The following is a 72,089-nucleotide window of genomic DNA, read 5'->3' as shown; positions in this document are numbered from 1 at the left end:
ATCTTTGGGAAATTGAGGATTTTGTTTTATGTTATTCCACTGTGCATGTGATGTCACCCCTAGATTTCCCTACACCTCCTTGCCACCATTGCCCTGTTGAATCTTGTACTTTGTAATGAAACCAATTGATAAGTGTTTATGATTTGATCTGTGTTTTGAGTTATGCAGGATGCTTCGATCAGGATGAGATAATTAATGCAGGAAGAATCATGTTGGGTCGGAAGAAAACATGTCAGAAGATTGGATGTGGGGCCGAAGGATCAGTCGACATATCGACAAAAGGCTTTGGGCCATGGATTCGGTCATCGGGCCAAGAAAAGCGGATATTGCGGTAAGGATATCAGAGTTGCGGAGTCAACTGGCCGATTGGGTAATAGGACGCAAGAGAGGATGATGCGCTAAAAAATCAAACAAAGCGTCGAGGGACCAATGACATGCCGGACAACATGATTAATGCGTAATATTAATTGTTTAGATCGAAGTGTGTTTTTACATGTGTAGGATTAACTACGATTGCAAGGCATGAAGCAAAATGAAGTCCCAGAGTCAAGGACGTGATTTCATTGGGAGTTCGAGAGTTCGTTGGAAGTTCTACCGAGAAGTCCTGGAGCTTGCTAGAGAAGCTCGTCGGAACTCACCAAGAAGATCGTCGTAAAGTCCAGGAGCTTGCTAGGAGTCCACTAGAACATTGCCGAGAGATCATCGGAAGTTCGTCGGAAGATCACCGGAAGCTCGCCGGAAGAAACCAAGACTTACGGACTTGTTTAGCTTAAGTATGTCTTAGGAATCGTAGTTAGTATATAATTGGGTTTGGATTTGGGCCAACCCAATTATGGGCCAATTGGGCCCATGTAAGAACTATGTTGGGCCCAATGAAAAGGACCAAACAGTGCCCCAAGAGGTGACACCGTCGTGGCACAATCTCCGAGATTATGTCAGACGGTGGTACCACTGGTCTAGGCGGTGGTACCGCCCAGACACAGCCTCCAAGAGGCTGCAAACAGTGGTACCACCCAATGCAGTGTTAGTGTCAGACTGACACTGGCTATGGTACCGCCCGGACCTAGGAAACTTAGGATGAGATGTTTTTAAGCTCCAAGTTTGAATTAACTTAAGGCCTATAAATACCCCTCTCATCCCTAGTTAACATACATAAGCACAGAGAGTTTAAAAGTGAAGAAACGCTATTGCAATCACTTGAGAAATCCCCTCCTCTAAGTCTAAGTCTAGAATTCAATTTATGATGAGTGAGTGCTTGTAAGGATTGTCTCCTAAACCCGGTAAAAGGAGAAGAGGGGTGTAAGAAGGAGGTTAATCTTTGCCTATTAAAGGAAAATCGATAGTGGATGCCAATGGCCTCGATGGAAGAGGAATCGGAGAAGTGGATGTAGGTCATGACGACCGAGCTACTCTAAAATCTGGTTTGCATTTTAGTTTGAGCAATTTATCTTTACTACAAACCTCTTTAATAGCTTACTGCCTTCAATACATTTACGAACACGTGTTTCAACTTAAGCATTTTCGAGTTCGATTTTTTTTCGTATAAAAAGTTTTCGAAATCGACGTAATTTTTACCACTGCACTAATTCACCCCCCCTCTTAGTGCTGACTCTTTCCTAACATGCCCTCCGAGTCATTCATAGTGTCACAGACTTAGTTGGAATTGCCTAAGTCGTGAGGCACCATTGCGACAAAGTCGTGAACTTAGCTTGAGTTGCCTAAGTCGTGAAGCACCCATGTGTCAACTTCTTGGACATAGTTGGGATTGCCTAAGTCATGACACACCCTTGCGATATGCGTCCACAAAGGGTTAGCCAATTTGCAACCTCACTCAGGTCCCAAAGGACCTATAAAAGAGAAAGTTGATTAGTTCAAAAATAAGCGACATGCAAGTCCCGATGTCTCGCGAAAATGGAAACTTTATAAGCAATTCAGTAAGTACCTTGAGTGCAAGAGAGAAAAGAGAGAGAAGAAAAAAATAAGAACTTTAAAAGGTAGAACAAATAGTTGCAAGTCTACAAACAACTGCTCACCGGGTGCTTGGCACGAAGGTAAGTTCTCGTCAAGTAAACGCGTGAACTTGTGAAGATTGTTCAACGCTCGATAATATATCGAAGCCCCATCCAGCCCTATGCCACCCGCGGGGTTCTAGGGTGCTGAGATGACTAATTTTTCGTGTACAACTGTGGCATGCAAAAAACAAGTCGTAGCACGTGAAAACGGAGCTATTTTGGGGCAATTCGGCTCGATGCGACAAGCGGTCGCACTACAGCACTGCGAACTATCGTTGCTTATATTTTCTAAGAAAAAACATACAAAAGCAAAGCAAAACATGTTGTTATATCTCTGTACAAGCATACAAAAGTGATGAACGATTTGTTGAATGAAATTGTTGCGGGTGTGCGATGACCGTTTGTGACCTTCTCCCCCACTTAAACAGTTGACACCCTCATCGACACTTGTTGGTAATTGTTGATGATTGCTTCTTCGTATCATAGGGCATCTTCGAGCTCCCAACTAGCTTCAATTCGGGAAAGTTTTCACCACTTCACCAAGTACTTGGTCTGCTCAACTCTATTGGGTAGCTTTATCTTGCGATATGCTAAAATTGTTTCAACTCACTTCTCGTATGAGGCTCTGGTGGGGGGTAGCTGAGTTGGAACACTTCGGGAAGCATTTTGCATATCTGAGTGGTAGATTTTCAAGTTGCTAGCGTGAAAAACATTATGAATTTTGAGTCACGCTAGTAGCTACAACTTATAAGAGACATTGCCCACTCTACTGATAATTAGGAATGACCCTTCATACTTGCACACCAATCCTTTATGTACTTTATGCCTAAAAAATTAGAGTTATACTAGTTGGAGCTTCAACAATACCAAATCGCTGACTTTGAACTCTTGTGGTCGCCTTCCCAAGTCGGCCCACTTCTTCATCTTTTTGGTCGCCTTCTCTAAGTAAGCCCGCGCAATATCTGAATTTTGGTGTCATTCTCTTACAAAGTGATATGCTGACAAACTACTTACGGTATACCTGATAGCCAATGTGTGAGGAGTCGATGGCTGTTGTCCTATAATGATCTCGAATGGGCTTTTGTTGGACGTAGAGCTCTGCTACAAGCTATAGGAGAATTGGGCTTTGTCCAATAGCTTCACCCAATCTCGTTGGTTGGCACTCACATAGTGTTGAAGATATTGCCCAAGGAGTAAGTTTATCATTTCGGTTTGGCCATCCGTCTGGGGGTGGAGGCTTATTAAGAAGTATAACTTAGACCCCAACAATTTGAAAGATCAGTCCAGAATCGTCATAGGAATCGAGTGTCTCGATCACTAATGATATTGTGCGGGACTCCCCAATACTTCACCACATTCTTCATCATCAGCTTGGCCGCCTCCTCTACTGAATAGGATATGGGTGCAGCAATGAAAGTTGCATACTTTGATAATCGATCGACCATCATGAGTATTAATCCAAGTCCCCCTATTGTCAGCGAGCTTGATATGAAGTCCAAGGAAATGCTCTCCCATGACCTTTCTGGTATGAGCAACATCTCTAAAAGTCCCACCGGCTTCCACTGCTCCACCTTATCTTGTTGGCAAGTGAGGCACGTTCGAACATATTCCTCCACATCAGTCCCCATCTTCGGCTAGTAGAAGGCCCTCTCTACGAGAGCTAAAGTTCTGTGAATACCCGGATGTCTAGCCCAAAGGGAATCGTGACATTCTCTCAAGAGTTCATTTCTCAAATTATTCACTTGAGGAACATAAACTCTATTCTCTTTTGTGTAAATTAGTCCCTCATAGACCCAGAATTATCATGCCTTGTCTTCTTTGATGAGCTGCATCAGGGTTACTGCTTGAAGATTATTGTATAGTCCATCGCTAATCCCGGAAAGGAAGTTGGAGTGAAATTGACTTACTTGGCCTCTGCCTTCCAACTGTATCACATTCACTCGCTCCACTTTCTTGCTCAATACGTCGGCCACGACATTTGCTTTTCCGGACTTGTACTCCATTGCCATATCAAACTCAACTAAGAAGTCTTGCCATCGTAATTGCTTTGGGGAGAGTTTCTTTTGAGTTTGGAAATAGCTCAAAGCGATGTTGCCTGTCCTTAACACAAATCGCGATCCGAGAAGGTAGTGCCGCCAAACTTGTAAACAATGGACCACAGTTGTCATCTCCTTCTCATGCACCAGATACCGTCGCTCGGTCTCGTTGAGCTTGCGACTCTCGTAGGCCACCAAGTGACCCTCTTACATGAGTACTCCCCCAATAGTGAAATCTAAAGCATCTATATGGACTTTGAAGGACTCCCTATAGTCCGACAATTTGAGCACCGGTCCGTCCAACACAATAGCCTTCAGATCTTAGAATGCAGCTTCATATTTGTTAGACCATCTCTAAGGCTACGCCTTCTTCAACAACTCCATCACTAGAGTTGTGTGTTGCTTTGAATACCTAGTTATGATGCGTTAATAGTAGTTGACGAAACCAAGGAAGGATCTCAGCTCCGACACCTTCTTTGGAGTTTGTCATTCCACAATAGCTTACACCTTCGATTTACCATCACCAATTCGATGCCCTAAGAATAATATCTCCGTTTGAGCAAAGTAGCACCTCTCCCTTTTCATGAACAATGTATTTTCCCTAAGAACCTTGAAAATTATCTAAAGATGCTTGACATGCTCGTCGAGTGTTTGACTGTATATGACAATATCGTCTAATTAGATGATCACAAACTTATCCAAATACTTCTTGAATAGTTGGTTCATAAGAGTGCAGAATGTAATCGGAGCATTGGTTAGGTCGAAAGGCATCACCAAGAACTCAAATGCTCCATACCTGGCCACGCAGGTAGTCTTTGCTTCATCACCTTCAGCAATGCGCACCTGCCAATACCCCGACCGGAGGTCGAGTTTGGAAAAAGACTTTGTTTTGCCCAGTTGGTCAAACAAGTCCGCGATGAGTGGGATGAAATACTCATTCTTCACCGTCACCCTTCGGCAAGCTCCCTACTCATTCTCGGCTAGTTCCGGCAGCATTCCCGACGAACCTTAGGCCTTCCGTCGAACTCTCGAACTCGCAATGAATCCTTCGTGCTTGACTTCGACACTTTGTTTTGCTTTATGTCTTCATCGTTATCGTAGTTAATCCTGCACACACAAGCTAAAACTCTACTCCTATCTAGACAATTATTACAACGCGAATTGACATTCTGTTGCCTGGCACGTCATTGGTTGGCGCTTCGTCCGATTCTTCGGTGCATCGTCCTCTCTTGCGGCTTGTTGCCCAATCGGCGGTTGACCTCCACAACCCCGATATCCTTGGCGCAATTTCGCTCTTGGCCCGATGCCCGACGTCCGAAGTCTTCTACCATCCAATATCCTAACGTGATCTCCTCCGGCGCAACGTCAATTCCTCCTGCATTAACAGTCTAATCCTGATCGAGTAGACCTACATCACTCAAAATGCAGTTTAAATTATAAACACATATCAAGTGGTTTCATCATCAAAATACGAGATTCAACAATCTCCCCCTTTTTGATGATGACAACCACTTGATGATGGAGTTAACATTAACTCCTGGAGTTTAAACAAACTCCCCCTATCAATATGCCATATTGATAGAACCTTGAATTCAAACTGAATTCAAGTCATTGCAATATTCATCATGAATACTTGCAACACATCATCATGAACATATACATAAACTTATGCATCACATGTCATGTCATCAACATACTTCTCCCCCTTTGTCATCAACAAAAAGGAGAAGTACCACAATCAAGTGTTTGTTATATGGGTTCAACTCATTGAATGAAAAACATAATATTAAATTTTTATCATCATGCAATCTAGCAATTTTACAACATTTTAGAACTTGCAAGCTAGCAATTCTCGGTGATGTTCAAGATAGCAATTTCTTCTCTTTTGAGAAGTGCAATTTTTGCTTTTTCTTGAATTGTGCAAGCTAGCTATCTCCCCCTTAGTCATTGTCAAAAGGAAGGGAAGACCCTTTATGTCAATTTCTAAATCATGACAAAGGTGAGTAATCATTCTTATTTAAAAATTCCATAATTGAGATAAACCTTGAATTCAAATTAAGGCAACATTAATCATGATTCACATCATATGTAATACATCACATAAAAAGCAGAAGTATTGCATGCACCATTTTAGTAACAAATCATAGCATTTCATCACATGACAAGATATCAGCAAGTAAAATTACAATGCAAGTTCTTGATATCTTAATATGATGCAAACATGGCATATGGCAATCATAGCATTTCGATTATCAATTTACCATATATTTCGATGCAAGCTTCTTTTGATATCTTAACATAATTCAAATTCAAATATGGCACTTATAGCATTAATTCATATATTTATCATTCAAATATGGCAGTCATAGTATCAATTCATATATTTCTCTCCCTCTTTGTCATTACCGAAAAGAAGGGAGAAATCAATGGCCAAAAGATTTTAATCATTATACAAGCCAACTTATAATATCATGTCATGATATCAAGAAAATTCAAGAAGGACATGATTCATTCAATAAATCCTTTTAATAGAGCAAAAGAATTATACAACCAATATATCAATATCATAGATCAAGTCATGATTCGTGATTCATCATAAAGTAAATTAATTTTCAGTCATCTCATAAGGCTTTTAAAGAATTTTTGAAACATAAGAGAATGATTAATTTAAGCATGCAATGTTTCAATCAAATTCAAGTCATGAATACTAATACTTTCATATTATGAGTATCAATTCATGAATACCAAAAGATATTATTTGTGATTTCAATTTTGCAAGATCAAGATTATGATTTAAATAAAACTTATTCAAATCAAATTGGTAACTTGAAACTCATAATCAAGTCATCAAAATCAATTTCGAGATTCACAAAATATCATGAAATCATTAATCTCGATCAGATGGGAAAAATATTTTTTAAGTGATTCTTTTTCATCTAAGCATGCCTTAGTCTTTATATGCCAAATCAATATAAGCATGAAAGTTCAAGATGTAAAGGCAAAATCTTATAAGACAACTTATTTATAAAATATTCATCATGTTTATTTTCATGAGATTCACAAGATTGGTAAAATAAATTCATTAATCTCAATAGGATAGAAAATTATTTCCATTTCATACAATTGATTTCATGTGAGGGTATTCAAGTCTTTTTGTGAAAATAAGTATCATCATTTAAAATTGAAACATAAGTTTCGTCATGAAGCCGTTAAGACCAAACACATCATGATATCACGTTTATCATCAAAAGACTATCAAGAAATTCATACATAGATGTACATGCACTATGTCATCTTAATATGTCATGAGAATGTCATCTTAATTCATCATAAAAACGATTAGACCAAAAGCATATTAATCAAAAATGAGAGGTTCAAATCAACATTTACTTCAAAAACTCATGCATGACGTATACATATGTATGGATTAATCCTAAGCATTATCACATATCATATTATCATCCCTAATATTGCATCATTCAACATTTCAAAACATAACATGCATGAAACCTTTGCAATATACTTTTCATGATCAATTTTTTTAATTTTTCAAAGATGCTACAAAGAAAAACATGATATGATTTTTGAAAAACAATTTTTTTATTTCTTATTCCTACTATCTAAATTAAGCACTCATGAAGGGCTTTAAGTAATTTCAAAATAATTCAAGAGAGTTGAGTTACTCACCTTGTAGTCGAAGCCCGTCAAAGCCCAATTCTCCGTTTCGCCTTTGGAAGTTTTTGATTCAGCCTTGGTTTCCTTCCTCTTCTTTGGCCTCTTCCTCCGTTCAAGTTCATTATTTATTTTAGATTTTTGTTTAATAAACTTATTAAGATTTAGTGTTCGAAGTTCAAGTTCAACATTTTCCTCATCACTTGAGTCATCGCTCAAGTGGTATTCATTTGTCCGGAGTTCCAAATCCTCCTATTCTTTGGAAGGTGATTTTGTTCATCATGTTCATCATGTGTATTGTGAACCATTTCATATGCCATCAATGAACCAATTAGTTCTTCAAGTGGAAAAATATTTAAATCTTTTGTTTCTTGTATTGCGGTTATTTTAGGATCCCACCTTTTTGGAAGGGATCTTAAGATCTTGCTCACGAGATCAAAATTCGAAAAAGATTTACCAAGAACACTTAGATTATTGACAACATCCGTGAAACGGGTGTACATGTCACATATAGTCTCGCTTGGTTACATTCGAAAAAGCTCAAAATCATGCAATAAAATATTAACTTTCGAGTCTTTGACTCTACTAGTTCCCACGTGCGTGATTTCAAGTGTTCGCCAAATATCAAAAGTCGTTTAGCACATTGAAATCCGATTGAACTCAGTTTTGTCCAAAGCGCAAAATAAGGCATTCATAGCCTTTGTGTTTAAAGAAAAATACTTCTTCTCCAAATCCGACCATTCGTTCATCGGTTTAGAGGGAAGTTGAAAACTGTTTTCAACGATATTCCATAAATCCAAATTCATAGAAATCAAGAAAACTCTCATTCGAGTTTTCCAATAAGTGTAGTCCAATCCGTCAAATAACAGTGGAACGACACTAATGGAAGTGTAGTGCAGCGGATTAGTGCAGCCCTCTTGAAAGCCATGAAGAGCCATTTCTCTCGGGTGTAAATCCGAAATGAGAAATACCGGGCTCTGATACCAATTGTTAGGATCGGAGCGACACTAAGAGGGGGGGTGAATTAGTGCAGCGGATTAAAACTTCGGTTTTGATAAATCTTTCGTACGATGAAAAGCAATATCAAAGAAAATCGATTTTAGAAGCTTGATAACTTAGAAACATATGGAAGTGTAGTAACTAAGTAGAGAAGTTTGCAGTATGTAAATGGCAAGAGTATGATGCAAACCAGATAACGCAGTAGTTTTTAAAGTGGCTCAGTCAAAATGACCTACATCCACTTGTGAAGCCTTCTTCGAAGAGGCTTCCAACTTCCACTAGCAAATTTCTTGTAGGGGAAGGACTAATGCCCCTCTTACAACCTTTACAAGTGGTTCACACTCTTACAATTCTTTTCAACAAGATGGGAGGAGGTGAACACTTAAGTAATATGAAAAACAAGGCTTGCAAAGACTATTCTAAGGCTCTTAACTCAAACTATTACTTTTCAAAAGGTTGTGATCTCAGTTGAGATTTGAGGGGTATTTATAGGCCTCAAGAGGATTCAAATTTGGGCTCCAAAATTTGAATTCTCTTTGGTTCCCGATGTTGGCGGTGCCACCGCCCAGCCAAGCGGTGCCACTGCCCAGCTCTCGGGTGCTGGGCGGTGCCACCGCCTGGCTCTCGGGTGCTAGGTGATGCCACCGCCAAATCTGGTGGTGCCACCTCCTACACTATTTCAGCTCACTGGTTGGGCTCCAAAATTGGCTCAAATCAGTCCGAACTAGAGCCCAATTGGCCCCTACTTGGTTTATAGGATTAACACCTAATCCTAACCCTAAGTAACATGCTAACTACGAATTTAAAGACATTTTCTAAGCTATTACAAAGTCCGTAAGTCAAGACTTCTTCCGGTGAACTTCCGACGGTTTTCCGATAAACTCTCGGAAACCATTCTGCGGACTCCCGGCAAGCTCCTAGACTTCATGATTTGATCTTGACGAGTTCCAACAAGCTTCTTCGGCAAGCTCCGATCTTTCTCGGCGAGCTTCCGAAAAACCTTCGGCAAGCTCCCTACTCATTCTCGGCTAGTTTCGGCAGCATTCCCGATGAACCTTCAGACTTCCGTCGAACTCTCGAACTCGCAATGAATCCTTCGTGCTTGACTCCGACACTTTGTTTGCTTTATGTCTTCGTCATTATCGTAGTTAATCCTGCACACACAAGCTAAAACTCTACTCTGATCTAGACAATTATTACAACACGAATTGACATTCTGTTGCCCGGCACGTCATTGGTTGGCGCTTCGTCCGATTCTTCGGTGCATCATCCTCTCTTGCGGCTTGTTGCCCAATTGGCGGTTGACCTCCGCAACCCCGATATCCTTGGCGCAATTTCACTCTTGGCCCGATGCCCGATGTCCGAAGTCTTCTACCATCCAATATCCTAACGTGATCTCCTCCGGCGCAACGTCAATTCCTCCTGCGTTAACTGTCTAATCCTGATCGAGTAGACCTGGATCACTCAAAATGCAATTTAAATTATAAACACATATCAAGTGGTTTCATCATCAAAATACAAGATTCAATAAGTAGTTCATCTAACTACTTCCTGAGCTCTGCCAACTCTAAAGGAGATATACAGTATGGTGATCTTGCTAGAGGCTTCACTCTCGACTCCAACTCAATATGATGATCCATGCCTCTGCGTGGAGGCAATGTTTTCGGCAACTCAGGTGGCATAACGTCTGTAAACTCCTTCAGAATGTTCACCAACATAGTAGGTTTGTAAATGATCTCCTTGTCGAGTGGCTCTAGCTTCACAACAGCCACGAAGGTTAATTCTCCTTTTCGTACCCCTTTTTTCAATTGTAATATCGATATTTGTTGGGGGTCCTTGGTTCCACTCTGAGAGATGAGAACCACATAGGGGTCGTTGCCTCCCATCAAATATAGGGAGTTCAAGAATGACATAGGCACCAACTTTGCTCCGTGCATGAACTTCATTCCGAGAATTACTTGGAAGTCATTCAGTGGCACCGTCATCATGTTTGTGCTCTCGCTCCATGTCCCGATCTTGATGGAGACTCCCTTTGCTAGCCCAGAGATTCACTTGGCCTCCGAGTTCATTGCCTTCATTTGACTTGGGTTATTCTCCAAGATCAACCCAAGTCGCTTTGCTTCTCGATCGATAATGAAGTTGTGGGTGGCGCCCGTGTCTACCATTGCACGGGTTGTTTGGCCATTGAGCTCAATGTCCATATACATTAGCTCGCTACTCCCTGCTTTTAATAGCTTTTCCTTCATGTTCTCCCCCACTTGACCTCGCAATGCATTCAACAAATGCATTGCTCCCTTTTGGGGACCTTGCAACTCCTCATCGTCGCTACTAGATTCTGAACTGCTTGAACTGAGGGCGACGACCTTGCCTTTGTTTGATTTGGAGGGGTGGATTGAAGTTGTTAAAGCATTGAGTGTATGTTTCTGTGGGCACTCCCTCACCATGTGTTGTTAGGACCGGTGCGGCACTAAGAGGGGGGGGTGAATTAGTGCAACAGTAAAGTATGATAAACTTTCGACGATTTAAACACTTACGGAAACTTCGTACGATAAAAGCAATATTTCATTTGAAACCATTTTGATTGCGTTTTAACTTGAAGGTATATGTAAGAAGGAGACAAAGAAGTAGAGCATCAAAGTGAAGATGGTTTGCAGTAATATAAATGACACTAAGATAAATGCAAACTAGAGAAGACGGTAGTTTATAGTGGTTCGGTCAATCGTGACCTACATCCACTCCTCCGATTCCTCTTCCGTCGAGGCCACCGGCATCCACTAATGATCTTCCTTTACTAGGCGAAGATCAACCTCCTTCTTACACCCCTCTTACAACCTCTTACAAGTGGTTCACCCTTTTACAAAGATTTCAATGAAAAGAAAGGAGGTGAACACTCAAGCTATTGAAAACAAGACTTTTCCTAAAGCTTTTCTCAACTTCTAGCTTCTCAAAAGGTTGTTTTCTCTGCTGAGAAATGAGGGGTATTTATAGGCCTCAAGAGGATTCAAATTTGGGCTCCAAAATTTGAATTCTCTTTAGTTTCCGAGGCCGGCGGTGCCACCGCCTGTCAGTGGCGGTGCCACCGCTTGTCAGTTTCTGACAGACAGTGGACTGGCGGTGCCTCCGCCCAGTCTAGGCGATGCCACCGCCCAGTCTAGGCGGTGCCACCGCCTAGGCCAATTCAGCTCACTGGTCGGGCCCCAAACTTGGCCCAAACCAGTCCGAACTCGGGCCCAATTGGCCCCTACTTGGGTTATAGGATTAACACCTAATTCTAACCCTAATTAATATACTAACTACGAATTTAAAGATATTTTCTAAGCTATTACAAAGTCCGTAAGTCAAGACTTCTTCCGGTGAGCTCCCGGCGAACTTCCGACGGTCTTCCGATAAACTCTCGGAAACCATTCTGCGGACTCCCGGCAAGCTCCTAGACTTCACGATTTGATCTTGGCGAGTTCCAACGAGCTTCTTCGACAAGCTCCGATCTTTCTCGGCGAGCTCCGCGAACTTCCAACGAACCTTCTAGCGAGCTTCCGAAAAACCCTTCGGCAAGCTCCCTACTTATTCTTGGCTAGTTCCAGCAGCATTCCCAACGAACCTTCGGACTTCCGTCGAACTCTCGAACTCACAACGAATCCTTTGTGCTTGACTCCGACACTTTGTTTTGCTTTATGTCTTCATCGTTATCGTAGTTAATCCTGCACACACAAGCAAAAACTCTACTCCAATCTAGACAATTATTACAACACGAATTGACATTCTGTTGCCCGGCACGTCATTGGTTGGCGCTTCGTCCGATTCTTCAGCGCATCATCCTCTCTTGTAGCTTGTTGCCCAATTGGCGGTTGACCTCTGCAGCCCCGATATCCTTGTTGCAATTCCGCTCTCCTTGGCCCGATGCCCGACGTCCAAAGCCTTCTGCCGTCCAATATCCTGACGTGATCTCCTCTGGTGCAACGTCAATTCCTCCTGCGTTAACTGTCTAATCCTGATCGAGTAGACCTGCATCACTCAAAATGCAGTTTAAATTATAAACACATATCAAGTGGTTTCATCATCAAAATACGAGATTCAACATGTGTAGCCCTCCGCATAAGAAGCATCCGCTAGGTTTTGGGCCCTTGCCTTTTAAGCTTAGCCCTTTGTGGGAACTCTTCTTCCTTTGTTTGCCCCCGAGCTCCTTCCCTCAAGAATATTTTGGAGGGTAGTTTCCTGAAGATTATTTCATTTTACTCAAGTCCTCCGAGGAAACAAAGTCGGTGAGCCTTTTTGCGACCGTAATTACCCCGATCACATTAGTGACATTCCTTCGATGCAATTCTTGTTTGAGCCCATGGTTTCAAACCATCGAGGAAGTTGAACAGCTTATCCTTCTTGGGCATGTCCTGTGTGTCCAACATCAGTGCAAAAAATTGCTTCATGTAGTCTCGGATGGAAGTACTTTAGCGGAGTTGTCTCAACTTCCTTCTTGTGATGAACTGTATGTTCTCAAGTAGGAACTAAGTTCTCAACTCCCGCTTTAAGTCAACTCATGTGTCCACTTGACACCAACCTTATTGGATCTCCTCCCAACGGGTCCGCCACCAGAGTTTTGCATCCTCATTCAGATACATGGTTGCTATTGAAACTTTAGTATCTTTAGACAAGCCTTGTAGCTCGAAAGTACTATTTCATGTCAAACAAGAAATTCTCGAGTTCTTTCGCGTCCCTAGCACCTCCATAGCAATGAGGCTCAGATGCCCTCAAGTTTTGTGGTAGCGCGACATGGGTATTGCTCGCTCCTGCATTTAGTACCCTTGTGAGCACTGTCACTCTAGAAGTGAGTTCTGCCACGACCTCATGCAAACATTGTATGGAGTCTTTGGTATCATATGTCATTCGATCGACTAGGGCCTCAACCTTGTCGATTCAGGATTCATCTTGTTCTTGTGAGCTCTCTACCCCAAGAAGCCTTCGTTGGCTTTAGTAGAGTTCCTCCAAGCTCACTTCAAGAACATCTAGGCGGGTTTCTACCGTCGTGAGTCTCTCCTTATAGCTATTTTTTCCAATTGGCACTTCAGATTGTGTCTCCTCCGCTCGTGGAGAGTAGACAACTTCTCGCTCATCATGTTCATTGACATGATCCTCCAAAGTAGCTCCACCAACATGAGAGCGAGTTTGCACTTGTAGCCCACCTACAGTTGCTTGGAGCAATGGTCCGACTTGTCCCGTCTTGCTCAATTCACCACAATGCTTTGCCATGGCGAGATTGCGAAGTTTCTTTGCTACTTACTGAAATTGTAACCTAGCTCTGATACCACAGTGTCATGGACTTAGCTATAATTGCCTAAGTCGTGAGACACCATTGCGGCAAAGTCGCGAACTTAGCTTGAATTACCTAAGTCGCGAAGCACTCTTGCACTAACCTCTAGGACTTAGTTGTGATTGCCTAAGTCATGGTGCGCCCTTGCGATATGCGTCCGCAAAGGGTTAACCAATTTGCAACCTTACTCATGTCTCGAAGGACCTGTAAAAGAGAAAGTTGATTGGTTCCAAAACGAGCGAGGGACAAATTCCGACGTCTCGCGAAAAGAAAAGCTTTACAAGAAATTCAACGAGTACTTTGAGTGCAAGATAAAAAAAAAAAAAAAGAGAAAACAATGACTTTTAGAAGATAGAAAGAACAGTTGCAAGTCTACAAACAACTACTCATCGGGTGTCGGATGCAAAGGCAAGTTTCCATCAAGTTAACGTGCGAACTTGTGAAGATTGTTCAACACTCGACAATATATCGAAGCCTCATCTAGCTTTGTGTCACCCGGGGGTTCCAAGGTGCTGAGATGACTGATGTTTCGTATACAATTATGATGTGCATTAAACAAGCGGTGACATATGAAAACGAAGTTATTTTGGGATAATTCGACTTGATACAGTGCGCGATCGCATTGGAGGGCTATAAACTATCATTGCTTATATTTTCTAAGCAAAAGCATATAAAACTAAAGTAAAACATGCTATCGGTTCTTCGTTGATCATCTTGCTGATTACTGCGACTCCATCGCCTCATCGCCGAGTTCTCCAAGTCCAGCCTCTTTGAGGAGAAAGGCATCGTCGGCTCGCTTACCATCTGCTCCATGCTCCTCTTACTCGCCTTCTTCGCGATCGAAGCATCCGTAAGGAAGGAAACAGCGTGGGCAAGAGCTGAGGAAACAAAAAATTCTACTGTTGGGTTTTTGATTGGGAGGAAGAGGGAGTGGCGGAGGGCGACACGAGCAGAGGATGAGGAAGGCGGATCGACCGAGAGTGGGATGGGCAACGCTGAGGGTGCGGTTGGGGTTGACAGGGCAAGGGGCCCACAAGTGGGGCCAAAGGGCGTCGTAGGTGACCTGGAGGGCAGTGGTGACAAGGAGGAAGATGGAGAACGCCAACTAGAAGGGGCGGGGCGGGAGTGGCGAAGGCGGATGGGGCGACGTCGCACGCGGTGGGAGCGGGGGCGGAGGTGAAGGACCACGCCGCTCACGATGGGTGACCGGTGGAAAATGGGCGTCCCCGAAAAAAATCAATTAGATAAAATATCCATATAATCATTAGATTAAAACCCAACAGTAGAATTTTTTGTTTTTGGGTAAGGATGTATATATATATATATATATATATATATATATATATAATTGCAAGAAAACCCCCGAAATTTGTTTCTGTCGGGAGAACTGCTTCTGAGTTGTTCGTCGAGATTAGAGCAAAGTCGCTTGTTGCGCTGCTGCGAGCGAGACATGTGGTGGCGCTGGCACCAAACCCTTGGGCCGGGCAGAGTACTGCGAAGATCGCCTTGTCGTAAACCGCCATGGCTTCCTTCTTCCTTCTCTTACTCTGATGTCCCGAAAAAGAAGGGAAAGTTGGCACCTTTGCAGGTATCCACTGCCAGTCGCCAATTGTTCCATGAGATCTCTCCATTCGTTCTTGTATTTAATTGAAAGGTTTTTCGTGTTTCACATTTTTTTGTTGTAATGTTCCTACTTTTTTGTCATTTCCGCATGTACCCGCCCATTCGGTTTTCTATGGATCAAAATCACTCCTTTACCTCGTTTTTGGGCACAAGACCTTTTTGTTGTCTTTCTTTGGTTGAAAACTAGGTTCAAGCTAGTTTTGCTGCTCTAATTTGTATGGTGTTTCTTATTGGCTTATGGCACGGAAGCTTTTACCTCGTTTGTTCATCCTTTACAGGAACGGAGGATGGTTGATAGGTTTAGGTTATGGACTAAGGGAGGCGAAGGTGGAAATGGGTGTTGCAGCTATAGACGCAGCAGGACTGACCGTTATGGCAGACCTGATGGTGGAACTATAATATCTTTTGGTTTAGTTAGTTTGTCAGAATTACAACATTGTAATCAAAATATATAATTGTACTGATAACTCACGATTCTGAAATTTTCTCATTAGTTAGAAGGCAGATTATTGATATTCGAAACATGTAGCCTATCTGTTTGTGAAATTTCCCAAACAAAATGACCCCAGCTATACCATATTTGTTTGTGTTTAATCAAATTGTGTGCTTGAAATTTCATATCTTTGCTATTTTCGAAGTAGTGAATCAGTTTTAATAATCTCAAGTTACTTAACAGTGTTGGCTAGTCTGCCAAAGTAGTAATTCTTCTTTCAATAAATACAGGTGGAAATGGTGGAAGAGGTGGTGATGTCATCCTTGAATGCTCTTCAGCTGTTTGGGACTTCAGCAATTTGCAGCATCACTTGGTATGATCGAAGCCTTTCTGTCTATTCTGTTACTTTGTTGGAGTACCATTATGCTTTTTGTACAATGCCTGATAGCTTTAACGGGATTCTTCATAATGTGTACACAAGTAAGCTCATTTAGTTTTATATAAGCATGCTTGTTGTTGAGGGGCTTAAACAGTCTACTACGTGATATTGTAAGCTATGACTAGACCTTGTTTTCCAGAATGCACAAAGAGGAGGGAATGGAACTTCAAAGAGTAAAGCAGGGAGCCGTGGGTCTGACAAGGTGAATTTCCAGTGTCTTTCTCAACTAACATCTTGTGTGATTTCTTTGTGGTATGTCAAGCACTTAGTTCTTATATCTGGCAGGTTGCTCAAGTACCAGTTGGCACTGTAATACACCTAGTTAGTGGTGAAACTTCTTTTGCTGAAAACTCTTCTATCACATCCTTAGACCCTTGGGAAATACCAGGAGCTGTTGACACTGATACAGCTAATTCTGTTCAGCAAAAAAGTGTTAAGGTCAATGCATCTTGTTCAGCACTAATGAAAGATTTGCATATGTCACCTTTGTACTCCGAAGATGATGTTAATAAATCACAGCATGATGTCAAAATAAGTTTTGGTTCTCCTGCCTCCACTGAGGTAGAGTGGGACAAAGACACCGAAGATGATGAACCATGTTGCAAAACTACCTACGAGGAAATTAAAGATGATCAAACTGATGATGCAAATGAAATCAGAGTAGAGGAAGATGAGGAGGTGATGAAGGAGGAAGAAGAAGAGGAGGTGGTGCGATATTCAGTTGCAGAATTAACTCAACCTGGGCAAAGAATAATAGTTGCACGAGGAGGAGAGGGTGGCCTTGGTAATGCTACTTCAAAAAAGGATTCTCGCAAAAGTGTCAGTTACTGCAATGGTGCTTCAAGTCCAGAAACTTTGGATGGTGAATATCAAACTTCATTGGCTGCTGGAAGACCTGGCTCTGAAAGTGTTCTTATACTGGAACTGAAGAGTATCGCAGATGTTGGCCTTATTGGAATGCCTAATGCTGGTAAAAGCACATTGCTAGGGGCCCTATCAATGGCTAGGCCAACTGTGGGTCATTATGCTTTTACCACTCTAAGGCCCAACATAGGAAATCTAAATTACGAGGACTTCTTCTCCGTCAAGGTTGCTGACATCCCTGGTCTTATAAAAGGAGCACATGCAAATCGTGGGCTTGGCCATGCTTTCTTGAGGCACATAGAGCGCACAAGGGTTTTGGCATATGTCGTTGATTTAGCAGCAGCATTGGATGGGAGGAAGGGTATTCCGCCATGGGAGCAACTGAGGGATTTGGCTTTGGAGCTTGAACATCACCGGGAAGGTTTGTCAAATCGACCGTCCTTAATAGTGGCCAACAAAATTGATGAAGAGGGTGCAGAACATGTGTTCCAAGAACTAGAGAGAAGGGTCCAAGGCGTCCCTATATTTCCTGTATGTGCTGTCTTGCAAGAGGGAGTACCTGAACTAAAAGCTGGAATCAGAAGGCTTATAGATGGCAGTGAGTTGCACAGACTTTGTGTCGATAACATATTGACTGACTAGCCTAAGAGTTATTTCATAGTGATGTATCCACCAGCTACTTCATTCAGAGGTCACTGCACATCTTTTGTCAGGTGTCCCCAATAAGTAGAAGAAAGACTTTCCAAAATGCAGCTACGTGCTTGTTTATCTCAATTTTCTTTGAATCTTGCAAGGATGCAGAGCTTGTTAAATGTATTCTGTGTCAATTGGATGGTGGTCAACTTTGTTGAAGATTGTGTCTATCAATATTGTTTCTTACTAAAAGTGGGTAAGAGTGTTTCTTGATTACATCATTATTATAATCCTTGTGACTCCATCAAGTGACATGACTCTGCTTTTGCATCTTTGGTGTTGTTTATGCCAATCCCGTCCTTTACTCCCTCCTCTATCCCTTCTCCCTTCTGCCTTCCTTTCCTAGTCATCAGTGTCGCCACCGCAACCTTCCCCTACTTAGTCTTGTTGTGGCTGCAGCCACCTCCCTCTTCTGCTACCTCCTCTCGCCACGACCAGGAAAAACTTGCTTGTACGATCCTTCGTAGCTCAATCATTCAGCCTCCAATCCTGTGGGACTTATACTTGACGCAGCAGGTCAACATCCGTTATTGGCTAAAAGGCTTACCCAATATGTGATATTTCTGTTGCCTCTATATTTAGAGACTATTATCATGACACAAAATATTGATCTGATAAAGGAGCTTTCTTATCATTATATCAACCCTACATTATCGGTCAATTTCCTTAAATCAAACTCATCAAGTAGTATTTATGGTTCTTATTATGCCAATTGAAAGATATATGCATAACTTCCATCTTTTAGACTACAAACTTGATCTTGGAAGTTCTTTTTGATCAAGAGAAAGAAAGTTCCATTATAATTCATGACTTTATTGTTGATTCTCCTTATTGTTTTTCTCAAATGAGCCTTTCATTCGCCACCATAATTTTATGAGCCAACTATGGATATGTATCTTTGAGGAGACTCTGATGCTAAGGACACAATATAGGCAGTCAAAAACATAAGGACTCGATGTCTAGTAAGCGTGACCTTGATATAATACAATATTCATGCAATGAATGGATACATGAAAGCTCGACGATTCTTACCAACTGTTGTTGAATGAACTGTGAATAATTAATTTATTCGCAATTCTCATTCATATCTTAAGAAATCATCACATAAAAAAACCAACAAATATTTTGAGCTCAGCATCTCCACTGTTGTTTCTCAGCAATTATATGATTCCACAATGCATCAGCAGTAGGTAGATGTCAAAACAGACTGAAAGAAATACATATTAAGTTCGAAATCTTTGCACTGCAGGAAACCAATAAAAAGAAAAAGATCGTGAATGGAATAAAATACGGCATCTCTCTTTGAAATGCACAAAAGGAGACAAAAAAGAAAACCTTGAAACCTGACATGATCCGAGGCATATCCACAGATGATACATTTAACTTACAATACAACCACAAATTTGGCTAATTGGCTAGAACCATGTCTTCTCCTCCGGCCTTGGCTTCAACAACGGCTTCCAGCCTTCTCCATGCCAACTCTCTTTGCTCTTCCACTGATTTTGCCTTCGCTTCCTTTTCTTCGTATTGTCGCTGGCACTCCTCGAACAGCTCGCTGTCCATGTCAAGGAACATTTTCCGCACGTTTGCTGTTAGGCCATGAATCGCTTGGTTCCAATGGGCCTGCATGTTCTTCTCCAGTGCTTCAAATATGATGGGAAATATTACACTGCGATTTTGAGCAATTAAGCTCACTATATGATCATTGTTCCAGAGGAATAACGCCCGTTCAGCAACCTGTAATCCGCCTTCATCATCAATTGACGTTATGATATGTATAAAAATTGGATATAGATCATGGTCATTTAAAGAAAAGTAGGCATCTCAAGTGCTGGAGATCTTCCAGATGGTGCAACAAAAAGAAAAAAAAAAAAGAAAGAAAGCTGCAGTCAGAAGAACAGCAATAGAAACTCTAAACTGATGGAAAATATGTATGAATAAAGCCGATTCAGCTACCTTTAAACCATGTTCATTTACAATAGATAATTAAACATGTAGAAAAACCAAATAAAGGACTGACAAAATATTTGTCAAATAAGGCCTCCCTCATTGCAAGAGATGAAAATGTTCAGACAATAGATAGGTAGTACAGAGAAAATAGAACTGCAATCAGAGAGCAAAAGCAATGCAGAAATAGATAAATGGAGCAGCAACAGAAAATCTAGACTCTGTATATAAGGTTACCATGTGCTATTAATACCATAGGAACATAAAATCACAAATATTCAGGTAAATTTAACAAGAAACCAAGAGAAATCAGTTAAAATAGACAAAATGACCAAGTAGATAAAACAAGTAATAATATTATATCCAACTTTCACTTCACTAATGCTATCTAAAAAGTAAAGTTACATTCTTAGAGCTATGTCCATCTCTATTCACAACAGTTGAATGTTAAAGTTATTGGGAGCATTTCAAAAGCGATATACTACAAGGAAAGCATTTCTTCTACTCCTTGAATCTAGTTAAAAGGAAACTCAGGTTTCAAACAGGGAAGTCCCACATCATTTTCAGGTAACATGAATGAAAAATACGAAGGATATAATATAACAAATAACTAATCCAAGTTAAGTTTGTAAGAAAAGGAATACCATCACTTCATCTGTGTAAAAGGAATGAAGGTCTCAAATTTCTATCAGGAGCTGATAAAGATAAGAGAATCTCTGGAGGTATAATAGCATAATGCTAACTAATCTGCCTATGACAGTCCACACAGCTTAAGACTGAAAGAAGACTGAAACATGTTCTTTCTCATTATCCAAACCAAATTAACATATATCCGGTTTGTATATGGGTTTAAATCTTGTTAACTGCATGTCACAAAGCAGCCCAGATGTACAGCAGAAAGGGTTGATGGGCGCAGGTGGAGATACTAAATGGACTTTGTATTCCAGAGTTTGATTCCTCGCAAAGCTATGATTCTGTTCATTCAGATCAATAAAAAAAATGTTAAGAAATTTGATCATATAGTCTAAACGTCACTCTCTCATTCATACCACATATCGATTGGTTTTTATCAATCCAAGCAAGCATTGTTTATGAACCATACTGTCACGAACGATCATTATGCACCGACAACATCTTCGTCAATGGACTGTTTATCGCTTTTGTTTGCTCACACATATGTTTGGCAACGTGTTTTGCCTTATTTTTGTATGTTTTTGCTTAAAAACTATGAGCAGGAATAGTTTGCAGCACTGCAGAGCGACCGCTCACCAGAATGGACAAAACTACCCCAAAATGGCCCAATTTTCACATGTCATGGCCTGTTTTCTGGAGGCTGCGGTGAGGTGTGAAACGTCAATCATCTCAGCACCCTAGAACCCCCCAAGTGGCATAGGGCTAGATGGGGGTTTAGGGTAGTGTTGGGCATTGATTGGATACACAAGTTCGCACATTAAGCCTATGAAAACTTGCCACGTTAAGCCTACGAAAACTTGCCATCGTGCCTGACACCTAGTGAGCAATCGTTTGCGAACTTGCAACCGTTCGTTTTCCTTCTAAAGTCCTTGTTTTATCCTTCTCTTTTTTCTTTTGCACACAGAGTATTTACCGAATTGCTTGTAAAGCTGCCCTCTTCGCGAGACGTCGAGACTTATCCGTCGCATGCTTTTGAACTAATCAATTTGTTCTTTTACAGATCCTTCGAGACCTGAGAGAGGTTGCAACTAGACTAACCCTTTGCGGACGGATAAGCAAGGGGTGCCCCATGACTTAAGCAATCCTAGCTAAGTCCATGACATTGGCGCAAAGGTACCTCACAACTCAGGCAATTCCAACTAAGTCCGTGACATTGTAGTATCAGAGCGGGCAAGCAATTCGTCCAAACAACAAAAGTTTCGCAATCTCACCATGGTGAAGCATCGTGCCGAATCAAGTAAAATGGGGCAAGCCGGACAATTGCCCCAAGTAGCCACAAGTGGGCTGCAAGTGCAAACTCGCTCTCAAGCTGTTGAAGCTGCTCAAGAGGAGCACAATAGCGAACAAGACGAGCGAGAAGTTGACTTTTCTCCGCGAGCGGAGAAAGCACAATCCGGAGCGCCAACTGGGAAAAGAAGCCATAAGGAGAGGCTTACAACTGCAGAAACCTGCCTTGACGTTCTTGAAGTGAGTTTAGAGGAACTCTATCAAGGCCAATTAAGACTTCTTAGGGTAGAGAACTCATAAGAGGCGGAATCTCGGATCGACAAGGTTGATTCCCTAGTTGATTGATTGATGGAAGACACCAAAGACTCCGTGCAACACCTACACGAAGTCGTGAAAGAACTCATGTCAAGGATTATATTGCTCACAAGGGCTCTTAATGCGGGGAGGAAGCAACACCCGCGTTGCTCCGCCACAAAACTTGAGAGCACCCGAGCCGCATTGCTATGGGGGTGCCAGGGATATGAAGGAGCTCGAGAGTTTCCTATTCAATATAGAACAATACTTTCGATCTACGAGGCCCGATTCTAAAGAAACCAAAGTTTCGATAACAATCATGTATCTGAATGAGAATGTAAAACTTTGGTGGTAAACACGTTGAGAAGAGATCCAACAAGGTTAGTGTCGAGTGGACACATGAGAGGACTTGAAGCGGGAGTTGAGAACTCAGTTCCTACCCGAGAACATTAAGTTTGTTACATGGAAGCTGAGACAACTCTGCCAAAGTACTTCCATTCGAGACTACGTAAAGCAATTTTCTACACTGATACTGGACATACAAGACATGTCCGAGAAGGACAAGCTGTTCAGCTCCCTTGATGGCTTGAAGTCGTAAGCATAACAAGAATTACATCGAAGGAATGTCACCGATGTGATCGGGACAATCGTAGCCACGGAAAGGCTCACCAACTTTGTTTTTTCAAAGGACTCGAGGAAGAAGAAACAATCTTCGGGAAATCGCTCATCCAAATATTCCCTAAGGAAAGGAGTCCGGAAGTGAACAAAAGAAAAGAAGTTCCCATAAAGGGCCAAGCTCAAAAGGCAAGACCCCAAAACCTAGCGGATGCTTCTTGTGCGGAGGACCGCACATTTTGAGGGAGTGCCTATAAAAGCAAGCACTCAATGCATTTACAGCATCATTCCACCCCCCACGATCGGACAAGGGCAAGATCATCGCCCTTAGTTCGAGTAGTTCGAAATCCAGCAACCACGATGAGGAGTCGCAAGGACCCCGGATGGGAGCAATGCATTTGTTGAAAGCATTGCGGGATCAAGTGGGGGAGAACATAAAGACAAAGCAACAGAAAGTAGGGAGCAATGAGCTGATGTACGTGGACATCAAGCTAAATGGCTAAACAACCCATGCGATGATGGACACGGGCGCTACCCATAATTTCATTGCCGACCAAGAAGTAAGGCGACTTGGGCTGAACCTAGAGAAGAGCCCTAGTTAAACGAAGGCTGTGAACTCGGAGGCTAAGCAAATCTCCGGGCTAGCAAAGAGAGTCCCCATCAAGATCGGGACATGAAGTGAAAGCACAAACATAATGGTAGTGCCATTAAATAACTTCCAAATTATTCTCGAAATGGAGTTCATGCATGCAACAAAGTAGGTGCCAATATCGTTCCTAAACTCCCTATGCATGATGAGAGTCGACGACCCTTGCGTGGTTCCAATTTCTTGAGGAGGAACCAAGGATCCACAATAAATATCTGCATTACAACTGAAGAAGGGGGTACGAAAAGGTGAATTAACTTTCATGGCTGCAATAAAGCTAGAGACACTTGGCGTAGAGGCTACTCATGAACCTACTATGGCTATGGACGTTTTGAAGGAGTTCACTGATATTATACCACCCAAGTTGCCAAAACTCAGCTACCGCGCAGAGGCGTGGACCATCACATCAAGTTGGAGCCGGGAGTGAAGCCTCTAGTAAAACCACCATACCGCATGCCCCTCCAGAGTTGGTAAAGCTTAGGAAGCAGTTATATAAACTGCTAAGCGATGATCTCATCCGTAGTTCTAAAGCATCATTCGGAGCTCTAGTCCTCTTCTAAAAGAAACAAGATGGGAGCATCCGATTATGCGTTGACTATTAAGTCATAAACAAGGTGACAGTAAAGAATAAGTATCCCATCCTGCTCATCACGAACTTATTCGACCAGCTAGGCAAAGCAGAATATTTCTCTAAACTCGACCTTCGGTTAGGTTACTAGCAGGTGCATAATGTTGAAAGCGATGAAGTGAAGACTACCTGTGTGACCAGGTATATAGCGTTCGAGTTCTTGGTGATGCCTTTCGGCTTAATGAACGCTCCGACCATATTCTGCACTCTCATGAACTAATTATTCAAGAAGTATCCAGACAAGTTTGTGATCGTCTACTTGGACGATATCATCGTTTACAACCAAACACTCGAGGAGCATGTCGAGCACCTTCAAACAATTTTCAAGGTTCTCAAGGGGAACACTTTGTTTGTGAAAAGAGTGCTACTATGCTCAAACGGAGATTTTATTCTTAGGGTATCGAATCAACGAAGGTTCCTTGGTTTCGTCAACTATTATCGGTGCTTCATAGTTGGGTACTCGAAGTGTATAGCTCCACCAATGGAATTGCTGAAGGAGCAACCTTGGCGATAGTCAAACAAATGCGAAGCGGCATTTCAAGACCTAAAGGCTACTGTGTTAAAAGAATCGATACTCAAATTGCCAGACTATGAGAAATCTTTCGAAGTCCATATGGATGATTCAAACTTCGCTATTGGGAGAGTACTAATGAAGGAGGGTCACCCGATGGCCTACGAGAGCTGTAAGCTCAACGAGACCAAGCAACGATATCTAGTGCACGAGAAGGAGATGACAGCGATGGTCCAATGTCTATAAGTTTGGTGACACTACCTTCTCGGAATACGATTTGTGCTAAGGACGGACAACATCACATTGAGTTACTTCCAAACTCAAAAGAAACTCTCCCAAAAGCAAGCACGGGGGCAGGACTTCTTAGCTGAGTTTGATATAGCAATGGAATACAAGCCTAGAAGAGCAAAAGTCGTGGTCGATGAATTGAGCAAGAAAGTAGAGCTAGTAAATGCCATGCAATTGGAAGGCGGAGGCCAAGCAAGTCAGTTGCACTCCAACTTTCTTTTCAGGATCAGGGATGGACTGTACAATTATCCCCAAGCAATAACCTTTATGCAACTAATCAAAAAGAGCAAGGCACGATGATTTTAGTTCTAGGAAGGACTCATCTACACCAAAGGGAATAGAGCGTCTGTTTCTCAAGCGAACAATTTGAGGCGTGAACTCTTAAGAGAGTATCACTATTCTCTTTGGGCTAGACATCCGGGTATTCACCGAATGTTGGCTCTTGTGGAGAGGACCTTCTATTGATCGAATATGGGGACTGATGTAAAGGAATATGTTCGAACGTGCCTTGCCAACGAGATAAGGTAAAACAATAAAAGCCGGTGAGACTTTTAGAGTCGTTGCCTGTACTAGAAAGGTAATGGGAGAGCATTTCCTTAGACATCATATCAAGCTTGTTGATAGTAGGGGGACTCGAATCGATACTCGTGGCGATCGATCGATTTTCAAAGTATGCAATATTCATTGTTGCACCCCTACGCTGCTCAGTAGATGAGGTGGCCAAATTGATGAAAAAGAATGTGGTGAGGTATTTGGGAGTCTCACATAATATCATCAATGATCGAGACACAGTTTTTGGGACGTTTCTAGACCGAGCTGTTCGAATTGTTGATATCTAAGTTATACTTCTCCACAAGCCTCCAACCTTAGATGGATGGTCAAACTGAGAGAATAAATTCGCTCTTGGAACAATATGTTTGACACTACGTGAGTGCTAACCAACGGGATTAAGTGAAACTGTTAGACATAGCCCAATTCTCCTACAACTTACAACGGAGCTCTGCATTTAACAAGAGTCCCTTCGAAATCATTATGGGATAGTAGCATCGACTCCTCACACCTTGGATTGGTTATACCGGGAGTAGTCCGTCAGCCTATCACTTTGCAAAGGAATGACACCGGAACGTACATATTATGTGGGCTTACTTGGAGAAGGTGGCCAAAAAGATAAAGAAATGGGCAGATTTGAGAATGTGACCACAAGAGTTTAAAATCGACAACTTGGTGTTGGTGAAGCTCCAACCAGCATCACTTCAGTTCTTTAGACATAAAGTGCACAAGAGATTAGTGCGCAAGTACGAAGGACCCTTCCCAATTATCAATAGGGTAGGCAATGACTCCTACAAGTTGCAACTACCAGTATGGCTCAAAATTTACAATGTCTTCCACGCAAGCAACTTGAAATCCTATCATTCAAACCGGCAAGATGCTTCTCGAAGTATTCTAATTCGGCTACCCCCCACCAAAGCCTCCTACGGAAAGCGAGTTGAAATCATTTTAGTGAATCACAAGACAAAGCTACCCAACGAAGTAGAGCAGACTGAGTACTTAGTGAAGTGGTGAAAACTTCCCCGAATAGAAGCTAAATAGGAGCCTGAAAACACCCTACGATATGAAGAAGCAATCATCAAAGCCTACCAGCAAGTGTCGACGACGGCGTCGATAATTTAAGTGGGGGAGAATGTCACAAATAGTCATCATGCACCCACAACATCTTCGTCAACAGACTATTTGTCGATTTTGTTTACTTGTACATATGTTTATCAGTGTGTTTTGCCTTGTTTTTGTGTGTTTTTGCTTGAAACTGTTAGCAGGAACAGTTTGCAACGCTACAGAACGACTGCTCACCAGAATGGGCAAAACTGCCCTAAAATAGCCTAATTTTTGCGTGTCATGGCCTGTTTTCTGCAGACTACAGTACGATGCGAAATGTCAGTCATCTCAGCACCCTGGAACCCCCGGGTGGCACAAGGATAGATGAGGTTTTGGGGTAGTGTTAGTCGTTGATTGGATTCATATATTCACACATTAAGCCTGCGAGAACTTGCCATCGTACTCGACACTCGGTGAGCAGTCGTTTGCGGACTTGCAACTATTCGTTTTCCTTCTAAAATCCTTGTTTTCTCCTTCCTCTCTTTTCTCTCTTGCACATCGAGTGTTTGTTAAATTGCTTGTAAAGTTGTCCTCTTCGCGAGACATCGAGACTTCTCTGCCGCTGGTTTTTGAACTAATCAATTTGCTCTTTTACAGGTCCTTTGAGATGTGAGCTAGGTTGCAACTCGGCTAACCCTTTACGAACATATAATGCAAGGGTGCCTCATGACTTAAGCAATCCTAGCTAAGTCCGTAACAATGGCACAATAGTATCTCACGACTTAGGCAATTCTAGTTAAGTCCATGACATTGCTGCAATGTTGCCTCACGACTTAGGTAATTCTAGCTCGATCCGTGACAATACGGTATCACTTGGTATACTTCTCTATTACTTTTCTTTCCCATGATATCAGATGATATAGGTTGGAATACCCACTTGGTACCTCAAAACACTAATTGTCTGACAGATTATCAAGGCAGATATTAAATTAATATCTAAAATCTTGATTCATGCAGACATAAGTTGGCACAGCAGACCATTTCATATAGTGATGTCAATACATCATCAAAAGTTCAACAAAGAATTTTCCATGTTTTCAGTTCTAAAAAATGTCAGTAACAAACAGAAAGCTTGATTCTTCTTGTAAATTCATTAAATTTGATAGATGATTAAAAATCTCTAGCAAACATCTCAGTCTTATTAAAAAAAATATTTACTAACTTTTGTTTAAACTGTAGGTTTACTTGCCAAAACATAAAAGTTCTTTCAAGATAGGATTCTTGTATTTAAGATGTGCTGATTATGGAATCATAACCTATAAAAAATTTTAAATATGCTCAGTGTACAAGTGCCAACTCTAAAGGGCAGGAGCGATTGAAAAAACATAACACAACATGTTGAATCCAAATTCTAGTCTACAAAATCACACATGATGCCAGAGTCACAATCTTATGTTGTTGCAACAGTATACAGATCTTTGTGTATAGGTTCTTTGCATCCACAATTACAAACAAACTACAAAAGATGGTACTTTCCAGCTCTAGAAAGAAATATTGTAGTGGATAGCTCAGTATGAATTACACAATACAAAAAAGCAGAAAAATCCTAACCATGAAATCATGGAATGTAGAAGAAGCTGGTGTAAAAAGAAGGAATTGTAGATGCTGTTGAAGATTTGCATCAAGGATAACTGACCATATGATCCTTAAATCTTCACAACGCCAAACTTGTTACAATTCTTTCTACCATACCATGTAGTTCATATTAAAAAGTTGAAATGAATATTATTTAATGACTAAAAATACAAAACTAAAAACAAAAGCAGAAACATACAATTAAGTTTGTAAAATTAGTTATTAACAAAGGTCACATTTCAAAACTTGCCAAATGAGTGACCATGGATTGTGATTTCGCCCTTACCAGTACATAGTGACCGGTCTTTACTTGTTCAGGAGAAGGGTCAGACCATCTCATTTCAGGATGGTCCAAGTTGGAAACAAGGTTTACCACACAGTAACCCCTTCAAACCCCTGCACAGTAACCCCAGGTCGGATGGTCCAGGTTGTCACCTCAGCCAAAGAGATTGATAACTTTAAACCTCTTTCCTCTCCCTTTAGTCTCCCCTTGCACATCTTTCTCTTATGCACTCTCATTTCCAACTAATTCTCTCTCAACTCTCTTCCAAAATTAATTTAACTTATTGAGTGGAGGCTTATTTGCTCAAGAAGAAGATTCAAGTGCAAGATTCGATCTAATTTCTCTACAAATTAAGGTAAATCCGAATCTAATCTCTAAGCTAATTTCATGCAATTAGGTTAGGATTTATGCTTTATCTTCCAGCCTTGGCCTAGATCACTTCCATTTAGACCTCATTTAGGGCTTGAACTACAAATGTCAGGTCTTCATTCTTTTAGATCTAAACTAGATTTATTCAGATGTAGGCTAGATGTAATCAGATCTCGCTTGATCCTTGTAGATCTAATATAGATTTAAGCTAATCTAGGCTAGAACCATTCCTATCCAGCAAACATCCGCATGGATCTATGCTATATCTAGCTTAGATCCATATGAATCTAGGCTAGATCTTCACAGATCTAAACTAGATCAGCATGAATCTGGGCTAGATCTTTGCAGATCAAGGCTAGATCTGAATGATTCCATGGTAGACCATCAAGGATCTAAGCTAGATACGAGAGCTGAGATTTTTACAGGTCTAGCATTAATTTTGCAACAAATACAAATCTTATGATTTTTGGATCTAATCATCCATATGTCTAAAACTTTTTCTTAATAAATATGACACCAAATCAGCAAAGTATCGATCTATTATCAATATTAATTTTATTTGTCAATGAAAAAGGTATGCAAGAACCGTAAAATAGGATTTCTTTTAGTTTTTTGCAAAAATTTTGGCCCTTATATATACCATGATAGATACCGACATACCATCTGTTAGTACACTTCAGGGTGGGTCTGGGTTATATAAAACAATAGTTAATGTGTCTTCCATTTCACCATATTCTTGTACAGTCATATAACTTCCTAAATTAGAAGTGGCACCTTGTTCAATTGCATTTTATGCCGAAATAACTCAAAGCAACCTATCTAAGGATCATAAACCAATTCAAGTTTATCAATAGAATAGAACAACTAAAAAGGAATATGCAACAAGGAAAAAGCAAACTGCAACAACTTTCCATGACCTATTAAATGAAATACATCAGAGATGATAAAGGGCTGGATGATATGTCTCTCTTATAATATTGGATGATCCACCGGCATGTTGAAATATGACCAACTTATTCGAAATTTTAATCATTAGCATTTCTTTTTACTCAGATTTGCAAATATATATTATTTTCACTAAGCTTGAATTTCTCTAAGTAACATGATCACTGCAAGTTCTTTCCACAGACAATCTCTTAAATCATACTAATTTCCCCTTTTTCAGCCTAATCTCCCATTTGACACATGGCTTCAAAGATCATTTTTTAACATTCCAATTTAATTTCTCAAATGATAACATGTATTTGGCCAGCAAGTCATTATGCACATAGAGTTTTAGCTTAAAGGTTAGGGGGAAAATAACATTTCAACTTGTATCTTAGTCAGCTAATTGATATGTTCAATGTTCCATGGAAGAGAGAAACTAGATCCGATCCAGTCACTACCAAGAACTATTAACTCTAATCATCCTTGTGCAAGCTTCAAAAGTCAACCAGCCAAACACAACAGATTACTGACATATTCCAGTGAATGTGAAGATATTGATGACAATATGATGGCATATAATGATACTGTAATCGGACATCATGATACCAATTAAGATGTTTGGGATTGAGTGTGGACACCCAACCACCTCATAATGGGAGGAAGCACAAAGCTTCTATGGAGTCCTATAAGCAAACACAATGGTAAGATTGCTTCCTGCGACCTAGGGGGCCAATGTTCGAACATGAAAACAATTAGCTCTATATACAAATATAAGACTGCATATATTCCCCAGATCCTGCAGATCCCACATTGGCACGATCCATGGGCACTGGGTGGCATTGGTACCGAGGGTCAATGATGCAAGAGCAATTTAGTTGGTTTATTTATAAAACAAAGTTGTTTAGCTTAAGGATATTTTGTATATGTAATACATTGTAATATCTCAACTTCTACTCGTTTCAACAAGGAGAAAAAAGAAGCAAATATAGAAAAAATAAAAATTATACATAAATCTTTGATTGAAGATCTTAAATACATCTTTACAACGATGAAAGTCTATTAATCAAGAATATCAGCAGGAAAGAAAGAATCAAGTCAAAAATATTAGCTTCTTCAAAGGAACGAGGATATTGTATATTTGATTTGATGTGATTGTAATTTTTCTTATTTCTGTATTTTCCTTTTTATTCTTGTGCTTGAGCCTATAAAAAATGCTAAAATGCTATAATGGATAATCAAAAGATGAATCAATGAATTGAGTTCCTTGTGTGAGTGGTGTGAGATGTGCAGATCTATGAATTGAGTTATTTCCCTCATAACTGTGCGAGGCGAGATCACAGATTCACAATTATGTTTCTGATGGTATGTTTTCATCGTTCATGTGCGAGACGTGCCGAGCTACAAGAACCTCATCCTAGGTGTTCTCCTTGAGCCAAAGTGACTAGGGTAGTTATCCAATTTTTTCCATTATCTTTTAATTATTATGTTTTTTCTTCGCTTTCTATCCTGCTGTTACTCGCCCTACGTCACCGTGTTAACAACCCCATAGAGAAAAAAGAAAAATCAACCAGAATCCTGTCATCCTACAACAGAAAGAAAGGAGCTTTTGGAATGTCAAGAAACCTACAGTGCCAAGATCATAAACTTTTAATCCACAAAATTACAGAAAGAGTAACTCCATTGGAATTTTTGCCATGATTTTTTTCAAATATTCTAGTTTTCGAATATCACTATGTATACTCAATAAAAAAGTCCATTTTCTTTGTATTATCTAGTCAATTCATTTTAGGAGATGTAATCAACCCCAAAAAGTAGAAAAAAATTATTGTTACACTTACAGTATGCCACATACCCAATCTAACAATAAGACACTGATAGAATAGGAGCAATGTTTCATATGATAGAAGCATGTGATAACTGATTAAGTATACAAGCACCTAACCAAAGAAAATTTGTCATACTATCATCAATACTCATAAATCAGACTGATCAACGGTGTTTATGCTCATAAAAGACATGTCCATGTCAGCGATTTAAAAAGGCGCTCGGGCGCTCGCCTAGGTGCTCGGGCGAGGCGAGGCGAGGCCCGAGCGCCTCGCTAATCTCCCAGGCGACGCGCTTCAAACAGGCGCCGCCTGGGCGCTCACCCAAGCCCAGGCGCTGGGCGCTTCGGGCGAGCGCCTGGGTTAACCAAGGCGACCGAACCAGGATTTTAGGTCTGGTTCGGTCTCCGATGGTTAGTTGGTTCAATCGAACCAACTAAAACCGATATAAGTGACAACCCAACCCTAACCCTCGCCGCTACCGCTCCCGATCCCGATCCCGTTGCTCGCCGCTGTCGCTGCTCGCAAACTCTGCCGCTGTCGTCGCTCGCAAACTCTACCGCTGTCGCCGCTCGCGCCTCCCACTGCTCGCCGCTCCCGCTCCCGCTTCCGCTGCTCGCCGCTCCTGCTGCCGCTTCCTCTTTTCTCAGTCAGCAGGCTTAACACCCCTTTACACTTCCTTTTAACAGTATACATATACTGTATACTGTTAATATTATTAAGTTTATTTAAAATAATTAATTTTCAATACTGTTAATAGATTAATAATATATTATTTTGATTTTAATACTGTTAATTTTTATTTATTTGAAATTATTGCTAGGTTTCTTAATACTGTTAATTTTATATCTTAGATTTTCTTAATTTAATAGCATATTTTTATTTAAAATTTTAAATAATTATATTTATTAATTATATTATATATTTTTATATTTTAGCGCCTCACTTCGCTCGGGCGAGCGCCTAGCGCATCGGGCATTTTGGACCTTGGCGCCTTTTGGCGCCTAACGCTTTTTAAATCACTGGTCCATGTTAGCTTTGAAAGGCTTTGACTCTATATAGCTAGGTTCAAATCTTAAAGTAGGCAAATATTGTCGGTCTATCCAAATTCATGCAAACCACAATTAGTAAAAGTATGATATTCTGGCAGTCACTCCTCTCACATCAGCCAGTGTTCGTTACTCCTTCAATTTATGCAAGTTTTCCAACAACTGACAATGCATTAAAAACTGATGATATGAATCGAATCCTGAATTATTTGGGTTGAATATTAGATCTACTAGAACCTAAAACATGTAAAGATGGCCCACTGAGATATAGTGGGTCATCGTATTTATAACTTTAGATATCAGCAAGGGAAGAACCTTCACTTTCATTTTGAATATTTTCACTCAAGGTAGGCAATACCGAGTGATACCGCCCGGTATGGGCGGTACGTACCAGTCCGACGGTATACCGGTACGTGTACCACCCACTACCAAAAAAATAATTATATATATATATATATATATATATATATATATATATATATATATATATATATATATATATATATATATTTATTTATTTACATTTATATATTAATATTTTAGAAAAAGGCGACGTTCGGCGACGTCGCCGAGGCGACGCGACGTCGTCTTTTTCGGATTATATATATTTATTTATTTATTTATTTATTTAAATAAATAAACGAGGTGACGTCGCCCCATCTGGGAGAAGAGAGAGGCAACGTCGCTTCGGCGACGTCATCGCCGAGCTTTATATATATATATATATATATATATATATATATATATATATATATATATACCAAGCGGTATACCGAATGGTATACCACTCGGTATACAATTTCGTACCGTACCGAGCGAACGTCGAAACTCCGGTACAGTACGAAATTACAGACCTTTTTTTCACTTAATCACTCCTTGCATCACCAAGGTTCAGCACAAGCATGAAGTATTAGAGATATCATCTAATTGAATATTCACTGATTTCTTCTCCAACAAGAACTTGCAAATCCTCAAGTTCGCTGCATGATTGGGAAAATCTGCAAAAAACATGTTCTCAGCAAGTTGATTTATAAAGGAAGTTCGATCCATCAAATTGAGTTCCGGTTTAGGTTTTTGTTCCTAGATAAATAGTCAGACACAGTTTCTGGTAAAACTCACAGGCACTAGACCCACTGTCATCTCAGATAACAACTTAAGAAAATACTGAAACAAATTGTTTGGCGAAGGCCCTTGTTTTGGCATAAGGGTTCCATAACCAAAGGCGTGATGCTTTCAATATGAGCTACCAACAAGAGGAAACAACTAACCAATAAATGTTTCTTATGTAATGTATCTTTTCATTAATGAGTCTCGAATTTGATACACTAGCTTATCAAACCCAACTATGAAATTAGCAAATATATAAAGTTTGTCTCCTTAAACTTACCAGCGAACAGATTGATGTAGACAAACTTATTCTAGTTACCCTCCTAGTTACTCTCCGGTCTTAAAACATTAATCCAGGAACCAGTCCAACTAGAACCATGTATGATCATAACATCTCACAAGGAATAGAGTATCAAGTATCAACTACTAAATCGAAATCCTAAATAGTATTCATTATTAAATGAAGTACCCAAAATTCATTGGAAAACATGGTAAGGCATCACATAGTTTTCCGTTGATTGCTTGCAAAGTCAAAATTAAGGAAAATAATGCAAGTCCTTGTTCATCAGGTTGATTAGCATCCACCAGCATGAATCACTACAGAGCAACAAAGAACAGTGCCCTCCAGATGCCTGTCTGGTCAATGACCAGCATGTGCCAATGAAGATAGGAGAAAGCAAATGTGCGGGTCCAAAAGTGGAAATATCATATTGTGCACTGTCATTGGCATTTAAGGATCACTGGATCAGCATGTTTGCAAAGTGCATAGTACACCAGAGTTGTGCCTACTTCTCAAGCATGGAATGTTGTAAATGTGCATATAATACATATTAATAACTTATTTTAATATTTACCAAGAAGCATCACATAGTATAAAGACTTTAACATCCTTATAATGAGAATTATCCACCCCTTTAGAATGGAGAGATCCATGTAGTTAGGACATCATGGTTTCTTGTTATTTTTCGATGTCTAAGAATGGAAAGAAAAAATAAATAAATAAATTAGGCATTAGGACACGTCAGAATACAAAAAAAAAGTAGATCAGATGTATTACTTTTTTAAAACAATGAATTTTGAGAAAATATTACAAATTTAGAAACTGCACGAGGAGACTTCAATTAGCCATACATGGGTCTAGAAGTATATTAAACTTCATGACAAGAAGCACTCTGTGAACCGGTTGATTTGGATATTTGCAACAAAAGTTTCCAATATGCTAACATATTAAACCTCCAGGAATGATGTTCTCAAAGAAAATACATGACTTAACCTAAATCAAAAACTATTTTGTGGATAGTATCACAAATTTCATAGAACCAAAAAAACATGCAAATTAATAGTTATAACACAAAAGTCAGGTAATTTATTTCTTGAGAAGTTAGACTAACAAATTTTAGCCATTTGCTACCACCTAACCAACTGATGCAAGGAAGTGTCTCACAAAATAAAGAATGGCAGCTAAATGTATATACGATATTGAAATATCTCCTAGCCAATCAAGTTGCATATTTAGTCCTGAAGACCTTAACTTGTCAAGGTCATGAGGATAATGAAAATGCATATAATGACCTGATAATCAGGCAACATTTAACTGCATGCATCTAGCAAACAACCAGAAAAAACAAAAGATGGACCAAGTTCCAGACCTGGAAATGAGAGCTGCTGAGGCAGCGAGCGATCTGCTTGAACAAGGGAACCATGCACCGCTGAAACTCCACAGGTTGCGTCACCTCCAGCACCTCCTCCAATTCACCAAGGAATAACACCTCCTTCTGACAATTAATTACAGGCCAGTACTTCAAGAGCCCCCTAACGACTGTATCAGCTAGCTTGTAATCCTTCTCGACGAACTGCACAATGCAGTAGGAGAGCTGCTGGTGGTACATCCCCACTAACTTTGGTTTGTGCAACGGTATGAGGGCCCGGACAAGAAACAACTTGTGCTCCTCTTTCATCGGCAGAGCGAATCCATTAATAATACTCCCAAGGATCTCCAGCAGCTCGCCAATGCCACTGTGTCGCTGAGTCTCGAAGATGAATCTGTAGAAGATATTGTTGATGGCTTTGCGGATGAAAGGGCGATGGATCATGAACTTGCCGTAGATGCGGTGGAGGATGGTCTTAAGGTACTCGCGCTCGCGGGGGTCCTCCGAATCAAAGAGGTCGAGAATGCGGAGCACGAAGGTGTGGTCGATGTAGCGCTTGGCGACCTTGGTATCGGTGTCGGAGGAGATGACAAAGCGGAGGAGGAGCTCGTAGACGAGCTGGAGGTGAGGCCAGGCAGGATCGAGGTAGGGGTCCTCCTCCTCGGGATCGGCAGCCTCGGAGCCGGTGTTCTCATGGGAGGCCGGGGGAAGGCAGCGGAATATGTTAATGGCGACGGTGCGGATAAGCTGCTCCTGGACAGGCTCAGCGAGACGGCCGGAGCCTGACTGCACGAAGTCGACGAGCTCCGAGAGGGTCTGCCGCTTCACCTCCTTCTCCCGGGCCGACCTGAGCGTGTCGGAGAAGTCGAAGACCACGGCGCAGATCTGGAGCTTGCGGAGGAAGAGCGACTGCCGCTCAGGGACAGGCACGTCGCGGAAGAGCGGGAGGGATTCGATCTGTGGGGCGGCAGCGCCGGTGGGGAGGAGGTTGGCGGTGCCTCCGGGGGAGGGGACGGCCGTGCGGGAGGCGTGGTTGACGGTGACGGAGGAGGAGGCGGGGGCGGAGGCGGGTGGGGGCTCAGCGGCGACCTCCGCTTTGGGGCCCTTGCGGTTGGCCCGTTTCATGATCTTGTTCAACATTTCGCCTTATGTCTCCGGCCGCGCCGCCGCCGACGAAGCCCCAAATTGCTGTCCCCGGATCGATCCCGCGCCCCAATCGAGCTACAACAACGGAGGAGGGCAACGGGGAGAGAGCCTCATAATAGAAGGGGGTGGGAGAAGAGAGAGCAACGAGGAATCTGCGTTAAAATCCATCCGTCCATGGATTTGTGACAAGGAAAGAGAAGAAATGAGGTTCGCAAGGGAGGGGGAAAAGAAGGTAGAATAGTGAAGGGAGGAGGATACAAATGGAGATGAAAGGATGTGGCTTTTTCCCTTTTCTTTTTCTTATTTTTCTCTCTTTATTTTTTTGGCTAAAAGTGGATGGACTACATGTTTGATTTGGATGGATGTGGGTAACTGCGATCGATGTCTGGACCCGATTTTTTTATAGTAAATATACAGGTAGCTTATAACCAAAATACATTTGTAACGAGCTCACTAAAAGATAAAAAAACAATTCCAATAAGTTGGATGATAAAAAGAGCAAAAGGAAAATGGAAAGGAGGAAGACAAAAAGAGGAGAGTGGTGATGATACTCATGAGAATACGAGAAAGGATAGTGACGTGAGAAGCGAGGAGGATAAAGTGGCAATCAGAAAGAGATTAGAATATTACAAGTTTAGAGAGAACATTCATTTTTTTCATAAATACAATCAAAAAATAAATAAAAACTATAGTCCAAATTATTTTAGTCAAAGATGATTGGCCAGATGTAACTCCCGATATTTTCTTATGGGATAACCGTGGTGAAGAGGCAACCAAAGTGCCCATAAGCAATTCACGTGGAAAATAATCTCCATTAACTTTTGCTTTAGGCACATCAAAATTTCTTTCTGCCATTCGAGCAAAAATTCGTCATATAGATCTCCCTCAGCTTGAACCACAAAGGACTCAGGTTTCAAACAACGCTTCAGAAAGGAAAGAAACCCTTGAAATGCCTCGACCAAAATAAAACTTTGAGTTGAAATGGCAGTATTGATCAAAACCAACAAATGAAAACAAAGTGATACGAGATTAGATAAATATGATCAAATGAGTTTAATCAGAATAATCTAAAATAAATTGGCTTCTTTAAGAGACCTTATCACCCTTTCCATAGAAATCCCAATTAATCCAACTTTAGCTAATAAGCACTTAAAAAAGAATTATATTGATTGGCAAGGTTATATAACCTGATATTTTAACTTTTAACACATCCTTAGCTACAACAATCAAGATGTGCATCGATGATAAACTAGGGATCTAACAGTTTACATAAATCCTGAGGTTTATGAGATAACAAGCTACTCATGCAAATTCGCGCAAGCTAAAATGCTACCATAAAAGATGATTTTAGACAAGCTTTTCAAAGAAGTCTAAATGCCAATAAGACCACATTTGAAGTCCAGAAACAGTCCAACAAGCTAGGTTCAGGACAGCAGACAATTGAACGGAAATTTACATGATTTATCAGCATAATTCAGATATATGTACAAACCAAAAATACATATTACTATCCTCCCTTGCTTCCACATCCTTCGTTGTTAGTGCTCGTCCCAAGACACAGCTGCTTTGTCCCAACTGCACCCTTGATCACCTGCAGCTTGTGCATCTTTGGAATTTCTGCATGTACCAGATGCCTCACCAATATCTTCAGTATCCGTGGACCATTTATTCCAAGATGAAGATTGAACAACACCAAATTCCTTGGTCCTGGCCCAGTTCTCTTCTCCAACATCTGCTTCATCTTTGCTCCAGTTTGACGACCTTTTACTGCAGCCAGATGAGTCACCATCATGAGATTTTCCCTTGCTCCAATCATGTTGTTGATTAGTTTTTCCTCCGCATTCGGAATTTGCATGGTCTTTGGACTTTTCCCGACCAGTGTTTTCGTTGCTGCCCCAACTCGATACAGAATTTCTAGGTAATGATCCATCACCACAGCTCTCCCTGTCATCCTTCATATCAGATGAGAAAAAACTACTGTGACCAGGACCCCTACCGCCACCATGACTAAAATGCCTTCCACCATCAAAATTATAACCACTGTTACGCCCCCAACCTCTTCCGCTTCCAGACCATCTGCCTTGCTGGTTGGGTGGCCCATCGGAATTGTCACCTTGACTTTTATCTCTTGTTCCGAATCGGCCTCTTCCTCTTACCCAACTAGATCCCCTGTCTTCACTAAAATCTCTCAGCTTGTTCCATTTGCATTGCTTTTCACCATCAGCCTCATTATTTCCTCCCCTTCCTCTTCCCCAACCAGATCTTTGATTACCAACATGATCCATTTCTTTATTCCAGCTACCACTGTCCCAGCTATTTTGTCCTCCACCTCTTCCTCTACCGAACCCATGACCCCCTTCTCTAGGTTTGCTCCATCTGTCAACCTGATCACCTTTCCCAAATTCTTCACCAGATGATTTTTGCCCGTACCATGTATCATTTTCACTTTGCTTGGATCCTCCTTGTTTCCAATCTTTCGAATCATTTGACTGTCTATCCTTCCACTGACCAGACCAAGAATTCGTTTTTCTTTCCCAACTGCTAACTTGGCCAGAATGTTCCGTTCCTGGTTGTGTAGAATGTAGAACAGCAGCATTCCTGCTGTCAGTTTGATATCCACCTTGAACTGTGAAATCTTCTTTACTTTCTTTTGAATTATCACCCCAATTATTATCTTCATCAGTCTTCTCCCTTTGAGAATTAGTAGTTGTGTCCCAATTGCCATCTGCAGTTCTCTTTTTTCCCTCCATGTCCCAAGCATCTACATTTCCACTGCTAACCTCAGAATGAGTCCAATCACATGACTTGTCCAAAATGACACCTCTTGCTTTTTCATCACTTCTTACAGCTACCTCCCAGCTATTTATACCAGCACCGGTTGAATTTTTGCAAGACTTATCAGCTCTCGGTCCATCCCAAGCTCCTGTAAAAGTGGATGATTGGGTTTGAACAAAAAGCACCAGGAAAAGTCATGAATTGCATTCATACAATCAAGTCATATGTCAAAATAAAGAAGCTAAAATCATTCACTAACCTCTAATTGTTTTCTCATAAGCTTTTACTTCCGAAGCATGGTCAGTCCAGCCACACCAGCCAGAGACTTGTTTTGCACCTGAAGCTTTCATGCTGTCCCATTCATATCCACCTGCAGCCTTACCTTCATCACTGGATGACAATTTATCCCAACCAGGCTTATTACCATCACTTACAATGGACATGTCCTGATTGTCCCCAATGAACCTTCTACAAATGGATATATGCAAATTTTCCGGAGCCGCAGGTACATTTTTTAAAGAATCACCTACCCATCCAGATGTAGTTGTAGTGCTCCACTTGTTTTTGTCATCATTACTCAACTCAAATTGTTCCCCAGCATGAGATTTTTCCCAGTTGCTGCTTCCCTCAGGTAAACTTGCTCCCTTCTCCCAACAAGAAGCATCATCCACACCTTTGGCATCCTTTTTTGCATCAGCATCTTGTGAGAAGCTGCTCCAACTAGACAAGGACTGGCCAGCTAAAGATTTATTTTTGCTCCAGGAATGCATTTGACCAGTTTTTCCCAATGATTCATTTTGATTACAATTTCTCAATTTATCCCAGTCAGCATTTTTATCATTTTCCCAATTAGACAACGAATCCACAGAACTTTGCTGGTTCTTCCAATCTGAAGTTTCAATCGCACCATGGCCCTTATCCCAATTGCAAACTTGCCCAACAGATCTCGTGTCACTAAGACCATCCCTATTACCTCCAGCTTCACCAGAATGTCCCCTGGCCTTGCCTCTGCCTTCATCTCTACCTCCTCCCCTACCAGATGACCACTCTTGATCTCCTGCATCATGCCTCATACATCCACTTACTCCATGGAATCCCCTTCCTCTTTCCCAACTACTTCCTCTAAACACATTAAATTTGTTTTGCCGGCTCCAGTTGTTATCATGGTTCCTATGTCCATTATCTTGTTCCCTTTCTCTTTCCAAACTAGAAGTTTGACCCCAGTTATGGTTCTTACTCCAGCTGTCCTGGGATCTATCATTATCAGTTGCACCTAGACCACCAACACGTTGTAATTCTCTAGGTTTTTCTGAGTTCATCCGAGTATTTGCATCAGCTCCTTCACAGTCTTTTCCTTTGTTCCAGTTGAAATCATAATTTCCTTTGGGTGACATTCGATTGTCCCCTAGACAATTCTGACTTTGGCCAGAAACTCCTGTTTTGCTTAATCTGCCAATTACAGCTTTGTCATTCTCTTTTGCTTTGACACGATAACCAGATAGACTAGCAGATGGACTCTTTGCATTATCCCAATCACCAACCTCACATCCATGGTTTTGAATAGAATGGGACCCACCAATGGCAACAGCATCACAGCTGTTATTGTTTGTATCTTGCAATTTTGCAGCTTTTTGCCAAGCATCATCCTCAGTACTTATTTTGCCTTCTTTATTGTCCCAAGAACATGTATTATTGTTTGATTGAGTCTGACCAATAGCAGCAACATCCCAGTTGTCATTGCTTTTCTCTTGAGATTTTGCAGTTTTGTCCCATGCATCTTCTTTTTTACTCATTTTTCCTATTCCTTCACTGTCCCAAGAACATGCATTACTCTTTTTAACACTCTCATTATCCCAGATTCCTCCAGCATCATCTACGGAAGTTTTTGATTTCTCCCATCCATCCACATCATTCCTCAGAACAACTGCAGCTTTGTTGCTCCAATCATATGATTTTATTTCACTACTTCCAGCTTGATCTCCAGCACCACTGGAAGCCTTCTCCAGCAAACCTGAATTGGATGAATTACCCCATCCACCTATGGCTCCATCAGAAGTAGGTGCATCAGTTCTATTAGCATATGTCACCTTGTTCAAAGGATCAGCTCCAAGTCCTAGACCTGTTCAAGGTTACAGTAGGCAATCAGAGTTCTCATGCAATCAATAGAGTTACAATAGGTAGAATTGCTTAAGCCTTCACAGCAGTAAATGAACCAGTTGTTTTACCCCAACCATCCGTGATCTCAATGGAACCACCTGAGGTCTGTTTACCAGTGGCTGTTGCCATATTACTCCAAGGATCAGCCTCATTTCCATGATCTGTTTAATATTAGAACAAGACAATATAAACTCAACAAAGGTGCAAAGACTAAAAAAGCTATATTAGCGGCAATAAGCATTAAAAATTCCCACTAGTACAAGAACAAGATTTTTTGCCCCAATCATCCATTGTTTTATCATAATCACCTGTGTCAGTACTAGACACAGACACCAGTTTATTACCCCAAGGATCATCTTTGCATCCTTCTGCTTATAAAAATAGGACCAATCCGAAAGTGTTCAAGCAAACAAACAGTGATAAAAGGAAAAAAGGTTTGCCAGCCAACTAAAATTACCAAGCTGTAAACATGATTTAACAAGGTCAAAGTATTTATCAATTCCCCTTCCTTGCTATAGATAACTTCTGCAAACACTTGTTTATAATCTGTCAAATGCATGTTGCAAAATCTATTATAGGGGTGAACTGCACTTCTGCTTTCAGTTGAAACTCATAAACAGGAAAAGATAAAACAACACAGAGGGGTGAACTGTTAAAGCAGAAAATAAGTATTCCTCGATTAGATCACTCATTGACTGAACTTATATGGGTCCTATAACTACCAGCATACTGAAACATGGTATGCCAATATGCTGGTCAACACTGAGAAGGGGAAAGAAGGAGAAGAAAACGAAGAAGACGAAGAGGAGACACTGATTAGGAGAGTAATACAGTACAAGTAGGAAGAGGAAGTGGAGGAGAAGAGAGAAGCAGAGCAGTAAGAGGAAGAAGAGGTATAGGAGGAGAAGAGGAAGAGCAGATGTAACAAGCAGAAGAGTTGTCATGGACTTCTTTGGTTTTTGCCTAAATAGTATGACACCCTTGCGACATCCATCTACAAAAGGCCAGCTTCCAAGAATCTTAGTTGGTTTTTACCTAGGTCATGCAGCACCCTTGCGATATCCATCGCAAACGGTTAGCTACGACATAACCTCATACAGTCCCATAGGGACCTGCAAGCAAAAGAAACGGGTAACATGTTCATTAACTTAAATGCATGTGCAAATCCAAAAAATAAACTCATGATCGCACAAGCACAATTTATGGGCAATACAAAGTACAAAGATAGTCCTAGTAAGCTCGGAATGGCATGATGTCTAAAGCCCCATCTGGCAAAATGCCACCAAAGGGTTCTAGGGTGCCATATTTCACATTGCAAACGTGTGATGGGGGGAACGTTTCAGCCACAAATCAACAGGACTGTTTTGGTCATTTTCCCCACACGACATGGCTTTATCTACAATGCTTGAATGTTTTACAAAAGCAAAATGGGACTGCTAAGACTATTAAATAACCCTTACAAGTTGTCTAGGTGAAAGCAAACAAAAACACCCAAAATCAACACTAAAAAGGGTCTCAGTCGTGAATCGAACTCCTTGACAGCAACACACCGTGACAGAGCAACAATTGTCGAAAGTCGAAGAGGTATTAATGTGAAGCAATGTGAAGGAAATAGGGGATAACAAGAGAGAGGTATTAATAATGCAGACGACTGCCTAAAGTCAGACCGACCAAAATGCCAAATCATTGAAACCGAGACAAGCGATAGGCCTAATTTTTTATAGTTACCAAGCAATAACCTACTCACTGAACTGTACTAGGCAAAAAGGACTAGTCCTGTGTCAGCCGGTTCATGTTCAAACCAATAAATACTATGGGGTATGGACTAGTCCACGTGAAATTTTATACAATGACAAGAACCACACAAAAGGAACTACAAAAGGAAAACCAACTTGAAATGTAGAATATTAACAGGCACATGTTCAATTTAATCACACTAATCTATGACTCGATAATTTTCCAAGTTTGTGATACATAAAGTCATCTAACCAAATTAATATATATTTTAAAAGAGATGGTTCGAATATAAAAATATTATGTGATGCTGCAGCAGAAACATTTGAATTTTAAGTTTGTCTGAACAAAAAAAATTATTCAGTAAAATTAAATTTAGATTAGGCAAGTTTTGAGTCACAATTAAATATTTAATGAACATTTTGGGAAGAAGAATTATGGTCCATCAGAATCATGTAATTGTCTCCATTACACATCCCTTATGTCTTATTTAAAATAGATAAAAAGAATCAACTTAACTCAAAAACTAAGCTGAGTGGAAAAAGAAAAGGCTGTCTCACCGGATGCTGAACATACCAGGAGCGATTCAAACACAGCTCAATATGCCAACAGCCTGGATTCAATCAAAGTTCATGTGCTTTGGCCAACCATTAGTAGTAGTGAGCCAAAACACCTAAGATTCGACTAAAGTTCGTCAAAACCCAACCGTTCAAGCCCATTCATTTGAATAGTTGGGCCAGTTCAACTCATTTAACAGGCAAAATAAAAGGTCCTATATTCTTTCTATTAGCACAAATATTCCAACAACTTCACGCAAGAAAAAGAGCCTCAGAGGTCCATTTTCAATAAGCCAGCTGAAATACAAGGAGGTGATAACTTTTGATGAGATACTCCCCTAATCCTTTTAGACATGCAAGTTCTCTGATTAAATGAAAATTTTGGTGACACCGAAGGCCTCTAGACAACTTGTTAGTCAAGTTTTATTATCATTAGGTGATCTACATTTCATTGTTTTCACATACTCTAGTCTAAAGAAAGTGCAAGATCCAAATACAATTCTACAGGGACTCTGGTGAGTGTGGGTGATCTGAAAAACAGCCTTTTATGCATTTATGTTCTCTGATTGAATGCATTTAACTTTACTGCTGCACGAGATGGTCTATCTAGTTCACAAACCTACATCAGTCCCTGAAGCAACTAAACTGATGACCAATCAATCCTGAATGGCTTAAGCAACAAGTTCACATGCACCATATATGTATGAGTGATTAGGGTCCATGTACATGACTATCAAATAAGATACATGGATCTACCACATTTGGCTCTTGTCGCATGTGCAAGCCCAAGATATAAAATCCTAATTAATTGATCATCGATGGCTACAGACAGAAAGGGCATCTAGAAGCTACCACAATCTATGAACAAAAAACAGCTCAATTCTGTAACAGTCAAGACACAACATACAAAAACTTAAAACTAAAAAGTATCTTCTTAAAATTGAAAACATAAAAATGACCCAGTTCATAATTTGATATCTTCTTTTACATTTCAGATAACATATCCTCATAACTTCAACATGTAGCAGCAAATATGTCAGAGGACAATATAAAGAAAAGGACAGCCAGAGTACAAGGATCCACCATGTCCTAGAACAATACATGAAACACGAAAAAATAAACAGGAAGAAGCATTGACCAAATGTTTACATGATTTATAAGTCTCAGGAGAAAAAGATTGTTAGACTTCAATAGTGTGCATCATAACCACCTTCGACAGAAATAGATTTAGAGAAGGCAACAATGCTAAATACAGTATCATTATATCCTACTAAACATCATTGTTTCCAGCTACAGTGCACAGAAAGGGTCATCACAGTTTAAATTTGTCTTACATACAGAAGTTAATTCACTAATTCTCAATATATGCTCTAAGAGTGTAATAATTGAAAAACTTGGCATTTTATACCTGCAAAATCAATTAGCCAAATCACAGCTGCAGTGATTCAGCAAGAAACGCATGTAACAATATGTAAAAACTATTTAAACACAATGCATATATGGCTCAAAATCGACTTTCCAATGTATAAATGGAAACAATTTGAGTTTGATTGGATGACATCTCCAAAAATAATAACCAGTTCAAACATTGTTACATGAACTCGTACCCGACAATTTAATTCAGCCACACATCCAAGTATCCAGTTAGGCAAGCTGACACAACGGAGATACAAGAACGTGCACAAGAGCAATAATTTGTAAATATACATGTGACAATTGTGCTAAAATGTTGTGAGAAGTGAAGGCCATACAATCAGAAAAGGCTTCATCTCTATGCTGTTATCTCATTTCAAATCGGAAGAGTATAATTGAAGTGTCGGATAAGTGCCCTGCTCACAGATGCATGAATACAAATCCAACATATCTTGTGGGTTTCAAAGTGGAAGTCCATGTAATAGTCACCCAGTCAAATGAAATTAAATAATAACGAACATGAAAAAGATAAGTAGCTTCTAGAATTTGCTACCTGTTTGATTCTCATTGTTACAAGCAACTGATAGATTGGAGGAAGAAAAAGGTTGCCAAGAATCCCTGTGAAGAATTTAAAATGAAAATCAGGAGTGGCCACAGTGATTCACAATGTGCCATATGATTAACAATGCCACAGATTAGTTTAGAATCTTAAGTAAATTGTACGCTTTACTGCATATATTACGAACCACTTTCAGTTAGCCAATTTAATTAAATTAAACAAAGGTAAGAATAAAGTTAAGACAAAACAAACATGCAAAGGAAAGCACAGAGTGGTCACCGAACCTGCCAAATGATGGCATCACAGAGTCCCATGAACTTTTCTCTGCTGGTGTTGATGTTTCTCCAAATGATGGACAAGCTATAAAATTAAAGAATGGTTCAATATTGTAATACAGTAAGACAATAATTAAATCTTGGAATAATTTGATGATCTAGAAAAAAGACAAACATGGATGCAAATACTAGCGAAGGATTAAATAAATTTTCCTTGTAATATGTCAAAAGCACAAGTTGCTACATGTGAAAATCAAGCTGCAAAAGTTAGCAAATCCAGTATTCAGCTCCAACTAAGGATTGTTATTCAGCTTGGAAGACAAAAAAATGCTATACAAAGAAATACCTGTGGACAATCCAAAGTGATCAGAGGATATAGTAGCTTGATCAGATGATCCAGTTGCATTATCTCTTCCATCGAAAACAACAGATAATAAAATCAGAAGGCAGCAAAATACTGCAAAGTAAACCAAGAAGATACATCCAGCGACGAGCATCTATTAAAACTAATGTTTATGTATTTAAGGACATTAAATACCCTTTTATTTTCGGCACTGCTAGAGATTTGTCCGTAACTACATGAAGAACATGAAATATTTGTTAGAGAATAAAGATCAAAAAAATATACATCTTTCCAGTGAAAATCTTCTCAATCAACAAACCTGTTATAAGCTTCACTAAAGAATCCAGCTTAACTGTGACATCAGAGCGGTAGATGCCTACCACACGGCACAGGTACCCTTTCAGTGGACCTTCTCGGATCCTCAATGTCTGGCCAATTGAGAACATTTGCTCATTATCACTTTGGCCACGACGGGTGGCTGCATGTCAAATGCAAGATTAAGACAGTTTTCTTTCCACTAATTCAATGATATTCAGATACATACAGCCATGAGCATTGTTTTCTCGGTCAAATGTTCTTATAGGTGATTGAGAGAATGAAGTGTTTGCTTCTTTTCCCTGAACAGAAAAAATAGACAAAATGAAAAGGTCACAATTACAAGAAAAATCCAGAATAAAATTCCCCACCTTTCCAGCCTTTACACCATAGGAATTCTTCGACTCTTTCACTTTCTCACACGACACGGATTTCACAGAAAAGAAACCACTATTTTTGGTTTCATATTCAGCATGAATAAAGAGTGTGCCCTTGTACATATGTTTCACAACTCCTTCTCTACCCTGCCAAAAAACGTAAACTATCAATCTCAACTATTTTATCAGAAAATAAACAGCCAATGTGAGAAAGAATTATATGCAAGAACAAAAACAAAGCACAGTAACTACTGAAGTAAATACTAAATTGTTCCGATAAACTTCAAAAAGAAAATTTATGAACTAAGTAAACCATCACACACTCCAAGAAACTGTGTAGAACGTTGACCAAAGAACACAATATTATTTAGTTGTCGATGTTTGGTTCAAGCAAAGCTCATTTTTAAGTAAAACTATATCTGATGCATCACAACAAATAAAATGAAAAAGAAAACTAGTCTATTGAACATAACCTCACTATTTACATTATAGGGATTTTACGATGATGTTCAATCTCTCAAACTTGGAGTTGTGTTCTTAAAGATCAATTGATTAAATATTTATTACCTGCAATGGCCCTGCCAAAATTTTGACAATGTCATTAATGAATATGGTTGTCTTCTTCCAATCCAAAGCCATGAACATTTTATCCACACATGAGTTCTTTATGTCCTGAATCTTAACTGTGACCACATTTTCTCCCTCTATGTCACCTTTCAATATCTGAAAAGATTAAAAAAATAAATGCATATTAAAGATTCAAACGGGTGAAGCAATTATTTTAGCAAAAGTGATACCTTGAAACAGTCCTTCTCAACAGCAATAATAACACCATAATGCTTCTGCCTGGAAGTCGGAAAGGAAGAAAGCTATTCAAAATTATATATTGCAGGTGATTAGTCTCAAATATGGAAAATGTGGCAGCACAAACTCACCCAAACAAGACAAGATCATGAAGACCGTAATCATTTTTTGTGACAACTGACACTTCATCATCCAATATTTCAGCTCCCGGCTTTTTCTTACGAGCATTGTAAATGCTTGAAACCCAGTTTAAGTCTTCAACCATATTATTAGTCACATCAGAGAACATTAAAAGCTCACTACTTGATGGCTGGACCCCAGAGAATATTACAGATCCAGTGGAAACCTTTTTGAACAAGTAACCATCCTTCAGCATCATGCCGTCAAGCACCTCAAAAAGTTCTCCAGTCAGCCGATCACGCTTGACTTCAATATGAGGTCTGAAGGACCTGATAGATTGTAGAGTTGACTTTATTTTCTAGAACTAAAATAGTTTAAAGTAAGGTTCGCAATACCGTACCATACCGGTATTTCGACCTGGGCTCGGTACCGGTACGGTATACCGAGCAGTACACCCAGGTGTGCCGAGTACTGTAGCACTGCTACAGTGCTACAGTGCACTCGGACCGGTAACAGGTGATCCGCATACCGACAACCTGTCGGACCGGTACATACCACCCATACCGGCCGGTACGGTTCGATACGGCAGACCCTGATTTAAACAATGAAAAATTAAATAAATATGAAATAAATGATATAATAAACAATTACTCGAGTTCATGAGAGCTTATCAAATGTGGTGCAGGAACAGCAGCAAGCTTCAATGATATCCCACCACCCTGCCAAATTAGAACTGATTTTATCCATGTAGCAACACTGCTAACTTGAGCATTTCATTCATTAATTGTACACATATCAGTAAAACAATGGTATTTACTTAACCCCAAATTCTATTTTTTATTCCATTAACCTTTTCCTAGTACAACTTATCAAAAAAAAAACCTTTTCCTAGTACAGAGTATGAAACAAAGTTTCAGACCAGAGCACAATGTAAAGCCGTGGCAAGAAAATATTCAATTTAGATTACATCACTCGCCATGCATGATCATTGAACAACTTTTACATTACTCTCCATTCACGATCATTGAACAACTTTAAGTTGACAATAAGAAAGAAAAGACAGCAGTATCCTTCAACCTGTCTTTAGAGAAAAATATTCCAAATATAAGAAGCAAGAAATTCCAGGTGCATTACAGAAGCAGATAACTATAGATCTGCATACAGAAGCTACCAAATGCACTCTCTATGAGCAGCATACTAACCAACAGAACCATCACTTGTACACAGGAAGTTTCCAGCAACCAGTAAAATACGTGTAAACTTGTCTTGGGTAAATTTTTTAACAACTAAAACCAGAACATTTTTTTTTATATGACTAAAACATGATGAGTAAACCAGAACATTTGTTTTGGATATGATTAAAACAAAAGTAGTTTTTTTCTTTCTTGAACTGCAAAAATTTCAGCCTTACAAGAGTTCAAGTTATTGAGAACTTCCATAAAAGCACAAAAAATGAAATTTATTTTAAAATAAATGGTCATATTCTACAACATTGTAAATTGTAATCAAATCCAAATTACATAGCATGGATTTATTAAAATTGGTAAATTCTGCCCTGGACAAATTAACCTGGTTAAGAAAACAGTTTTTGTGTTCTAGTTGAGGATGAACTGGGCCGACAGAGAGTATGTGCTCAAGAATATTCCACATACATATTGAGAAAAGAAAACTCCATAAGAATTAATAAGCATCATAAATAAGAGTTTCCCTGGTATATATATAGAAAATTCCACAAATGACATGCATAACTGTTCCCTGTACAAGCAACTCAGATTGATGAGCAAAATAGAAGGAAAACTGAATTTCCAACAATACCCATACAAGTATAGACATTTCAGCAGTAAATAATATTTGTGTAACTTCAGGAAAATTCATATGCCAACATCAAAAGATATTTAATGCGCCTTCATATTTCCACTCAAAAACATGAATTTCACAAGGTAATTTAAAGGCTCCGATAAACATAACCCTCTCATTCATCTCCTTTCATTAACTTTTAGAAAAGAAAGCATTTTCCAGGCATGATATCAATAAGAACAATAAGATGTAACATGGCAGCAACATCAATGGGTCCACTCATCTATGTATCCTGAATGCATTTTAGGATTCTTACACCAACATCTCCAAAAGCAAATCTCTCTCTCTTATTTCCTATATCTTACCTATGTGTTCCGTGATGTTTTGAATATAGTAAGACCACAACCAATCCCCTAAATCCTCCACCCAGCTCTCATAACTGCAGCTAAATCCAAAAGAATGTAGTAAGCTCTAACTGTCAGCAATGTAGCTTCCAAGATGACCATATTCTTAACCATAGACCTATCACCTACTTTTGCATCTAGAAAACCTAGAATCTTCTTCCAAATCCACCACCACCGTCACTCATGCCACTGCACTTGAGCACAGAAAGATAAATAAAGTAGGAAGCACCACCTTCAGTCAGTGCAGGTTATAAAATATAGTGGACTTTTCATGGATGACCATGTTTTTGGCCCTTGATCCCAATTTTTTTCCAATTCCATACAAAGTCTAGTCCAACTTTGTGCTGCCTCAAATCAATTATATATTGAACATGTTTCATCTAAAGGTTATTCAAGCAACCTAGCATATTAAAAATATATACGCAAAGGTGTCAATCAGTCATAAGCAGTTGGTACACATTCTATAAGACCTAACATAACAAATATCTCCTTGTAAAGATAAAGACAGCAAACAAAACAAGCCATCAGATAAAAGGTATCAACTATGATACAATTTGGCTATATAATTTATACACATACCCATCAAAAACACATGATAGAAGAAACAGTCACAAAAAGGTAAACAAAAATGGTCAAACTAGTTGGATATCTTACAAATTTTTTGGCAATAGCTTGTAAATCAATTCTAGGAACCAACTTAATAGTTAATTGTTTCTGTCCATCATCAACCGCCACAACCTACAGAAAATATTCAATAAACATAACTATAGAATATAAAGAAGAATAAAAAAGCCTTGATAAGTAATACCAACAAAAACAAAATAATTACAACCTGTGCCAAGTCCCCTTTGTATTTTCCACTTTTCAAACGAACCCACTTTCCAGTACATACTTCAGGTAATTTGTTCCGAATAGCAAGCAAGTGTGGAACTTCACTTCTTGGGACAATATTGATTCTGCTTGAATATACGCTACAAAACCCTTTGCATGCCTGAAATATAAAAAATATGACAGTCACATGCATATAATGTACTTACTACTCTACACACACACACACAACTTCACTTCTTGGGACAATATTGATTCTGCTTGAATATATGCTACAAAACCCTTTGCATGCCTGAAATATAAAAAATTTGACAGTCACATGTATATAATGTACTTACTACTCTACACACACACACACACACAGAGTAGGACCAAATTAGGACCAAATTAATCATATACTTCAATGATAGGATGGGTATTCCATGTTCATATATCATATATTCTCTTGAAAGAAATCATGAAAAATCACATCTCACATAGGAAAATTACAAATTACTACAACACAAAATGCTGATATACTGACTTAGGATTTGCTATTAGTGTATTACAAATCACTACAACACAAGTTCTAGACTCATCCGAGACTAATAAATTCACTCTTTACAGGCCTTTGTGAATTTAAATAACGATTGATTAGCTTCACAAAGACTAATAACAAAAATTCATGTCAATAAGACAACTCTTGATTCCAATAAAATTTTGACAAAATGGTTACCAAGTGCATAAGGAACTATTTCTCGAACAATGGAGTCTACCAGAAGTTAGCATTAGATACACCTATCAAAAGATTCCAGATGATACACCTATGAAACTTAGTTCAGCATTAAGTCTCTCTTCTTTTTGATAGTACAAGACGTTGATCGGTTGATTGCCTGGTTTAGAAGAATAAGATAAAACATGGCTTCCATATCAGATAAGGATCGAACAATATGGATCAAGGTAAGCAAGCTGAAAATCTAAAGAACAAGTTGACCAAAACATAGAACGCCTGAATTCAAGCAGTGAAAAACAAAGAATGGAACACCAAAATACCACATCTATTGATAACATAACCATGTGCATTAAAGAAATATAAATATCAAGCCCTTCACTTATGAAAGACCTCAGTTTTAAAAGTTTGGTGGTACGTCCGATTATGAATCCCATGCATCAACAAAAACCAAACATAAAGTAACAAAAGTGGTGGATGAGGAGAGAAGAAAAAAAGGTCGAAAAAGCACAGAAAGTAAGCAACAGTCGCAAGTAGAAACAAAGAGAATTTACATTTGTTTCCATTGACTTTATAGTGTTCCTTTGGCTGGATTGTTTGTGCTTTACTTCAATTCAGTTTTTTTGTTATCTATCATTTTTAAACCTAGTGTCCAGCTAAATAGTCAATCTGTCAATGTAATCAACCAATTCTGGCTGATAATTAGTTCCAAGTATTTTTAAATGGTTACGCATGAAGCATTTCATACATTGAACATTGTAAAGGCAATCAACAAAAAAAAAAAAGATTTTACCAAAAAAAAGAAGCAATCAACAAAGATTTTACCAAAAAAAAGATATCCTCTTATGGGCAATATCGCTTGTTACAAGGAGCATCAAATGTTTTTTGATTGCTTCTAACCAAAAGGTCCCAAAATGCTTGAGATGTTAGGCACTCGCCCGAGCGAAGTGAGACGCTCCAAAATATTAATATTTAAAAATATATATTACGAATGATAAATATAAATAAAAATAAAAATGACACAATATGATTTCTACTAATGGAGACCTATGCTAAACAAGTTTCTAACCAGTGCTAAACAGTTCTAAAGAGTGGATCAGTATGCTGCTAAACAATTCTAAAGAGTGAACAAAGAAGAGTTCTAAAGAGTGGATCAATATGGCGCTAAACAATTCTAACCAATGCTAAATAGTTCTAGAGAGGGAACTGAGAAGAGGGGGAACCGACGACTGTCGACAACTGTGGAGGAAGGTGGGGGAAGGAGAGGGCGAACAGACGAAGCTACGAACGAAGGCGAGGGTGACGAAAGAAGGCAGCGGCGGTGGATGAAACTGCAGACGAAGCTACAGATATAGGGTTTCACTTCAGGTATGTCTCACTAGGTTGAGCGGGGGGGGGGAGCGGGGGGCGAGAGAGAGGCGGGGTTGTTTGTGTTAGGGCATATTATTTGGTTTGATTCAAACGATTTGATTGAACCAACTTGCTCGTTCAATCGAACCAAGCTCGAATCTGGACCCAACTTAACTTGGATGCTTGCCTGAGGCACCGAGGCTCAGGCGAGCGCCCGAGCAGCACTTCACTGAAACGCCTCGCACAAAGGTATTGTGAGGCACCTTGCACGAAGGTATTGTGAGACACCTCAACCAAGCACCTTTTGAAAACACCGCAATCAACAAAATCTTCTATGGGTCTTCCTCCACACTCTAACAACAATTGGTAAGGTGACTACAAGAAATAAAAAATTCAATTATAGGTCTATCATGGTTAAAGATAAAATCACTCTTACCGAAGGAAACAAAAAAAATTCATCAATATATGTCCGCTTAACTTGAGCAACCAAAAACACAATAGTAAGATCCAAAACTGATATTTACTTATAATGTGCTAACTGCTAACAAATTTTACAAAGTATAAAGAAATCAAATTACCTCAATAACATCATATAGTTTATCAGCTTCAACAAAAACATAACCTTTGACATGCTCGAGAGCAAACACAGAAGAAATCTGCAGTTTCGTTCCCAAGTTTTCCAACTCAACATACTTTTGCATGAAGCAGAAGGTCATCTGTCGTTCACGTCCAACCTAAAACCAAGCAATTATGAAGCACTAGAATGCCAGTAACTTACAACATTAGGTAAGTCTTCAAGATTTTCCAAAGGTACCATGCATTTGACTTTCCAAATGATCACATCCTTCATTCCATCTGCTTCTGAGGCCTTGACATCACATTCAGCAGAATCATCATTGTATGTCACATGCTCTGAACCATGGGCATACCTATCATTGATTAGTTCTTCTAGTTCATCACCACTCAGCTCCTCTTTCACGAAAAAAGGAAGATGATGGGACTGTCCATCTCCAGTAATTTTTTTATTCTCATATTTTCCATCATCAGCGAAATCTACTATAAGTTGAAAAAAGAAAAATAAAATTAGCAATCATGTCAAAATGTGCCAAGCTAATTAATTCAAACAACCTAGTAATGTATCATTATTTGAACAAAGCACAAAATCACTAGCAAGTAGAAAATACAAACAAAAATATCATAGAAGAAGTAGCAACTGAAACACATGTGCTATATTAAATGGAACATGCTACCAGAAAACTGACTACTACCACACTAACCCCATGTGCAAGAGACTGAAAAAAAAAAACAATAACCTAGTACCACAACCACTTGGAAAATAAAAAAACTAGAAACTGACCCTGATAAAAACATATAAGATACACTAATAACTGTCAATATAAGAGATAATACATGGAACTAAATTTTGATAAAAGAAGATATTGATTCCTCCACTAATAAAAAAACCACCATGTGATATTATGGCCACAAACTCGGTTCACTATGAGTATAAATACAGGTGTTTGTGCTAAGTTCATAATTGATGATAATACTAAAAGTCTAAAACTATTAAGTAACATTAAAATATGGGATATTGCTTTTATAATATGGATATTCCATTCCATCAACTAAAGCAATCAGATAACATATGACAAGGATATAGCAACACATTATGTATCAACATGTACAAATAGTTGTAACCAAGTTCACAATGTTGATGTAAAATTGGTTATTAGGAAGACAAAATAATGTGTTTCCAATTAGGTGTAACCTCACATATGATAAAAGAAGAGAAAACTGTTTCAGATGGTATAGATATATATTAAAAGCAAGTAATGTAATTTTGCCCGGAATGGCACATACCAACCAGTATTAACCAATCCAGTCATGGTTCGGTAATCATCGAATTTCATGTGGTACAAGGCTTACCATGCAGTAAGCCCTGTGAATCAAAGTTCCTATCAGAACTGGACCAAACAATAAGCTCAGTTTCTTTTATTTATTTCCTAATCCTAAATCTGGTAAACCCCCCTCAGCCCTGCATCACACTGCACTGCACACTGCCTGCGCACTCCTCTTCTCATTTTTTCCATTCCATATCCACGAATGCCTCTAAGCCTCCATCTCCATCACCACCACCACCTCCTCCCCTCCCCCCATACACATACACATCAAGCGCTCCCCTAGGCATGCCATGAATTCACTCAGGCATGTTGACTAACATAGGCATTGTGTAAGCAGCCACTGAGTCTGGGGCAAGCTAACATGGGCTCGTGCCAAATGCATTAGCTGATCCAACAGCTCGACTCAATCGTCAGCTTACTACCGGCCTCTCCATCTCCTATACCACAAACTCTTTGTGGCCCTCTCCATCTCGCCAACCGCTTTCACCCACTCCATTCCTCTTTTCCTTGCTTTTGTTAACAACCAAAGCCAATAATCGCCAATGATTGCCTAAAACAAGAGTGAAGTTCATAAAACAAAGGAAAAGTGACCTTATATTGATTAATCATGAATTAATATGTCAAAAGAAATGTTCCATTTAAAAAATGTAATTGCATGGAAATTAAGACCAGTATAAAAATGAAAGAATAGGATAAATATCCAAATATATATAATATATTTTTAAAAAGCATGAATCATATAGGATAACACAAAGAAGTAAAATTTGAGAAGAAACATAATAAAAAAGCAATGTTTCAACTTTCAAGAATCTAAATTATAAATAATTGAAAGAAAAACAGCAAAATCCAACAACTATATACCCATAATTTTCATATCAAGAGTAATTGGATAAAAATCAAAGACGAAAGACATTTAAGTGATAGTAGACAAGATAAAGTAACACATAAGAAGAAGGTAAAAAACCATTATTGGTAGTTGACATGTCGATTGTAGTTGCAAAGAATGAAAAAATGACAAAATGAATAAGCAATAAAGAATAAATAAACAAAAACAAGAATGATATAAAAAAATAAGATAGAAGTAGAAAGACCAACATAATTGGCAAGTAGCTACAAAAGAAAATGTCCAGTGTTAGAAGGGTAATGGATGGAGGAGAGAAGAGGTAGGCAAGAGAGAATGAAAAACATAAACAAAGAAAGAAAAAGATAATCTCACTACACTGGTAGACATCAAAAATAAACACGGGAAAAGGAAAGGACATAAAAGAAAGGACTCTTTAAAGTTAAACAATATGCATCTATTGTGCTTCTGACAGCACCTGTTGCTGCAACTTACTCTAACAATCCCCAAACTATTGAGCCCAATCTGCCTTCACACCAAGATGGAAATGTATACTTCCAATAATGCAAAACCACTACCTACATGTCACATTGAAATGAAAGAAAAAAGTCTAGAATGTGTGGTTAAGTTGGTTCAACCCACAAAATGGCACTCAGTTAAGTGCCTACAAATGGCCTACGATCCTAATCCACTTTTTACAATGCTGCACAAATCACCATCTAGAAGAACATATGTTGTGATAAGGAAAACAAGAGTTCCCAACCCATAACCAGAAGTAAAGATAAACTGGCTCATTTATGACGGACATCCCTATTTAACCATGATGTCAGCGCATAGAAATGACACAAATCCAAAGCAGCATATGGCAGATAACGAGCATACGGTAACATACCGACCGGTATGTTCAAATCCAACAGGCTACCGAACCAGTACCAGGCTGGCATTTTAAAACATGATTACATCTATGCTAGTAGACCGTATGATAGTGATATACAAAATGTATCAATGGCCAACAGGCACAACCTTTGCCAAGAGCTAAATCCTTAATTAGCAAAAGGAATGCTATCTCTCGGCACTGCATACATGCATGTTTAAGACATGAATCATTAGCTTGAAAACAAAGCTTTACAAAAATGAGGGACAAATTATTGCATTTCCTAGTTCAAAAGCAAGAACTCCATTTCACTTGAGGCCCACAATTTTTTCACCAAATAAATCACAGTTGAAAACATAGTTGCAACAGAAAATATCACAGTCGGGCAAAATACCAAGCCCGCAATTATCAAGAGAAGGAATTCAGTAGTTGGTAATAATCCTGATAATAAGATATTGTCTGCGCAGCCAATGTTCCATAAGAAACCCTAGGCTATAACACCAGCCATTGCAAAGCGTTATACAGCTTTATTAGTTCCATTAGGTGTGCGTATTTCCAAAATATTACATTAATTACCAAAAAAACGTAATAATAGCAACCATTACCACAATAATACAAGTCCTTGGTGAGTTCCTAATTGAAATAATCACATCAAAGACAATTTCTCACAGCAAGCAAAAACAATACTTAAATTGCAGAAGCACAAACAGAATATGCTGCAACAATCAAGAACAACACTAATACGGTATCACAACAAGTACAAGAGCTTCATCCCACAAATAGATGATGGTTCACCCTTATAATACCATGCACATACATGCAAAAGAATTCAATGAGTATATGATAGATAGTGCACAAGCATGAGACTAATCAAAACATAATTGATCATAAACAATTGAGAAATTTGGGTTTCATCAAAAAAGAACCATCAAGTTACAAAACAAAGTTGAGTTGCATGAACATCTCTAAGAAATACAGGTGTTTATTTTAAAAATATATATATTCAGATGCCCCAGACAAACTTGGATAGAATTCAACACTAAAACAGCACACACAAACCTATCAACGTATACAACTATTAAGCAACAAAATTTGTGTCTTCAGTAAATTTCAGACATAATAATGACACTCATCACAGTCAGTTAAGGTAATTTTCTAAAATGATTGGTTGCTACAGTGAATTTTAGACATCATAAATTTATGAGTTAAATTAAATGGTAAAGCACAAGTAGGACCCTAACATGACCATTAAATAATTATGTAATGAAAGGAATCGAAAGGATGGTTTCGCCCATCAAAGTCAACTAAAACCAGCACGTCACAGTGAAACTTTCACAAGACACTTGAACAGCCAAAAAACATTTAAACATAAATTCAATATTTGATATGTTTAAAATTAATTATATGAATCAACATCAATATATCAAAAGAATGTTTAACCAACCGAGTGTAAGTGTCATGTGAGTTACTGGATTTAGATTATCCTCAAAACCTGATAAGAAGGCAGTTCTTATTTTCAGTTTTATTAAATCATCCACATGATGTATAACAAACATCTAGATTCTGACAGCCAAGCCTCCGAACTCAAACAACTTAAACATTAGAAACTAGAAAATAACAAATGTCTAGAGGCTAGATTCAGACCTTAAATTTGGATATGAAATACCAGGACAGAACAAAAATCTGATGAAATCCCACATGCAACGCCACAAATTAAATGCCTTTAGAGTTCAAAGAGTATTTGGATGTGTTCAAGATATCAACTAGATAATACCATTGTTGAATCAGAGTTAACCAAGGAAAATTAGATTGAAGAAAGAAGGGTAAAAAGGCTCATAAACAAGATAATGAAGAAGCAAATTGTGAAATTAAAATAAAAAAAAAAGTGTCATGCTTCATTTAAATATAGATTAGTTCATAAAGTTTTGAATGCAAATTATCTTCTGGCAAAGATACAACATTATCGCCATATTGGAAAATTAAGCAACTAACTAGTATTCCACTATACATGACTTTCACATATCAAATTTTAAAATATTGATATAGAGAAGAGATTGTATCCATGGAGATGTAAGCTTAATACAGCTGCTAAACCACCACGACACATTCCGACATGTGTACATATGCCTGTAAAATTTTGATCATGCATGCAACTATGTACATACATATTGTTCCGACATAACTCCCTCCATGATGACAGATGTAATATCATAGAACAAAAATGTGCATCATACACTTAAATTACCAATCCTTGATTTGAATAAAAACACCGTAGCAAATACCCCAGCATAACTCCTTAAAGACATTAGAGCTCAGCAATCCGGACTCATAAACCAACGTTTTTCGAAGCATATAAAAATAAAGCAAACTCCATAAACCTTAAACAGGTAGTTCGAATAGCATGTGATGCCATTTCCCGATGCTTTCAACAGGCACTATAACCAATGGAAACGTATCATTCCACTGCTTGCACACCAGGAAAACGTATTAAAACCCCAGAGCTAGAACTAGTGCGATCGACAACCAAGACACCGAGTGAATCGTCGTTTGCAGGAAAATCAACGGAAAAAGCTAAAGGACAGCAGCGTAAACCCTAGAGTACAGATTGCCGCTCAGAGAGTACCGACATTATACCTAGATCGCTAATTTTTTCATCCACCTCGCTTTCCTCCTTGTTATCGCAGTCAGAATCGGCATCGACGGCCGCATCGTCGAAGAACTGGAGAACCCCAGGTCGCCGACGCCTCTTACGGCAGCCGCCGGGGTTCTCTGACGCCGCTGTCTTCCTCTTCACGGAAGAGGAAGGAGCGGCCGAGGCCGCAACTTTTCCGACGACCTGCTTCCCTTTCCCTTTCATCGTCGTCGGAAAAGGGAAGACGACCACAACAAGAGCATAGTGTGGGTTTGTTTCGCCTTTTGGGCTTCCACTCCACCGTCGTTTTTACCGAGGGCAACGCATCGTCTTAGCTGCCGCGGAGAACGTTAATCAGATTAGTTCTTCCACGTGGCTCTTGTCAGCTTGTTACTCGAATCAGTAACTGGACGCAACGTAGTTCGTATAGGATATATTATATCGTTCTCCAAGTTGAGTTTATCGCCTGTGGTTTGATCACTCTTCGGGCTCCCTTAAGCTGCTGCAGTTCTGGCGGAAATATGTAAACAAAGTAATTCTTTCCTTCTATTCCTTGCCAAGTGGTGCACAACTCGCTTACTAGGCAATAACAATGCGCCACGCAGTAGATGCACGATATATTATACTGCTCTATGAATTGAGTTTATTGGCGATGAGACCTCTTGATACCTGCCAGAGAAACGCCCTCTTTGGTTGCTGTACTCAGCCAATCACACGGTGACCAAGTTAAAGTTCGTCGGACCAACTTCTCATCTAAGCCCAGTTATAGCTTCAAAATAAATGTTGTATTATATTTGTTTCTCCAATTTAAATTTAGTAGATATATCTTTCTTAAAAAGTAAGCATCTACATATATATTACATTTGGTTAATTTTCCTATCATTTGACTGTTAATTGAAGCTACAAATTATATTAATATCTTTTAAATACTCAGCATGATTTAAGAATATTATGTGTATTCTAGATAATTTAGACTTTTTAAACTTAAACTGACCAAGAGTTTCTATATGAATGTTAACTATATATGTTATATCAAAATTTATAAGAAAAAATATGCTACATTTTAAGTTTTGAAAGGGTAACATCTTGGAAATAATACAGTCACATATATGCATACTGACTAACCTAATGGGTCCTTTCTAGAACTAGACGTTTACTATATTTATCTAAATTTTTATTGTTTGACTTATTAATTTAGTTATAATTATTTATAATTTTGTAATAAACTGTCAAGATTTTTATCATATAGATTATATGACACATTTTAGTATTCTATTTCCTCTACTTAATCAGAAAAATATTAATTAATTCGATAATATAAAATCATCCTTCCTTTTATATTGGCCACCTTATTTGACTTATTATCTTTGTTACTTTTTCTTTCCATCTTTATTCTTTGGGTACTTAAACATATATCTCCATATTTATTTTCTGTTTCTACCGAATATGGATTGCTATTTTTGTTGTCATAATCTTACTTTAAAAAAAAAATCAGACTTTTAAATAAGTTGCTTCAAGTGAACATTGTTTAATCATACCGTAAATTTCATTAATTCAACTTAAGAACTTAGATGGTACGAAGCATGAAAAAGATCTTAGGATGAATGTTGATTCATCTATGTTATTTTAAATGATTGCTCATGAAAGTTGACAGGGACGATATGGATTGGTGTCAATCCACGCTAGGGGGTTGTACGGGTCGGTCGCCTGCATGAATGCACCGTAGGAGGTATGGGCAGCCCTTGCAGTTGCAGTTCCCTCATGCTGACTCTACAGGTATAAAAAATGATCTCGACACCTAAACGGAGGACCGATCCCAAAAAAAATTTACACTAGATACAAAACTAATTTTTCATCATCTAACTTAAGCATCAGATGGGTCATATTGAAAATCTCACCTGATATTGATCTAATGTGCAAGATCCCAACGGAGATTAGATCTACTCTAGTTCCACCTTAGAATTGCCCTCGCTAACCCTTACTCAGCTTTAACTACTCCGCTTCTCCCTCGAGAAGACTCATCTAGAAGATTTTGCACTTTCGAGACAAGATCGAATCATACTAACTCCTAGTCCATTGTATAAGTTGTTAATAGAAGTATTTCAAGTTCTTATTTTCGGTTTAGATTGGGCACAAATATGCTTCATTTTTTTCATATTTCACGAGTTAATAGAGATCTTTTTCAATCAAATCATCTTATTTTAGAAATTAAAGAATAATAAAAAATCTATATTGTTATGCAATATAAAATATTTTACAAATATATTTTTGTTTTATGAGGAAATTTATATTCTAATTTTTAAGGTTTTTTTTAACTAATTCTTAATTTGTTTAAACCGATTAAATATATTAACCAAATCAATATCCCATCACTTTTGAGGGGCTTTACAGTTAAAAAGCAAAACAAGGACTTCATGCAGTAAAAGAAACTGAGGAATTATTCTCGTAATAAAACCTATTTTAACTTTACATTAGCAAAAACATAATATTTTATATTGAAAAGAAGGTAAAAGATAAGAAAACATGATATTTGATTGACTTTCGAATGAAATCATATCTATATTTATTACTTCTGTTAGTGAACCTTTACTTGTGGTTAAGTTGTCGGCTTGGTTCAATCTCGGTTGAAGAATCAGACGAAGCATTGATGAACCAATGACATATCGGATAACATGATTCAAGCTTTTTAATAATTGTCTAAGATCAAAAGGTTTTAATTGTGCAGGATTAACTACGATAGCGATCAAGGTATCATTTTAATAAAATCATAAGTATTGCATGTATCATTTTAAATCATAAATATTTCATATCATGATGGTACCAATTTTGTCAAATTACATCCTACCATGAATGATCAAAACTTCTTCCCATTTTAACATTGTAAACAAGAAAGAAGAAGGGAAGAACATAATGGTATAAAATATTTCAATTATTTCAAGGTATACAAGCCATAAATATAAAGAAATCATGTCATGAAAGATAATACCATATATCATTTTTGATAAATTTCTTCTTGTAAATAGAAAGCACGATAGGAAAAGAAGACTCAAGTTATAATTATAAGAATTCACAAGAAATTTTATGTTTCATTTGACAAAAGGATTGTCGATTCATCCATTTGAATAAATATTTTTAAATCATCACTTTAACTCATTCAATTTGTCAAATAAATAAAGTCCCTTTCAAGAGATTCAAAATGAAATAAAAATATTTATCGATCTCTTGAAATGTCAGTGATTTCCTTTCCCCCTTTTATCATTGTAAATAAGAAAGAAGAAGAGGGGAATAACATAAAGGTGTAAATATTCAAGTCATCACATGGAAGATATCAAGAAAATTTTGATGATAAGATATACTTCATGAATACAAGAAATTTTACATAATAAAACTCAAGTCATAAACATCGATAAATGATTCGATTGGATATATCATCTTATTATTAAAACGAATCATACGAAAAGAAATCCAAAATCATCATGTAAAATCATAAAAATCTTTTTCATGGTCCAAGAGATTCATAGGTTCGTTATGATAATTTTCTTCTTTAGACGATAAAATCATATGAAAAAAAAAATGATTCATACAAAATACATCTCATATCATAAACACGAATAAATTAAGTGTTTGGTTAAATATGAAAATAAATTATCAATTCCAAAATGATCATCAAAATCACTTTTCAAATAATTTAAAGAAAGCAACATAGATAGATTAAAAATAGCTCTAAGTTCTTATAGTTCCAAATTTTATGATTGATTTCATGTTCAAGTTTTTCATACAAAGGCCATGCTTCATTATTTATAATAAAAAAAATAATATGAAAATCATAGAAATCATCAAACTCAATAAACCCAAAAATCATCATTACTTCAAATCACTATGCATAATTATAAAATCATTAAATTAAAATCATTCTCAAGAGATTCACAAAAGTGATACAAATATATTCATTAATCTCCTTTTTGAAAAACTCGATAAAATAGAGAAAAAGAAATCTTTCAAGAAGAAACCTATCCTCTTTTTAGTTGTTTCAATTCATGTGATTTATTTCATTTATGCTAAGTAAATACATGCATCAACGTTTAAAACCAAAAGTACAAGATTTATTACGTTAAAGATCAATAAGGCATAAATCACAAAAATCATCATGCATCATTTCTAAATCTCATGCATAGTATAAAATCACCAAGGTACCAAAACTTTTAATATTTTCATTACATAATTTGCATCATCGAAATTGATTTCATCAAACAAAAAACATTTTCCATCAAGATCATTTTGTTTGTTGTAGCCATGCATTTTTCTTTTTAGATGAATCTAACTTTTCATACTTAGTTTTCATACAAAAGCCATGCATCATCATTTATAATCGGAAGGCAATATGAAAATCATTAAGATATACATTATTACTTCTTAAACACATACATAAGATTAATCATATTTGGTGTGCAAGCATTATATTAATATTTTATTATATTTTCATAAAACATATAATTTTTATGATCATTTTCAAAAAATTACTAGAAGGATAAGCATGATTCCTAATTTCTTATATTTTCATTATATTATTAAATATATAATTTTTAAGAAAAATATTTTTTCTAAACTAAATTAAAAATAACTTATGAAAAACATTATGTAATTTCAAAGTAAACTAAGGATATTTTGATTACCTCATCGTTGAAAGTCGTTAAGGAGTAGTTTGCCACCTCGCCTTTGTTGATTTTCTCCTCGTCTTTGGATGAGCTTGATTTATCCAAATGTGCTTCCCTCTTTTTGCGTTCATAGCAAGTAGTTATATTTTTTATTTTTTTAATTTTATTTCATGAACTTTTTAAATTTCTTAGTGAGGAGTTCAAGTTCACCATCACTTAGCTTATGCTCGAGTGATTTTCTTTTGTTCGAAGTCCTAAATCCTTTCTGTTCTTTGGAAGGTGGTTCTCATGTTTGTCAAGTGCCACATTAGTCATTTAATAGATCATCAAAGACCCGATAAGTTCTTCGAGAGGGAAATAGTTTAAGTTTTTTTTATTTTTGAATAGCCGTTACTTTTGAATCCAAAGTTTTAGAAAGTAATCTTAAGATATTATTAATGAGTCCAAAATCCGAAAAACTTTTACCAAGTGCTTTTAAACCATTGACGATATTCGTAAAATGGGTATACATGTCTCCAATGGTTTTGCTTGGTTTCATATGAAACAATTCAAAATCATACATTAAAATATTAATCTTAGAGTCTTTTATTCTACTAGTGCCTTCGTGTGTAGTTTCAAGAATGTGCTAAATATCAAAAACCATTTCGCGCGTAGAAACCTGATTGAACTCAGTTTTGTCTAAGGCGCAAAATAAAGCATTCATCGCTCTAGCATTTAAAGAAAAAGTCTTCTTCTCCAAATCATTCCAATGGTTTATTGGAAGAGAAGATATTTGAAAATTATTTTCAATAATATTCCATAAATCAAGGTTTAAGGAAAGTAAGAAAACTCTCATACAAGTTTTCCAATAAGTGTAGTCCGTCCCATTGAATAAGGGAGGACGAATGAGAGAGTGACCATCTTAAAAGCCGAAAAGAGTCATTTTTCTTGGGTGTTAAACCAAATGAGAAATACGAGGCTCTGATACCAATTGTTAGGAAAAGAGTCGGCACTAAGAGAGGGGGTAAACTAGTACAACGGTAAAAATTACGTCGGTTCAAATCTTCATTGCGATTAAATCCATTTCCGACGAAAAACCGTTTCGTAAAGGTATTAACTTTGAAAGTGTATAGAAGAGCATAGTGGATTAAAGCAAGTAAAGTAGTTTGTAGTAAAGTAAATTGCATAAGAGAAACGCAAACCAGATTTTTATAGTGGTTTGGTTGTCATGACCTACATCTATTTTACTGATTCCTCTTCCGTCGAGGCCACCGGCATCCACTATCAGTCTTTTTTCAATGAGTGAAGACCAACTACCCTTTTACACCCCTCTTCTCCTTTTCACTGGTGTAGGAGACAATATTTTACAACTCTCTTTTACAAGGTATTCCTCTCACACCTCCCTTAGAACTCTCTCTAAGCTTTGAGAGGAGGGAACTCAACTTTCTAAGGTTTACAACTTTAGAATCATAGGGTTTTGCTCAATATTTCTTGTTTATCCATGCAGGAATAGCTGGGGTATTTATAGGCCCCAAATAAATTCAAATTTGGAGCCCAAAATTCAAACCCCTGAAATTTCATGGTATGGGTGGTACCACTGCCCAGATAGTCTCGGAGATTGAGTCTTGGAGATTGTGCCATGATGGTTTCACTTATTTGGTCACTATTTGGGCCTTTCTCTTGGCCTAACACAACCTAAATTGGCCCAACTATCCCTTAATTGGGTTGGCCCAATTCTAATCACTATTATGTACTAACTATGAATTTTAAGACATTTACTAAGCTAAACAAAGTCTGTAAGTCTAGGTTTCTTCCGGTGAGCTTTCGGTGATCTTCCGGCGAACTTCCGACGATCTCTCGGCAATGTTCCAACGGACTCCCGGCAAGCTCCTGGACTTTATGATGATCTTCTTGGCAAGTTCCGATGAGCTTCTTTAGCAAGCTCTGGGACTTCTTGGTCAATTCTAACAGAACTTCCAATAAACGTCTGAATTTTCGACGAACTCTCGAACTCTCAACGAAATCACGTTCTTGACTCCGGGACTTCATTTTGCTTTATGCCTTGCTATCGTAGTTAATCTTGCATATGTTAAAACACACTTCGATCTAGACAATTATTACTAAGCATGAATCATGTTAGCATGTCATTGGTCCAACGACGCATCGTCCGATTATTCAACGCAACGTCCTCTTTTATGCCTTATTGCCCAATCGGCCAGTTGACCTCCGCAACTCCGTTATCCTTGGCCCAATTTCTACTCTTCTTAACCCGATGTCCGAATTCATGGCCCGAAGCCTTCTATCGATACATCATCTGATCCTCCGGCTAGACGTCCAATCTTCTTACATGTCTTTCACTGGCCTAACATGATTCTTTCTGCTTTAATTGTCTTATCCTGATCGAAGGATCCTGCATCACTCAAAATGCAAATCAAATCATAAATACTTATCAATTGGTTTCATCATCAAAATCCGAGATTCAATAGATGTATTCAAGTTGTTAGTTGGAGGAGAGGGTTCATTTAAATTCAAAGCATCAAAATTAAGATCATCATCAAACTCATTTTTCTTAAATTTAGAGATTTCATTAAAGACAACTTGAATATACTCTTCTATGACCAAGATTCTTTTATTAAAGACACGAAATGGTTTTGAAATAGAAGAATAACCAAGAAAAATATATTTATCGGATTTTACATTAAACTTTCTTAAGACATCTTTTTCATTCAAGATAAAACATTTACAACCGAAAACTTTAAAGTATGAAACATTGGGTTTTTTGTCATTCTACAATTCATAAGGAGTTTTGGAAAGTAAAAGTCTTATTAGAATCATATTCATGACATAGCATGATGTATTAATGGCTTCGACCCAAAAATATTTTGGTAGGCTATGTTTGTTCAACATGGTTCTTGCCATATTTTTTCTTTTTACTACTCCATTTTGTTGAGGATTTCTCGAAGTAAAGAAAATGGTGGTTGTATCCATTAGATTCACAAAAAAAATTAGAAATCATGGTTTTGAAATTCACCATGTGATCACTCCGAATTGATGAAATCAAAAATTCGTTTTCATTTTGAACAAGTTTACAAAACTGAGAAAAATATCTAAAGCAATCATTTTTGTGTGCCAAGAAATATGTCCAAGTGTATCTATTATAATCGTCCATAATGACAAAGGCGTATTTGCTACCTCCTAGGCTTGACGTATCAATTAGTCCAAACAAATCTATATGGATCTATTGCAATGGTTTAGAGGTGCTTATTTGATTCTTCGGTTTCAAACTACCTTTTATTTGTTTTCCTAGTTGAGATATATCACACACATTATCTTTAACAAACTTAATGTTAGGAATTCCTTTTACAAATTCTTTGGATGAGATTTGAAAGATTAGTTTCATGCTAGCATGACCTAATCTCCTATGCTAAAGCCAAGCATTGTCATTCAAAACCAAAAAATATATTTCATTACAAAGATCATCAATGTTAATAGTATACACATTATTTTATTTTATAGCAATCATAGAGGTGTTTTTGTGTGATTGTTCAATAATGCAAGCATTGGATTCAAGTCTAATGACGTATCCTTCATCACATAATTGACTAATACTCAAAAGATTATGCTTTAAGCTATCAACCAACAATACATCTTTAATCAAAAAGTTGGATTTGTTATATATGGTTCCTTTGCCAATAATTTTACCCTTGTTGTTATCTCCGAATGTGACATATCTTTCGTCTAGGCTAGTGAGCTTAGAGAATTTAGATGGATATTCGATCATATGCCTTGAGCATCCACTATCAAGGTACTATCTCTTGCTCATAACTTGTGATGGTAAATATTTTTACAAAAAAGGGTAATTTTTAGATAACCATATGACCTTGGGTACCTCAAAAATCGATCTACTCAATTTATCATTTTGTATAGAGCTTTTTATAGTTTCTTTAGGAACTCAAATCAATTTATTTAGATTACATCTCTTAAACGAACATTTATAAGCAATGTGTCCGAGTTTGCAACAAAAGTTGCATTTGATGCAGGGTGATACATGCAAGGTAGGGCCTTTTACAAAGGTGGTTGGATTTTGGTGAGAGCTACTCACAAATCCGATTCCGCCTCTTCTATGAACATGACCCTTCTTGGCAATGATCATGTTCAAGGACTTGCTACCAACTTCAAATTTTTCTAAGGTTTCATTAGTTGTAAATTCTCCTTTTTAAACGTTTCTAATTCATCACATTTTGTACAAGGAGCTAAACTATCATCATGTTTAATTTTTAATCTATCAAAATCATTAACAAGAGAAGCATGCTCCTTTTTTAATAGTTTATACTTTTTACTAACTAATATATATTCATCAAATAATTAATGAAAAGTACTTAAAAGCTCATCGAAAGTAAATTTGCATCTAACGAACTACTTAACTCATCTCTGATAGCCATTATTAGTAGTTAACGATGTCCTTGTTGCTTTGTTCTTCGCCTTTGGAGTCGCTCGAGTCATCCCATGTTGCTTTGAGCATTTTTTTCTTCTTTGGTTGCTTCTTCTTTACTTGGGGACATTCGCTTTTGAAATGTCTCGGCTTCTTGCATTCGTAGCATATAACTTGTTCTTTCTTGGGTTCAACTTTATTTTTAGTATCATTTTTAAATTTATTCTTTTTTATAAATTTTTTAAACTTTCTTGTCAAGAGTCCTAAGTTATCATCAGAGTCCTCATCACTTGAATTTTCTTTCAAGTGGTCTTCATGAGTTCTTAGTGTCATATCCTTCCTATTATTTGGAAGGTTATTCTCAAGCTCTTCATGAGTGTTGCAAGTAATCTCATAGGTAATTAGTGAATCGATAAGTTCTTCGAGAGGAAAGTTATTTAAATCCTTGGCCTCTTGAATGACCGTTACTTTATGGTCCCAACTCTATAGAAGGGATCTCAATATTTTATTAACAAGTTCAAAGTTCGAAAAACATTTGTCAAGAGCTTTTAAACTATTGATAACATCCGTAAAATGGGTATACATATCAACAATAGTTTCACTTGGCTTCATTCGAAATAGTTCATAAGTATGAACTAAAAGATTTATCTTCGACTCCTTTACTCATAAGTGTGAATTAGTGCAGCGAAAAAAATCATCGATTTTGTAAGAAATTCATTCATTGAAAACTAATCTCGGAAAGTACTTGCCTTTAGAGTAAATGAACTAGCAATTAACTTAGAAAGTAATGACAGTAAAGAAAAGCAGAATGGAAATGAGCACACCAGAATTTATAGTGGTTTGATCGTTGTGACTTACATCCACTTCTGATTTCTCCTCCTTTGAGGTCACCGACATCCACTAATGGTCTTCCTTTAATAGGCAAAGACCAACCACCTCTTTACTGCACTTTCTCCTTTTCACGGGTTTAAGAGATAACCCTTACAACCCTCACACCACTTTTTAATTATTACAACACTAGAAAGGGAAGATGAGGACTCTTTACACTTTTACAACACTTTCACACCCCAAGACTTCAATGTTTTGTTCACACTTTTGTGTCATTTCATGTAGAAAAGGGTAGGGTATTTATAGGCCCCAATGGCTTTAGAATTGGAGTAAAAAAGTGTCAAATCCTCATATTTCGGGGTATTGATGGTACCACCACCTGATACTTTGACACTGGGTAGTACGATTGCCTGACAAAGCTCGAAGATCGAGCTCTAGCGGTACTATTGAATCTCGAATTTTGATGATGAAACTAATTGATAAGTGTTTATGATTTGATCTGCATTTTGAGTGATGCAGGATGCTTCGATAAGGGAGATGTTAGGAACGAGTCGGCACTAAGAGGGGAGGGGGTGAATTAGTGCAGCGGTAAAATCACATCGGTTCTAAAAATTTCTTTCATTTCGTACGATAAAACCGATTTCAAAAACTTACTCAGCTTGAAAGCATATTCTAAAACATATTGAAAGTAGTAAGCAAGTAAGGAGGTTTGTAGTAAGATAAATTGCACAAAAGAAAAGGCAAACCAGATTTTTATAGTGGTTCGATCATCGTGACCTACATCCACTCCATCAATTCCTCTTCCGTCGAGGTCACTACCATCCACTATCGATCTTCCTTTAATAGAAAAATATCAACCTCCTTCTTACACCCCTCTTCTCCTTTTTACAGGTTTAGGAGACAGCTTTTACAAGCACACACTCCTCTTTAAACAGAATTCTAAGTTTAAACTAGAGGAGGGGATTTCTCAATAGATTTCTATAGCTTTTTCTCACTTTTAAACTCTCTGTGCTTATGTAAGTTAACCAAGGATGAAAGGGGTATTTATAGGCTTCAAGTTGATTTAAACTTGGAGCCTAAAAAGGTCTCATCCCAGGTTTTCTAGGTATTGGCGGTACCACTGTCGTTCCTAAGCGGTACTATCGCCGCAGGATCTAACTCTGGGCGGTACCACCGCCGAACAAGGGTGGTACAACCGCTGGCAGCATTACTGTCGATGGTATCACCTCCCAGCCTAGGTGGTACCATCGCCCAGAATTCCTGGGGTGCTATTCCCCAAGCGGTACCATCGTCGGCTAGGGTTTTTGCACCCTGGTTAGGCCTTGAATCCTTCCCAAACCAACCCAAGTTCGAGCCCAATTGGCCCCTAACATAGTTGATGGGATTACCTCCCAATCCCAACTCTAATTATATATTAACTACGATTCCTAAGACATATTCCAAGCAAGATAAGTCTGATTTCTTCCGGCGAGCTTTCGGCGATCTTCTGGTGAACTTCCGACGATCTCTCGACAATATTCCGATGGACTCCTAGCAAGCTCCTAGACTTCACAATGATCTTCTTGGTGAGTTCCGACGAGCTTCTTTGGTAAGCTCCCAGACTTCTCAGTTGGTTCCGGCAGAACTTCCGATGAACGTCCGGACTTCCGACGAACTCTTGAACTCCCAACAAAATCACGTTCTTGACTCTGTGACTTCATTTTGCTTTATGCCTTACTATCGTAGTTAATCCTGCACACACAAAAACACACTTCGATCTAGACAATTATTACTACGCATGAATCATGTTGTCAGGCATGTCATTAGTCCATCGATGTTTCACCCGATTCTTCGGCGCATCGTCCTCTCATGTGGCCTATTGTCCAATCGACCAGTTGACCTCTGCAACTCCAATATCCTTAGAATAATATCCGCTCTTCTTAGCCCAATGCTCGAATCCATGGCTTGAAGCCTTCTATTGATACGTTGATTGATCCTTCAGCCCGACATCTAATCTTTTGACATGTTTTTCTCCGGCCCAATATGATTCTTCCTGCTTTAATTGTCTCTCCCTAATCGAAGCATCCTGCGTCACTTTTTGATGATGACAACCAATTGGTTTTATCATCAAAATCCGAGATTTAACAATCTCCCCCTTTTTGATAATGACAACCAATTGATGACGGAGTTAACCTTAACTCCCAAAGTTTAAACAAACTCCCTCTATCAATATGCCATATTGATAGAACCTTGAATTCAAGCTGAATTCAAGTCATTGCAAATTTCATCATGAATATTTGCAACACGTCATCAGGCATAACATGATCATACTTCTCCCCCTTTGTCATCAACAAAATTATATTCTTCCCTTCTTTTTGACAATGACAAAGGGGAGATAGTTAGCTTGCTAGCTAGCTTTCACAGGTCAAGAAAATGCAAAACATGCTAAACTTGCACATCTGGCAAAATTTATAAACTTGCAAAAACTCAAGAAATATTGCTAGCTTGCATGATGATATATGGAGAAAGAATCGCTTGAAACACAAAAATGCTAGCTTCCACGTTTTAAGTAGATGAAAAAACACGCTATCTTGCATATATCAAAAGGTGTAAAAAGTTTACAAAAAACTCACTAGCTTGCATAATGTAAAACTTGTTAGCTTGCTTCATGCAAAATATTGTATCTTGCTAGCTTGTTATCTTGCATTATTTTTCAAAAACTTGCTAGCCTTCATACTTCAAAGAGAAATAACACTTGTCAAATTGGTAGCTTGCATGTTGTATAATAATTTAAAATTTTGCTAGCTTGCACTTTGCAAAGGAAGCAAAAATGGCACTTCTCAAAAGAGAAGAAAGAGCTTACTATCTTGAACATCACTATCTTGCCTATCTCAAGAAGCAAAACTTGCAACTTGCACATTGCAATAAGAAGCAAGAATCGCTAGCTT

The 72,089-nt window shown here is 38.5% G+C and overlaps 3 protein-coding genes across 5 annotated transcripts; 1 reads left to right on the top strand and 2 right to left on the bottom strand.

The window, feature by feature from the left end:
• Positions 1-14,569: 14,569 nt before the first annotated feature.
• LOC135643868 (probable GTP-binding protein OBGM, mitochondrial) lies at positions 14,570-18,303 on the top strand. The gene is made up of 5 exons (XM_065161254.1): positions 14,570-15,609; positions 15,923-16,031; positions 16,368-16,450; positions 16,656-16,718; positions 16,802-18,303. Exons 1-5 carry the CDS (start codon positions 15,472-15,474, stop codon positions 18,020-18,022), a joined length of 1,614 nt encoding a protein of 537 aa, XP_065017326.1. The 5' UTR covers positions 14,570-15,471; the 3' UTR covers positions 18,023-18,303.
• A 965-nt stretch (positions 18,304-19,268) lies between these two features.
• On the bottom strand, positions 19,269-36,760 carry LOC103992038 (serine/threonine protein phosphatase 2A 57 kDa regulatory subunit B' alpha isoform). Of its 2 annotated transcripts, none has more exons than XM_009411607.3 (2): positions 35,358-36,758; positions 19,269-19,810 (listed from the first exon to the last, which is right to left on the bottom strand). In XM_009411607.3, the coding sequence occupies exons 1-2, from the start codon at positions 36,495-36,497 to the stop codon at positions 19,481-19,483; spliced, it is 1,470 nt and encodes a 489-aa protein (XP_009409882.2). In that variant the 5' UTR covers positions 36,498-36,758; the 3' UTR covers positions 19,269-19,480. The 2 variants fall into 2 exon arrangements, with proteins under 2 accessions (XP_009409882.2, XP_065015614.1); XM_065159542.1 differs by having other exon boundaries at positions 19,629-19,821; positions 35,358-36,760.
• Positions 36,761-37,814: 1,054 nt separating this feature from the next.
• Positions 37,815-59,556, bottom strand: LOC135584077 (protein RNA-directed DNA methylation 3-like). Of its 2 annotated transcripts, XM_065159540.1 has the most exons (19): positions 59,271-59,556; positions 53,835-54,073; positions 53,599-53,754; positions 50,966-51,124; positions 50,788-50,871; positions 48,584-48,651; positions 47,944-48,261; positions 47,806-47,854; positions 47,576-47,731; positions 47,003-47,155; positions 46,861-46,933; positions 46,636-46,794; positions 46,512-46,548; positions 46,320-46,384; positions 45,983-46,058; positions 45,693-45,757; positions 41,504-41,596; positions 39,538-41,397; positions 37,815-39,426 (listed from the first exon to the last, which is right to left on the bottom strand). In XM_065159540.1, the coding sequence occupies exons 1-19, from the start codon at positions 59,491-59,493 to the stop codon at positions 38,042-38,044; spliced, it is 5,418 nt and encodes a 1,805-aa protein (XP_065015612.1). In that variant the 5' UTR covers positions 59,494-59,556; the 3' UTR covers positions 37,815-38,041. The 2 variants fall into 2 exon arrangements, with proteins under 2 accessions (XP_065015612.1, XP_065015613.1); XM_065159541.1 differs by lacking the exons at positions 48,584-48,651; positions 50,788-50,871; positions 50,966-51,124; ... (1 more) ...; positions 53,835-54,073; positions 59,271-59,556 and adding an exon at positions 48,338-48,541.
• Positions 59,557-72,089: the final 12,533 nt, after the last annotated feature.

The sequence above is a fragment of the Musa acuminata genome, chromosome BXJ3-7 (assembly GCF_036884655.1).
Source record: "Musa acuminata AAA Group cultivar baxijiao chromosome BXJ3-7, Cavendish_Baxijiao_AAA, whole genome shotgun sequence".
In the NCBI taxonomy this organism is placed as follows: Eukaryota; Viridiplantae; Streptophyta; class Magnoliopsida; order Zingiberales; family Musaceae; genus Musa; species Musa acuminata.
The sequence above is the reverse complement of the archived record's forward strand: the minus strand, read 5'-3'. Positions and strand labels throughout refer to the sequence as shown.

What these genes read in the sequence shown, in the direction of transcription:
- LOC135584077 (XM_065159540.1), bottom strand. Translation starts at nt 59,493, where the DNA reads ATGAAAGGGAAAGGGAAGCAGGTCGTCGGAAAAGTTGCGGCCTCGGCC. An exon ending in AACTATATGATGTTATTGAG is followed by an intron (nt 51,125 to 53,598) that starts GTAATTTGATTT and finishes TTTATATTTCAG; the next exon opens with GCATGCAAAGGGTTTTGTAG. An exon ending in AAGCTATTGCCAAAAAATTT is followed by an intron (nt 48,652 to 50,787) that starts GTAAGATATCCA and finishes CTAATTTGGCAG; the next exon opens with GGTGGTGGGATATCATTGAA.
- LOC135643868 (XM_065161254.1), top strand. Translation starts at nt 15,472, where the DNA reads ATGTGGTGGCGCTGGCACCAAACCCTTGGGCCGGGCAGAGTACTGCGA. An exon ending in CCGTTATGGCAGACCTGATG is followed by an intron (nt 16,032 to 16,367) that starts GTGGAACTATAA and finishes CAATAAATACAG; the next exon opens with GTGGAAATGGTGGAAGAGGT. An exon ending in GCAATTTGCAGCATCACTTG is followed by an intron (nt 16,451 to 16,655) that starts GTATGATCGAAG and finishes CTTGTTTTCCAG; the next exon opens with AATGCACAAAGAGGAGGGAA.
- LOC103992038 (XM_009411607.3), bottom strand. Translation starts at nt 36,497, where the DNA reads ATGTTGAACAAGATCATGAAACGGGCCAACCGCAAGGGCCCCAAAGCG. An exon ending in TCAGCAGCTCTCATTTCCAG is followed by an intron (nt 19,811 to 35,357) that starts GTCTGGAACTTG and finishes GGCGGATTACAG; the next exon opens with GTTGCTGAACGGGCGTTATT.